A 72,089-nucleotide genomic window follows, 5' to 3' on the forward strand; every position below is an offset into this window, starting at 1 on the left:
GCCTCAAGTTGCACTGGAGGAAGTTTAGATATGATATTGCAAAAATTTTTTTCACTGAAGGGGCTATGAAGCTTTGGAACAGGCTGCTCAGGGAAGTGGTGGAGTTACCATCCCTGGAGATATTTAAAGGATGTGTAGATGTGGCACTTACAGACCTGGTTTAGTGGTGGACTTGCCAGCACTGGTTTAACAGTTGGATTTGATGATCTTAGAGGTTTCCAACCTAAATGATTCTATGATGCTATGTTCCTAGGATGAATACTCTAAAGGTCAGGAGAAATACTGAAGAATATACACACCCATTCTCCAAAATGAGTGCCAAGTTGCTACATATCTTTGCTTTATATAGAAAAAGAAATATTAGAAGTGTTTAAAATGACATAATGCTAGAGTAAGAACCTGATTGACAGATGACAAATGTTGAACACCCACTAAAATATTATTCTTTTTCATTTCAGTACTCTTAAAAGTTCTAAAAAGGGTGCCTCAATCCAGCAGAAATGAAACACGAACTTCTGCACTTGGGAGTGAGAAATGTTGTTTTTTTTAGTATTGGAATAAACTGGATTTTTCAACTCCATTTTCAATTACAGAGATGCTTAAAACACCATATAAAGAAAGACACTATATCATCAAGGAGCTATGAGAGAACAAAAAAATGCTTATGTTTGGTTATGATGATCCCACAAGACAAGCACTGAAGACACTACTTTGATGCTTAGGGAGACTTTGTTTTATAATTTATCTATCCAAAGAAATTAAGTACTGATGCATTCATCTGTTTTCATTATACTGGTTATGATAAGATTCCTAAGCAATGCCCAGAGTAGTGAAATGTGACACAACAACCAAAGGAAAGTCTGGAAAATGTATGCTTAAAATGACAAGTACACTTAGCCTAGTAAATTCTTAACCCTTCTGTTTCCCTCCTCTGTGACCAGCAGTTTCTGCTGATGTGTCAGTGAGAAGAATACTGATTTTATCAGTGCCTCAAAGTGTGCTAATTACCTCATTTCTAAGAAATGCTATATTATGACTGGCAACAGCTCTTTAGCATCCACTCTACTCAGCAGGAACTCCTTGGCAGAGCAGAGTTCTTGATACATGTAATTAGCATTTCCTCTCATTATAAATAATTGTTCCTCATTTTCTACTAATTCTTTTCTAGGCTATTGATATACTTGCAGTAACAATAGACAAACCTGAGCAAACTGGGATTTGGAGCATCTTTCTTATGAGGAGAGACTGTGGGAGCTGGGCCTGTTTAGTCTAGAAGACTGGGAGGAGATCTCATCAATACATATAAATATCTCAAAGGTGGGTGTCAAGAGGATGGTGCCAGACTCTTTTCAGAGGTGGCCAGTGACAGGATGAGGAGTAATGGCCATAAACTAAAACATAAGAGTTCCACCTCAACATGAGGAAGAACTTTGAGGGAGGCAGAGCACTGGAGCAGGCTCCCCAGGTAGGGTGTGGAGTCTCTCTCTGCAGACATTCAAAGCCCATGTGGACTGTTCCTGTGCTACCTGCTCCACGTGACCCTTCCTTGTCAGGGGAGTTGGACCAGATGATCTCTAGAGGTTCCTTCCAACCCCAACAATTCTGTGAAATTGTTTCATGAATCTTCCATATGCTGATTTTGTTACCATGTAGCCAATGGCACAGCAATTGGCTACACAGTATATTAATGATATTAATGTTTGTGTTTGATGAAAGTTATATTTTAAACCTGTTTGGAAAAAATGTATAATGCTGAGAATATGATTGTCCACATAGTACGTGTTCTATCTTCTTTGTTTGAAGCTTTTATCTTTGGTACAATTTGATATACTAGGTAGGATTCAGTTCAAGATGAAGACACCAAAAGTACTGTCCATGAATAATCTGAGTGCTTAAACCTCCAGTGTAATTAACAAGGACACAGTCAATACAGTCAGTGATGTGGAGAGTTATTCAAGCAACCTTCCAGGGTGTGTGTCTGATGTGATTTGAGATTTCATCATTTCATCATTTCACCTTCAAAAAGGCACAAATATTCTTAAGTTCCTTGGCTTCTTAAGCCCTTCATATCTGTGAAGCAGACATTTCAAGTGTCTGGGCATCTTAAATGAAACTAGGAGTTGATGTTTAGGGAATGGAAAATCTGCTTCGGTAAGCTGAAAGGAGTAGGCTCCACTGCTCCTCAGCTGCCATTATTTTTTCAGGAGCTTGGATAGCTCTTTGGCAATTATAGTTAGTTGTTATAATATTAAACTTACAACTACCATTATAGGCCTGGGTGACTCGTGATTTCAAACTCCACCTACAACACTGCTGTAGTTGATGACATTTCTGTCACCATGCTGCCAGAAGGATGTAGATACTCCCAGCGCATTCTTGAATGAATAATTTGTTTCCTATTCTCACTTCATTCTGTGCTAAAAAGGCCTTTTTTAGTTCTTGAAATACAAAATACAGCAGAAAACTTGCATTCTTTCCCAGGATGATCCAGAGGTAGGAATAGATTTGTAGTCTGGGACCTGGCAGAGCTCAGGTTAAGGTACTGCTCTCCACATTATTCTTGTCTCTGTATGATGGCTATCAGTATGATGAGTATCAAAAAAACAAGGGAGAAATATGGATGTGTCAGGTTTTTTGAACTTTACTGTGCTTGGAGATACAGGACAGGAAAAAAATACGCATTTTAGACTTCAACTGTATGAATTATTGTCTGCCACTATAGATACAATATCAAAAGTATCTCAAATCCCAGGCAGGTATTTTCAAGTTAGTCAGAAGTAAAATAAATTGCAATAAATATTTCAAGCTTAACTGCCTAATATTAGGAATCAGCATAAAATTAGTTTGCTGTAAATACACTACTCTTAAATTACAACAATTCAGCTTTTATACATTCATAATTCATTTACTAAAATAAATGTCACTCAATATGATGAAGTTCATCCTACTTTGTTGAGCAATGGATAATCACCCATTACTCAGAAGTTCAGAATTTATAGTCTTAATGAAAGGAATACACTGCACAAGAGCCATGCCTACTTTGAATCATCACTTTTATTGTGCAGTGAACATAAAGATGCTGCATTTCATAAACTTATATCCTGTTCTTTTTGACCCATGCCTTCATACAGCCTATTGCCCAGACAAAATTTAGATCTTATGCTAATATGTTATATTGTCATTTCTCCTTTTTTTTCCCCTATGCATGAACACTGGTTCTGTGGAAATGTAGATATTTTCTACTGAAACCTTGAAATCTACTCCATTTCCTAGAACTGAATCATTCAGAAGATAAACGGAGTTATTTTTCTTTCTTAGTTTCTTCTGCAATCCTTCTCATTCTTGATTATATAACTTTTCTCACTGGTAACATTTGCCGACATTAAGTACAAGAATTATTGCCCTTTATTTTTTTCCAGGCTGCTCAGTAACCATGTTGTGGCCATCTCGGCTGGCTCATTCTGTCTTAATTAGGTTTACAGATATTTTGACTCATTCAAAGTCTCACTAATGCTTTGTCTCTGGCCCATAATGGTCTTTTATCACAGGTCTAATTGTTTTCTTTGTCTTTTCTGAGATGGCTGAAGAGTCAGGAAATAGTTCTTTTTGTGTATGTTGCAGATGGTTCCATCCACTTCTTATTTTTCTCCCTGCTGATGTCTTTGATGTGTTTTTTCTTCATTCTCTTCATTTTAGACATTCCTCTCCTTGGCACAGACCTTCATGAGAACTTTAGTGTGGCTTCACTGGTCTTGCTTGCTAAATTTCATTGCATTATCTGGTGATTGACTCTTTCAGAAGAAAACTGAATGCACACGCGCATGTGATTTTCTTTGTTAGCTTACTTGTCAAGCCTGAGAGTAACTATCACTCTTTCACTATTTGCAACTCCTTGACAACTGACCAGTACAACACACTTGGGTTGAGACACTCTCATGCTCTAAGGCCTTTCACATTCACAATATACTTTTTCCAATAAAGCTTATTAGCATTGCTCATAACCTTTTTTTTTTTGCATTTAGGTGAGTAGTTGCACTGACTGCCTGTTGACATGGAATCAAATAATTATAGATGGTAAGGGAAATAAAAGAATTTTCTCATAACTGGTCTGTTTGTAGGAAAGTACAGCTCAGTTTTACAGATGTGAAAGCTACGACTATTTCACATTTGCTTGTATATCCTTGCTGTTCTGTATAGTGCCCTGTATCACAAGAGACTCCAAGTACTGCCGTGAGTATGAGGAAATAATTATAGCAATCGAAAATGTGACTAACTAGTAAAATCTGCCCTCTGAACTTCCTGACATGTTAAGTTGGTGTGTTCCCTTTGATGACTTACTGCAGCTTAGATGAAATCAAAGGACCTGCGGCAATTCAAAGGAGCTGAGAATTCTTATTGTATTCAAACAATGGGAAGACAGTTCCTGAAATTAACACGAACAAATAAGAACTTCATTTCAGAAGAAAGAAAATTGAATGAAACGAATCATCCAACATCTAGTCTTGCAAGGACAAATTATGTGTTCAACTTTCTTGTATAATCATGCAAAGGAATACCTGCAGCTTAAGTAGCAGTTTTGGACAGGCTGGGTATACATATAGTAATATAACTAATTACGACAACTTATACTTAACACCTTTCATCACAAAGTACACTATCAAGCACTAGTCATTTGATTCTTACGACATGTCTGTAGAAGACTATTATACTGTTGTAGAGATTGCACACAGAGATTAAATGGTTTGGGTTAGGCCACACAGCAAGTGAGTAGCAGAGCCAAAAGGAGAGCGTGAGTGTTGGCTTCCAGCCCTGCGCTCCAACTACTGGACTGCACCTCCTTAATACTTAAATCCCATATTGCTCCTCTAACAGAGCTACTGAAACTTTTGAGCACTCCTAAGTTTTGGTGTAATATTAAACCTGTTGTATTTCTGTCTCCTAGCTCCTTTAAGATGTCACAAAATACTGTAATTACACTTTTAAGGGTCTCATTTTACAGGCTGCCCCAGGTCGCCCAGCCCTGCTGGGGGTCAGCGTGACATTGTGTAGCTCCCATACGCTGTCCCCAGTATACAATTGCTGGCTGCTGCTGCTTCTCTGCTCGCTTTCGTCATGGCCTCAGTGTTATGCCCTTAGCACTGCTGTGTGAGTGGCTGGACCATTCTGTGCTTAAATAATTCCAGCTATAGGCTAGCTAATGGGAAGCAGACGTCTCCCTGGCACTGGCGGGAGCTTTCGGTCCTGCCGCTCCCGTACCACTGGCAGACGTTCAGGTAACTGCTCTGGGACAGCCACGACCGCCCGGAGCTCTGCCCGTGCCTCGGAGGGCAGAGGGCGAGGGAGGAGGAGAAGGGGGCGAGCGGAGGGCGGAGCAGCCCTCGGGCAGCTGCCGTGCCGGCGATGGATGGAGCGGGGCCGCTCGCCCGCCCGCTGCCCGGCGGGGCCCGGGGACACCGCGCTGCTGGGACGGGCCGGGGCGGCCCGGGCCGGGGGCACGGCAGTGCACGGGTTCCGTTTCCTGTGGCCGCCACAACAAACTCAGGTTTGCAAACTCTGTGCTTCACGCTGCGCCGTGGGGGCTCGTGGAGCTGCGTGAAACAGCGCTTCCCGGGCCAGCATGATGCTCGGGAAATAAGGAAAAAAATACCCAGCCACGGACAGAAAAAAAAAAAAAGGTAGGAAATGCCGAAGAGAGAGTCTTGCACGCTGCCTCTTTGTGCTGCAGCAGCCGGGGGTGTAACTGAGTCCCCAAAGCACCCACCCTCCAGGGTGCCACCCAATGGCTGCCGTGGGCTCGGCGCAGCCCCTCCCGCCCGCCTCGGCTGAGAGGGACCCGCCGGGACACTGCCCGGGCTGGCTCGCACAGGCTGTGACATATAAAGGCTGCGAGCAGCTCCTGCTGGCTTCACAACCAGCACAGTTTTGTTCTTTGGGGGGTTGTAATAAGAGACACTTCTTCACAAAGGTTCATATCATCACATAGGAGAGTGCTATATATACTGGGAGAACAATAGACTGTGTTCTTTTTTTCTTGGTATTATCCAGAGGTAAGCCATTCAGCTCCATAAGTTTGCTTTGCATGCAGTTTTATCAGTGCTCATCACATTTTGCTGACCTTAAGATTTGAATGCTATTTCTAAGATGTCCTGCTTTCATGCTGTATATGTTTTCTTTTGCCTACTAGTTTTATCTTTGCCACACTGTGTCAAAACAGTCCACGCCTACGGGATAGGCATAGCCTAGGATGTATTTTTAATTTTCAGTGGAAAACATGATTGAGGTTTCTTGCAGTCTCCCCATATAAGATTTATGGTGTGGTTTATGGACTGATCTGGTGTGATAGCACTGTCACTATTTGAGGAATACTACTAGCTCTGACCATGTAATTAGTGGTATAATGATACTTCATTTTGTGTGTTGTAGTAGTAGGACCATCATCACTTAATACAGTTACTAAAAATTGCTCAGCAACACATGTTCTGTGTGGATTGCTTTTATGATTGAGCTGACAGACAGAATGATTTTTCTGGTCACAGCCTGCCAGTTCACTTTGTCTTGCTGCCCAGATGTACAGAATCACATCTTTGATATCTTCTCTTCTACAGATTTGCTTTCTGCTGCCCTGACTTAAAGCAGAGTACCTCTGTGGCCTATCTGTCTCCTTTGGCCCCAGAATGACAGTAATTGCTGCAATCAGTTGTACTCTCTTATTTTCCGTTCTCTGTGAAACAAGTGCATTAGTGTTACCCAACTCCACTGACCTATTCCTGTCAGACAATAATTTCACTGACATCGAGACAGCTCTGGCAGCTCATCTGGACTCTGCAAAAATTCCCAAAGCCAGGCGGAAGCGCTACATTTCGCAGAATGACATGATTGCCATTCTTGATTATCATAATCAAGTCAGAGGCAAAGTCTTCCCACCTGCTTCCAACATGGAATATATGGTAAGTGAACTGTGTTTATTTCAGAGCAAAACAAACGATAAATCAGTGATCTGATTTTCTTAAACAAATTGTCATGATTTAGTTAACTAAATAAATGTTTTTTATCTATTACTGCTCACTAAAATGTTCTGTCCTTACATTTTTCAAGCTGCATTAACTTCAGCAAGCAAAAGCTAAATACTGAACTCTGAACCTCTTACTTACCCTGTTCAATTTTCATTTCCATGTGTAGTCCCAATGAAGTAAATGAAGTGGTGAGTTAACTGCTTGTTGGCCTGAGGAATAGTATGTGATCACATGTGAACCAAAGTGTTTGAAGTGCTAATCATTAGCCCCTTTGTTTTTGTGGAGTACACTGTAAGTCATTGCCCTGATGTGGGCAAAAAGGTACCCAATGACCATTTCTACTTTCTTTCACACATAATATCTATGGAAGCAATATGGTAAGACTGTGTTTGCAAAGTAATTAATCTGATGCACTGTTTGTCTCCTGTTCATGTGTTTTACTTACTGGATATTTTTTGTGTACATCTAATACCATCAAATACAATGCTGCTTTTAATTGTTTCTTTAGTATGCAGGATTTCAATGTGCTCAAAAAAAGTATGTGGCAGGCATGTTTTCTTCTTATTGGAAAATACTTATAGGAAATATCTGTTCCTGCAGGTATGATAGAAGTTACACATTCACTGTGATCTCATACTGAGCACTACTGGCTAAAGCAGTGTTTGCTACTTTGTGTTCCAGCTTTACATGCATGCATAATGTGGGCCTCTAATATTAAACATAGGTTGTCCAACAATTTTTTTTTTATGTTGTAATTAATGTATTCACACTGTTTTGAAAGTACAGACAAGTTGTGTCAGCACCATATTAAATGCTTAAAATCAGAGAGTTTCTCATATGACAATGGATGGTTAATAGGTTTGAGAAACAGGACACCATCAGCTTGACAGAAAGGGGATATCAGTAATAACAGCTCCTTCTTTGTAGCAGCTAATGACTAAAAATTTGGACATGTTTCTATCACAGATGATACCTAAATCTGGATTTGATCATACAATCTGTTCAGCACATCCCGGCAGCACCTCAGAATGCTGAGTGCACTCAAAATATTGCAGGATGAAGACCATAGGCTGAGTTTGAAGTCTGGTTGAGTGGAAAGGTCAGAGACAGAAAAACCAGAGAGGTCAGAAGTCAAGCTCAGTCATCATTTTCGTTGCTGTGCTCTCCACGGATGTTTCCTTTGATTCTGCATAAATAAACTTTGTCGTAATGTCTGAGGGAATGGCAGCCTACCATGCCCTTCCTTGGCTTGTGTGTTTTAGAAATGTGCTCCTGCAGTTTGCTTAAGTGAAGCCAGCACCCTGTCATATTCCAAGGGTTTTGGAAGTGCAGTGTTCTTAGCCTGTTCAGTAAAAAACCATTGAAAATAGAAAGCAAGCTTCCTGGATTAAATCTATTTTAATGAACTCATATACGTAAAGTGCCTAGATTTTATCTATATTGGTGGGTGTGCTGCTGCAGCTTTGCTGCAACATAGATGCAAAATCAATATTGAAGTCAAGCTCTTTACAGCTGGCATGCTGTTCTTTTCCTTGCATTTCTCACTATTGCTTTTGCCAGTAACAACCAGCCATAGGATGTCCCTGTGTTCCTGGCAGCATCGGCCCCATCAGTAGTCTCAAGGGCAAGGACCAAAGGCTTTCTTTTACATTTGGTTTTCCAGTCTGAAAGTACTTTTTGACTTCATGCTGCAGAATTTGGATCAGCAACTCAAGCTATGTAGGTAATGATCCAAAATGCAACTTGAGCTTGAATCCCCAAGTAGCAGCCACTGCTCTGCCACCAATTCTCTTTCAAAATTGTGTAAGTCTGTGTGTATCCCATCTAACTACAGAGCAAAAAATGTTCAGTGAGCAGCATCACAGATGGTGTGCTCTGCCATCTGCGCTGTGGTCATGGCACCATCTATTGAACTTCTTACCTCTGTGACTACAGAAGGGTTTTGGTAGGGAGGCCTTGAAGATGACCCGGTGCTGTAAGCCATACCAAGACTGGAAAAACCATTATCAGTAACTGAGTTTGCTTTGTCCATTCTTTGGTCTCTGAATAATTTCAGTGTGTGGCACAGAATCTGTTGTATCTTACAGGGACATGAGGTTGCTGCTGCTATATAAAAAAGATGTTATGTTTCTCAATACTTATTTTCATAAATAAGACAACAAACACATTGTAATTACCAGCAGACAATGTGCATTTGTACTTGAACGGACCTTACAGAGTGTGTGTTCCTTTCCTGAATGGAAAAGTGCTGGGGTAGTGAAGAAAATGGCCTATCCCATTTTCCCTAACAACGACTAAAACGGATGTCACATGTTAGAGAGCTGGAGTTGCTTACAGATGCAGTGAATTGTGGAAATCTTTTGTAAGTGTGTTGAAGTAGAGAAAAACTAAGCAGTTTTGAAGCACAAGAAAAAGATATTTTTTCTTCTTTTCTCTGTTCACAGTTATAGTAAATTGTGTTTTGTTGTTTTTTCCTAATTCTGTTAGGAGCCGTTCTTCTCATTAATTACTGTATCCCATTCTCTTCTGTACAGTTCCATTTGCTTTTATTTCCACTTCCCTGGTAAGAACTCAGTGTTTGGCTGCATGGTTTGGTTCTTGTGATTCCAGTTCTCCACACCCAACCTTTTTTGGGGTTTTCTATTTGACACATTCTGTTCCTCTCCCTGATACAGTCTGCTTCTCACATGTTCAATGCTGTTATAGATACTTCACACTCCTTGGGCATTATTCTCTCTGACCTTACTGTGTGGAAGATTTATGTGCTGTAGGACTTCAGACGAGAGGTCTTGAAGAACAGCTTTGAATGCACATGGGTTAGGCAGGGGAAGTTCATATAAGCACAGCTGGGTAGTGTTTTAGTTCCCTTTGGTACAGGTGGGTCTGGGTGCTGCTCCAGCCTGTTGTATGCAGCTCCCCATGAAAGAAGACAGCTGGGGAGTCAAACATGGTGGGAGGCATTGTATCAGTCCCCAGTGAAAGAAACTGGTGTGTCTTATGCCAGTTACACTTTAGTAAATCTTTCTGTTGGGACATTGGCACACCCAATGTGTTAGGCCTTAAAGTAGTTCTCCTTTTGGTTCTGGTTCTGGAGTTGCTGATGCCTTCAGTTGGAAGTTTTTCTGCAGGTACATATCTAGTCAGTGTATATGTGAAGCAAAATGAAAGAGAAAGAAAACAAGAACTTCCACGCCTATAATGCAGAATTAATGAGTCCTTATTTTGATTTGGACTTTTTTTTTTTTATCCTAAGACAATCTTTGCTTGTGCTCTAAAAGCTGAGGGCATACCTGCAGAAAGAAAGATGACACCATACTTTTGGCCTCACAAAGGGTGAAAATAATCTACTTGTCTTTGCATATTTTTTGTGGAGAAAGCAGAAAGATTCCATAAAATTCATGATTCAGAAAAAGTGAGACATAGAGTTGCCAGCAGCTCTCTAGTGTGAAAAGCATGTACATCTGTAGATCCAGTGGAAGCATGTGAACAAAGAAATCCCTTTTTCTGAATGCTAATTCTGTACTATAGAGACCTGTGTTGCCTTTCTGGAACATCTCAGCTACTTGGTAGGCCAATAAATATTTGCAGTATGTTGCCAGCTGAAATTTGAGTCTCATAAAACCTCTTTTAGTGTGCATTGGTACTATCCTTAGACTTCCAAAAGACTTCCAAAACATTCATTCATGAAATATCTGTTCCTATGAGAATCAGAAGTTATTTTTACCTTCCCTACAGTCATCCCCACTTGAGGCCAGTTTCTTCAAAGTCTGTATGGCCTTTTTTGTATCCCACATCACTGTGTTTTTGCAAAAGCTGGTAGAGCAGGTGCTTACATACAGACATGCCCTTTACAGCTTTGTATGCAGAAGCAGTAACTGATAAAAGTGGGCCTTGATGAGCACTGAACACCATCCTCTGTGGCATTCCCATGCAAAATGGGAAAATCTGTTTTATTTAAGAGTGCTCTGAGGTGATCTGAATAACTTGTTGAAGAGCCATAGCAAAAGACAAGTTGTAGTAGTTTCACTGCTGGCTCTGCAAGGATGAGTCCAGAGCCCAGTATGGATCAACATAGTTATTAGTGGACTGGCAGTAGCATGTCTGAAGTATAATAGTGGGGGCAGGATTGCACACTCAAAAACGTGTTTGTGGAATGCAGTCTGAAGATTTTAAGTGCAAAAAGTGCTCCAAATAAACTTGAGCCTGCTAATGTACCAAAGATGTTCAGACACAGTTTCAGTTCTTTTTTGTTCAGTGATATGTAACTGCACTTTTATATTTGGGAAAATCTGCCCCTTGTTGAACTTTGTCACTTTGAGTCACTTTGAGTCTCTTTGTAGGACTCAAAGTAGTAAAAGATTTTCAGACTAGCCTGAAATGAGTTAGTTTAGCTACCCAGGAGTTATTTCATATTTCTCATGAGCTGATGGCACAGGAACTGGAAGAGAATGGAGAATCTCCGCGTATTAATTTCTAGTAAATCCACATAAAAGACCATGATAGACTGAACAAAGGACCTAAAACAACCTATTGTTGTAGAATAAAAGTAATTGTGTTCTAAAAGAAGCTGCTGTGGTCCTGTGAAGGAGTCCAGGTATGTCATGCTGGAAATCTGTGCACTCTGTGTGGCCCAGGAATGACTCTCTTTGCTGAGGTGATGTATTTGGATACTTCCAGTCACAGAAAATTTGCAGGTAACTTCCAAAGTCAGGTCAGAGAAGCAAGGTATAACCCAGTTAGTGCTCACAAATGCAAATAACTGCCTTACTATTTCACTTCTAAATTTGAAAGTCTTGATAAAATTCTTTTGCTGTGAAGGTGGTCTTAAAAATGTTCTGTGAATATGCAGTAAGTGACAGGTAAGACAAAGTCCCAAAAAACCCCAACAAACCTACTTCAAGTTTTCCAAAGTCTTGCTTAATACCTAAAGCCTTTTGTATGGACATGGAAAGAGTGAGTTAGGTTTTCTCTCCAATTCAATAGCATTTCTGATAAATAAACTTCTCAACCTGTTTACCTATTTTTTTTTTTTTTTCCTGTTTTCAGTGTGGTTTCTTACAGACCATTCTAAATCTTTAAGGACATTTTGTTCTTGAGTCATTTGCCCTGGCTTATTTACATGGTCCCACTGAACTCATACATGTCTGTGAGTAAGGATTGCAGGGCTAGTTCCTTCAAGATTTATGTCTAATGAGTTGGATAGAGTCTCTTAATTCATGTACTTTATCCCTGGCCTGTTGCAGGACTTCCTTCTGCATTACATACATATGGTTTTCATCTTGTCTGCTCCTGAACACATATAGTGATGCTGTCTCAGTCACATCTCTTGGCAAATATTTTACCTTAGGAATAGAAATTACTTCCAAATGTCTAACCTAAATATTTCCCACTAAACCTCAGATAATTAATCTTTATATGCATTTTTTAACTGCAAATAGAATTATAGATAGAATTTCTATCCTTTTTCATTTCAAAAATTACCCTTGTCATATTTACTGACAATTTTCTTGGCATTAAGATGCATATTATCTTTCCTAAATTTGCATGTGCATATCATTACAATACTTCTGCATATTGGATCAAATTACAGTTGCACTCCATTTACAGTTCCTTTGTTAAATTAGTGAGCAAGACCCTTAGATGTCAAAGAAGATTAGGCCCATCATTTTAACTATGCATGTCTAAAGACCCAACTGCCATAATGCAATGAAGAATTTACTGTAGAAGTTACTGGCAGCCTACTTTTTCCATTGAGCAGCCCTGTTCCCTTAAATCCTGTATACATGGTGAAGTTTGAAATAAAGTAATCAGATGATGAGTCAGGGTACAAAGTTCTTAATATGCTTTTCATCATGCCAGAGCACAAAATAAATGTAAGTATAGTCTTCTGGCAGATGAGAGCTCAAGGTGCTTGGAGGTTCCCCAGTGTGGGCCTCCTATCCTAGTCTGCCATAGCTTTTAGCTTGCTCTATGCTGGTAATTCACAAGTGAGGTAAGAACAAATGAGAAGGGTTATAATGGTGGAATGTGTTCACTGGTTCCAGTTTCTGCCTCCTGCCACTTGTTTTTCTGTTTAGCCAGTTGAGTATGTCCCTTCTGCCTAATACCATAACCCAGCACTAGGAATGTCTGAAGATCATGGGCAAATGAATTCTGGAATATTGATCCTCTCAGAAAATTGGAATAATATGGGAGGAACTGATGTGGTTCACATGGTTACAGTTAATTGTGTCAGTCTGCATCACAGTCTGGAAAGGAAGCAGTTGTTTCACAGCATACTCAACCTTTTTCTGCAGTGGAGGCACAACATGGCAACTGACAGTGAAGTGAGAAAGCAGGAGTAAATGTAGCTTACTTTCTGCTGATTTTGGCAAAATAGAGTTACCTAGCTCTCTTTTGCCTCACAGGTGAATTTAGCCACTTACATGTTTCCTAGTGCACCACTGTCAATAGTGCAGCACTGTACTCCTTGGCTATCACTGAGATGTCGGATGTTGCCCATTTTTCCAGCAGTTTCATTGATAGAATGCAAGGAGAGCCTGTTCAGTCTCAGTAAATGGTGTTCATTTAGGGTCAAATCCAGGTGGATGCTACTGATAAGAAGTACAAAGGCCATCTGTTATGTGCAGAGTGAATGATAGATCTGTTCAAGAGTTGAACGTAAAAGACCCTTCCTGGAAAGCGCTCCTTGAAAAATCTGAAAAACTTCCCCAAAAATGCTGCGGTTGATAAATTTTGTGGAAGAGAATGACTGTGTTAAACTTGCTTTGGTACTAGAGCTCTGTTCCAATGTTTTATGCATAACAATTTTAAAACATCCATCTTGATGGTGTTTTAGAAAAGAATATTTACATTATTTAAATTTAGTATTAGCAGAAAGCCTTCTAGGAGTTTAAACAAACAAAAAACAACTTAGTAAAGTCTCAGATAGAAAAGCAGCCTGCCCAGAGCACTCAGAATTAGACATTCCTTTATTATTAAATGTAGCACCTCTTGAACTTCGTGGCTAAAAACACAGACAGGGCATTTTTCATGAGAATCTTGATCCAAAGTACACAGTACTTTGCTTCATACATGAATGGAGATGGTAGTAACCTTAAACCTCACGACATTTTTATCCTCTTTCTCTACCTGAAACAATAAATACTCTATCACAGGTCTGTTAAAATGTGTATCCTAAAGGCAGAAAAAGATGGAAGCCCCAGGATAGCCCCTTGCTTGCGTTTTGTACACAGAATCCTGCCTTCAGCTCAGGCCCCTCCATGTATGAATGCATCTGAATGTGCCCTGGGATGGGGTTTGAGGTCTGTTTTATGAACTGGTTTTGCACATCTATCTATCTGTCAGTGGTATCTGTTAATCTGTATCAAGAGAAAGAATCTTAAATTGAGCTTTCTTCGTCTGAGAATAAAGAACTATTGTTCTTATTCTTTATTCTGTGGAAAGAAGAAGCTGCTATGTGTTTTCTTTTATGTCATGCTGCCATATCTTTCAGCTAGAGCTACTTAGAAAATAGTAAGTATTTTCTTTGAAAACTTTTAAAGAAATAAGAACATTTTTTTCTTTTAATGAAAAACTTCAGTGGTTAGTAACAAAGAAAAGTAAAAGGTAGATTTTTTTCTGTACATAAGAGAAATGAAGCACCAAAAAACAAATACATTTTCATTCACATTTTGTGTTTCTAAGAAAATACAATTTTTTCTGATCATATTTAAAATGAGGTCAGACATGCTCCTTTTCAGACTTCTGACCAATTGTCAGGGTGACATGGAACTAGACAGAGTTTGGTCCTTTTTGTTACCACTTCTAAGATAAGCTCTTGCCAATTAAAATAAGTCTTGCAGTAGGTTATAAAAGCACTGAATATTTTAAGATATATAGCTGTGATGTTTAGCTTTTCCAAAAGCTAAACAAATAATAGCATGTCAGAGAAGCTTATTGTTATTAAATCTGACAGTGTACCAATTTTCTTTATTTCTTGTTGTTTAAAAGCCTGATGCCAAACTTGAAAGGAAATGCAGACAACCTTTAGAAGAAAAAAATTGACTACTAACAGTGGTAAAGCTTCAAGTGATAGCACTTTGTGTTTGCACCACATAGACACCCAGGAATAGAAACTCCTATGTAAAACACAGACTTGAATTTTCATAAGAAAAGTATTTCTGGCAATGAGGTTTCTTCGGAATATGTCTGGTGATGCCCTGATTAAGCCAGACCTTCTATTACTGAGCTTTTCAGAAGTGTGACTCAGATGTTTGGAGGTTTGGATATATGAGAGTAAATTTACTATAAAACATTGCACAGTTTTACTTTGAGTTGCAGTGGATTGTTGGACAAGCAGCTTGATGTATTAACCCTCTATTTATTTGCAAAAGAATGACGTACAGAACTGCAATTCCCGTCAAGATGTTTTTCTCTAGAGGGTAGACTGGGAATTTTCTGTGTAAACTTTTTAATTATTACCTAATGGATGTGAGAAAGTACCTGCATGCGTGGTAGGCACCAATTACAATATGCATAGAAAAATTTCTAAGAAGTGGCTGTTGCGATCAAAACAAAAAAATTCATATTCTTAGAGAGAGGGAGAGTGAGTCTAGAGTCCAAATGATCTCAGAGCCCAAGTAAATATATAAAGTTTGCCACATCTCTCTGTAAGTTCCAATGAGCTCATATGTTTTCATCACACAGTATGCATTGAAAGAAGTGAGGGCAAAAAGATGAGGCTCTTTGAGTCATTCTGCTGTAAAAGCATGCAGGCAGAAGGGCCGTTAGGTTGTTTTATTAAGCTTTCTGCCAGATTTGGGGTAGTGGACATGGTGGGGGGTCCTACAGAAAGTTTCTAAACCTGAAAATGGTACAGGTCCGACTATATGAAAGAGAAGGGGAGCAAAGGACTCCTGTGTGCCCTGCACACTGCTGAGGGATTTGAGAGAGCCACCGCGCACGCAAGTGGTGTGAGCGGTGCAAGGGTGAGTGACCGGGAGGACAAGACCTGTGTGTTGGAGGGTAGCAGCCTCCATCTGCTAATCCGCTCTGGGACTTGCACGAGCAGCTGCGGAATGCAGCTGCACAGATGGACTGGACATGTTGGATTTCATCCCTTGGCTTCACAGTGTTTTTCTCAGAGGAAGAAATTGCTCGAGTCAAGGTTTTTTTCTTTCTCGCTTGCTGCTTGGAAGTAAGAGCTTTTGATCTTCAACTAGGCAAACAAGGAGAAACAGGGGGCTACTGGAGACAAAAATAATATGTTTGAGGTGGAAGGGCTAATTTTTTAACGAATCATTGCTAAAAGAAGGTTGTACAGGCCATCTTTTGAGATGCCTAAGAATCACTGTAGATTTGTTTGTGTGAAATAACAATCTGAATATCACTGAGTTCAGAGTAAACATATATAAATGACAAGATGCCAAGACTGGCAAACAAATTGCCACTTTTTCTTCAAAATGTAGCAGTGCTGCCATGCAGCTCTCCTCAAATTGCATATCCCAGTGTTTCATTTGCCATCTCTTCATGTAACTGCGCTTGTGTGAAGACGCTGTTTCAGAAGGGAGTGGTTAAAACAATGAACTTCACCTATTTGCTCTGGATTTGTGTTCACACCTTACCCGGTGTTTGTCAGCTGTACAGTTGGTGGCAGCCAGCTGAGGGTCTGGTCACACCACAGCTGTCCTGGCATGATGGGCAGCAGCCCTGACTCAGGGAATTCCTAGGAAGGTAGTGAGTGACCAGGGTGTGTATGCTTTGCTTAAAGTACTCGTTTTACCATTGAAAAATATGTATAATATTATCTTAGCTGATATGTCACATCAAAAAAAACCACAACAAACAAACCAAATGCAAGCAGTGAGGTACTGAGGGCTGCTGCTGGTATTTAATGTCCAGAGCAATGCTCTGCTGAGGTTCTCTTGTGCTCTTTTGCAAGTGAGGACAGCTTCCCTATTACTGGCAATAAAAATGAGCTGGGAAAAATTAAAGATCATGATGGCAAAAGAAGAGTGAAAGCACAGGTTTGGATTCCTTGAGTGTTTTACAATGATCATTAGCACAATCCTTAGGCTACCAGGTAAAAAACATATCTTTATGGACTCCACAATTAGCCCACATCTTCTATCTCACAATCTCTCTGCTGGTGCTGTCATGGAAGGAGCACTCCTACTTACCACATTTCCTTCATATTTTCTTTTTGTCAATGAGGGCTATAAATTTAAGTGCTTCTCAAAACATCCAGTTTACACACAGATATCCACACAGAATGAGAAAATAATTAATACAGTGTATGACTGTGTATTCTGTTCCCTTTGTATTTAGATCACAAATTCTTGCTATCTGTTGCCATTAATAATAATTTCAGAGTACTTGCAGAGTAGAGGAGAGGTCATTTGAGTGATTAGGTTTGCCTCCTAAGACCTGTGTTGAGCAGAGTGTCAAGAAAAAGCTACTCCATTTAAATGATTGATATGAGGACTACAATTCTGTCTGCAATGAAAATGAGCAGAACCATGTTTCTAAGCCCAAGTTATAGTTAAAAATTGTTATGTATGCAGTTCCTCAAATTAAAACATAGGTATCAAAGTAGAAAGGGAACAGCCAATTATTTTTCAACAAATATCATGGACAGATCTTTGCAATATTGTAGTTGTTTCTTTTCTTTTTCATCATCAGAATGTTTATTTAGCTTCACCCTTGTTTTAATACCTGAGAGCATAGTTGTGACCAGGACCTTCTGTTCCTCCCAAGCACAAAAGGACAACTTCATCTTTTCTACATGAAAATTATCTAAGAACAACTGAGAGACAGCTATAAAAAGGGAATGTATGAAAGAACTATGTCCCACAACATTAAAAGGCTTTCCTTGGTGAAGGAAGACCACTTTTTGGACTTCAAGAAATTTCATTGAACATGAAAGAGATTTTGTTTTACACTCTACTGCTTATTACACATTTTGGAGATTAAATATTTTACTATTTGTTTACAGAGGGAAACAAACAAAATCTAGGATGAAATTCTGTCTCACTGGCAAAATTCCTGCTGACTTTATTAATGCTAAGATTTTACTCCTAACTCTCAATAAGCATGTGCTGTGTGAGTGCAGAGAACACCCCAGAGCTGCTTCATAAAGTGGTCTCTGGTGTTGAAACTCCCCATGTAGAAGCACTGTCCTGTTCCTTGTGTTCAGTCCTCTTGACAATTTTCAAGTGAGATGTAGTTTGGAAGTGTTGTTTTTCAGGGAGCAGTACAGAGAGCACAGTCAGACAGCTTTCTAGGAAAATAATGTTTGGCTCAAGAAAGAAAAATAAATTGGCCAAAGAATGTTCATTTCAAGTTGTCAGTGGAAGTGTGGTGACACGCTTTAACTCTGTTGTGGCTCAGTTAGACCTAGTTGAGAAGTAGGAAGGTTTCCATGCTGGACCAAACCAGTGATCTGGAGTTTGGGGGGGGATCTTTATACTGGATAGAAGGTGACTTCTTCCTCAACTACTTGCAACCTAGCAAATGAAGATTAGCTGTCCCCAGGGAGTGGATGATCATAGTTTGGCACTGGGAATTTGCACAATCAGCATTTCAGGATGAGTCACCTTCTTAGATCTTAACCCACTGAGTATGGACATCTTTCTCCTTTTTTCCTTTTACAATTTTGCATTCATGTCAGGCAGCTTTCTCAGATGTTTAATAGGAGCACTGGATTGCCCATCATTTCAGAGTTTATCACTCTGGTTTTTTTCAATTCTTTGCTAATTAGCTTGAGCTTTTTCATTTCTCCTCATACAGAAACTGTCCCTTTTACTTTCAAGTTACTTCAGTTTCTCTTTTTAGGATATATTTGTATTTCTTGATATGGTGTTTATCTATGTACAACAATGAATCCACATGGCTTCAAAAGTCAAAATGTCTTTGCTCTGTTCTCTTATATGCCCAAAACAGGGGACTGAACTGAGATAAAAATTAGTACAAGTGTGGACTCAGGATCAGACTTTTTTTGAAAGAGTGAACTAATGGCACAGTCTCTTACAATATTTTGGGTCATTATGAGATAATATTTTTCACCTTCAGCCTATATTAGTCATTTGCCTTTTTATAGAATCATAGAATGTTTTGTGTTGAAGGTATCTTAAAGATCATCCAGTTCCAACCCTCCTGCCGTGGGCAGGGACATCTTCTGCTCATAGCTCATAGCTCCATCCAGCCTGGCCTTGAACACTTCCAGGGATGGGGCATCCACAACTTCTCTGGACAACCTATTCCAGTGCCTCACCACTCTTCAAACTAAAGAATTTCTTCCTAATATCTAATCTAAACCTACCCTCCTTCAGCTTTGAGCCTTGTCCTATCACTTGATCCCAGTGCAAAAAGTCCCTTTCCATCTATCTTGTAGGCTCACTTCATCTGCTCGTCCTATAAGGACTGAGACCACCTTTTCTTCTGAGAATATGAAGTAAATAAAATAAAGAAGGTGAGGCAATCAACTTCTCCCCTGAAATACAAATTATTTACATAGCAGTAGGGGACTCTGTATAGAGGCTTTTCACCAGCCTGCTAATGGATGAAGGGAGGAAATTTAAAGATGCTGCATATGCTCCCCCCTCCCCCTTATTCATTAGTCAGTAGTTATTTTCCTTCTCTTTGGTTTTTTTTTTTTTATGTTTGCCAAAAATTTAATCTGTCCAGAGAGGGATCAAAAGTGAATAGATAATGGAAAGCAGAGTGTACTATACATGACAAACTCACAACATTTTAACTGAGTTTGAAACAACTTGCCAAAACTTTACCAATCCAATGCTGCAGATGATTCCTGATAAGCAGAAATGAAGCTGGGAAGTGAAAGTGAACTAGAAATGCCCTCACTGTCGAAGGCAGGGGCTGTGCCTTGTTAGAGAGTGTTAACAGTGAAAACCTAATCCATTCTTCACATTTCTTTCAAACACCTAACATGCTGTTTTGAGAGGCAGTTTAGTACACAAAAATGTGCAGTGTGGAAATCAGGATCTCGGTGCTATTTGTGCGAATACAGTACACATTTAGATTACTGTGGGAGTGCAGCCAGGTCACTTGGGAGCAAGCACGCAAACCTCATGTTCAGCCTCCTGGCAGGAGCATTCGTGCCAGAAGCATGATTAATCCCAGCAAAGGAGGGTGTTTATGGGGTGTCACAGTCCTGGCAGAGCAGCCCCTTATGGATGCACACCAGGCATCTGTGTTTGGACCCACATGCTGGATCCATGAGCTCCTCTGCTGCCCTGGGCCTGGGCAGGCTCCAAACACCGGCTGTGGCCCCAGCCTCTCAGGCACACTCCCCAGGCACACTTTTGTGTTTGTACCTACTCTTTAAGCCCTCTTTTTGGGACCACTTCAGTACCACAGGGATTATAAAGGGGTTTTTATACACAGGCCACATGCAGCTAGTAAACTTAATGGCAGAGATACAAAGCGGAAGAAATGTCTGTGCACAGTTTTCTTCGCCTTGGGCCCTAGAGCGTATCCTGGATTTTGGATTTTTTATCTCTAACTCCTCCAAGAAACTCCCGTGATTTTTCAGAGCTGAGGTCTAAGTGTTCCCTGGCTTGAAGACTATTCCTTTGTAGCATGCTTCTTTTTAAGATGTCTGTCTTTTGTCCTTGTACTAGCAATTTGCTTTGACTTTGTTCTGGAAGATTTGCTGAACAGGCGTAAAATAAATCTTCTCTGCTTTGAGCACCACCCATTTTACCATCCCTAAGGTGGTTCCTCTTGAATGGAAGATGATTTGTGTTAAGGAGTCTTACTGGTCTCTGTTGTGCTTCTTCACCTTTAATCTAGGGTGTACCTTACCCACTCCATATTCTCAAAAGCTTGGTTCAGTGGCTTAGCAACTTCATAAAATTTACTAAATTTTGTCCTTCTCACTAAGAGAAATTGCACAAAGTACTAGTCAGGGCATGAATTACCGTCCTAGTCAAAGATCAGTCTTTTGACTCTGCAGGGTTGTGAAATTAAAACTGAATTCTGAACTCATCACGCATATTTTCTGTACTATGAGCTACTAATAATTTCTGAACTAGAAATTATTAGTAGCTCATAGTACAGAAAATATGTGTGATGAGGGCCACTTCATTCTTTGATAAGTTAATTTCTGACTTTGCCTCTTATTTCATGCCTCAGAGAGCATGCTCTTTATTTCATAGCCACTCAAGATTTATGAGTTTGTGTTTGTGTTTAAAAAGCACTAATGGTCTGCATAGGCAATTTTACCACATTCTGTTCCTGCCTTTCTACTTGCAGTTCATTACAACTGTTCTGCACCTGAGCACTCCACTCAGGGAATTCCAAATATACATGTAATTCCAGAGCCTACAGCCTACTTGGGTATCCCTTAAACACTAAGATATACTAGGATTTGTGTGCACTTGGAATGTAACAGTGAGATATTCTTTATCAGGAGCTCCAGTGGTGCAGTAGGTTCTGTTGCCAATATCTCTGTTATTCGTGAGACAAACCTGTTTTGCTGTGGAGGAAACAGTAGAGTTACAAATCAGGAATGTAATTGAGCAGGCAAAGTATATAAAGGAGACAGAGTTTACGTTCACTTGTCATGTTCCAAACATTGGAGAACTTAAGAAGTCAAATTGTCTGTCCTTACAGAGCTGTTATCTTTTTATATCAGGCAGTGAGCAATGCCAGTTCCTGTGCAGAATAAAGTAGTGAAATCCATACTGCACCTGGAAACTATCCAAAGTCTTTGCCTTTGTGGAATCCCTTTTCTTGACCTTGTGACCTCAAATATGAAGAGCTGCCACACACATTGTCTCTGGCTATAGATATTCCTGAGGTCCTATTTCAAATGTGTTGGGGTTTTGTGGGGTATGTAATACCTATGCTGAATTGTTCTTCCCTGTGTTCCTCTCCTTCAATTTCTATCTGAGTCCCAGCCAAAATTTCACTCCTGTCCACACATGGATCTCATCAACACAGAAGGGAAAATGGTAGGAGAATGCCTGTTTGGTGAAGGGCTTTTCCAGAAAAAAGGGAGAGTTTGGAATACATGGCTTCCTCCAATGATGTGGGCAGGAATTCTGTCCAGCAATAGGGCAAATCCCACTGGATTCTGTGCATGCTGCCCCACAGTTCTCTTCTTAGTTCTAGATCTGACATGTTACAATAGTATATTTGTGGGTTAAGATACTTGCTTCTTTTGTTCTAGCACTATGATCATTATCTGCTTTTTTCTGTTCTGCTGCTAAGGATACTTTATTTTGTCAGGTTTGGGATGAAACTCTTGCCAAATCTGCTGAAGCTTGGGCTGCTACATGCATTTGGGACCATGGACCTTCCTATCTTCTGAGATTTTTGGGCCAGAACTTGTCTGTAAGAACTGGAAGGTAAGAGGATACCCTACAAAACAATTATTTTGTCAGCCTTTGAACAACCTTTGAGATTCAGATCTTGGACTGATGCAAGTGTCGTCCAGTAGTCTATGTTCTATATCTGTCAGTGTTCATTTGGCTTAAGAATATTATAATACTGTGCCCCAGTGATGTGAGGAGAGATCTAAAATGACATATTTGTCTTACTGTATTTTTAAAAAACCCAGGTATCGGTCTATTCTGCAGCTGGTAAAGCCATGGTATGATGAAGTGAAGGATTATGCTTTCCCTTATCCTCAAGACTGCAACCCTAGGTGCCCAATGCGATGTTATGGACCCATGTGCACCCATTACACACAGGTTATATAAATTACTTTCCTCTATTCAAAATCTCATGTCCAGAGCTGGACTTTCCTATGATGTGTCTATACCCCTCTCTCTCAAATAAATGTATGTGTATATGTATAAATATATGTATATGTATATTCCTTTTCAATTTGGACTTCACCGATAATAAATATTTATTCAGATGGTTTGGGCCACTTCCAATCGCATCGGCTGTGCAATCCACACGTGCCACAATATGAACGTCTGGGGATCTGTTTGGCGGCGAGCTGTTTACTTGGTATGCAACTATGCCCCAAAGTGAGTTGCTCTCTTTTATTTTTGTTTATTTTTATACTTTGTGCATGTTTTGGTCCTCTCATAGGACTGCTTACTCCTTTTTCTGCAGCATGAGCTCTATTTGTGCTTTTTCTGTGGGCTGCTCCTTTGTTCAAGCTTTCCATCTGAACATGCAGAAATGTATGACTTCAGTACACAAGGAAGAAAAGGAATGAACTTGATGTGTGTGAAACAAAACAAAAAACTTGTTTTCTGTTATTGCTGTTATTATTATTATTAATTTTTTTCTTCCTTCTTTGTGCTCACTTCACTTTACTTGGAATTCCTTATTTCTTCACTCTTTTATACATAGGCATGGTGAACTAGACTTCCTCAGGTAAGCAATCCCACTGTAGATCAGGCTCTTGATTTACTGAGAGGTGGGCCTGTGCAAACCTTATAAAGTTCAGTAAGGCCAAACACACCTGGATTGGGTTAATCCAAGCACAGGTACTGGGTGGGTACAGAATGTATTGATAGCAGCCCTGAGGAGAAGGACTTGTGGGTGTTTGTAGATGAAAAGCTCAATATGACTTACCACGGCACGCTTGCAGCCCAGAAAGCTAACCCCATATCCTGGGCTGCATCAAAAGAAATGTGCCCAGCAGGTGATTTTCCTCCTCTACTTTGCTCTCCACCTGGAGAACTGCATCCAGTTCTGGGGTCCTTAGCACAAGAAAGACATGGACCTGTTAGAGCGGGTCCAGAGGAGAGCCACTAAGCTGATCAGGGCTGGAATACCTCTCCTGGGAAGACAGGCTGAGAGAGTTGGAGCTGTTTGTCCTGGAAAAGAGAAGGCGCCAGGGAGACCTTTTATCAACCTTCCAGTACCTAAAGGGGTCTTACAAAAAGCTGGAGAGGGACTTTTCACAAGGACATGTAGTGATAGGACAAGAGGGAATGGCCTTAGCTTAAGGCAGGTAGGTTTAGATTAGACATTAGGAAGAAATTCTTTACTGTGAGGGTGGTGAGGCACTAGAACAGTTTACCCAGAGAGGTCGTGGACTCCCCATCCCTAGGGGTATCTGAGACCAGACAGGAGGGGGTTCTGAGCATTGCCTGTGGCAAAGGGGTTGGAACTAGTTTATCTTTCAGGTTCCTTCCAATCCCAATCATTCTGTGATTCATTCTATGATACATGTTGTTGCCCACAGGATACCTTTGCTTATGACCATGGTACATAAATTGCTTTCATATAAAGTCCATCAGCCTAAGCTCCGTGTCTGCAAATCTACCTCATCTTGCCTGCCATGTTAGGGTCTGTTAAAATACAGGTCATAGACACCCATAGGTGGCCCTATATCCCATAACTTGCAGAGGTCTGTGTTGGGTTGAAATGCAGAAACTAGTTTTCTGCCAGCATTTCCTAGACATCATCCCGAGCTTACATTTGGGTGCAGAATGAGTCAGTGAAGTGTGGCTCTGGGAGAGCTTCAGTTTGCGGTCTGGTTTGGACCATTGTTGCAAAAGCCGCAGGGACAGTGTGAGTGGCTGGTTTCTCTGACTGTACATTCGGCAAAGACGTAGCTCTGTATAGGAATCTAAGTGTAATCAATTGAGCATGTTTTCCATAAACTCTTGGTGGCACAGGTCCATTTGTGGTAAAGAATATGCAAGAATATGTCATTACTCTAGCTGTTACATGAGTAAAAGAATTTTTAAAGGTTTTGCAACTTAAAAAAAGATAGGATTTCTTAAGAAAATTTACTTGGGGGAAAAAAACATCTTTGGAAATCAAGGAGATTTCTCTGTCCTTTTGTCTTTAATATTTACTGGAAAAGGATGGTAAGAAATGAATGTGAGGGAACAAAGATAAGGCAGCAAAAACTGTATCTGACTTAAAGCTCAACAACATGGAGAAGATGAAATCAAAGTTTCGAAGAGAATTTTTTTATGTATCTTTATTTGAAAACAAATATTAAAAATTACAAAATTTCCAGAATACTTCTCTCATTTTCATATGTAGGAAGAAAATAGATTTATAAATCAGGCATTTTTGGAAACTGACTTAGTGTTTGTGTATCAGTTACACAAACAATTGAAATTACAATTGTATTATTGACATTTTATATTTTCTGAGCCTAAAAGTCCCACTGCTTCTCAAACAGCAAACCAAAGCCTGAAGTTACAAGCTCTTTCTCTGTGTGAGATTTTGTGTAGACCTTTCAGTCATAGGAAGTGGAATCATGATTTTTGCATTTACTTCTTGCAGGGTCACAAAAATTATATTGAGTGGTCTTCCCTGGATTAAGTTTGTATTTCTAAGATTTAATTGAGTTATGGACATTGGGCGTAGAGTCCTTGGGCACACACACAGAAATCTCTTTGCCACTCAGTAAAGTCTGTGCCTTTCTGAGTAAACAGCACATCAGAAACTCCTCTAAAGAGGAAGGGAGTTAAAAAAACCCCCAGTCTGAGTTATTAAGATTGGAACTTGGCAAAGACTTAGGATTTAGAACTCCAGTAATTTTCACTCATGCCATGCTGTAACACTGAAAAATATTTATGCTTCTGAACTGAGGGGAAAAAACCCTGAAGTTAAGGAGGATAATTGCAAAGTTTAGAAAGGCCCCAGATTATCTAGCAGTCTTACACAAATCTGCCATGTGCTGCGTAGAAAATGAAGCAGAAATCAGTTTTCAGCAAACTCTGAATTTCCATATCAGTTATCAGACTAAATATGTTTCCTGAGCACTTAGTCTGCTGTACCCATTTGGAAGAGAAGTAGGAATGAGCAAATTATTTGAGATTTCTACTTTCTTCCAAGGCACAACTGAGACCAGGGCTTTTGATCCAGCGTTACTGGCTGGGAGGTGGGGGATGACAAAATGTTTCATAAATAATTGCATTACTCACTGCTATTCCACGTCACATGCAAACTAAAGGAAAGTTCTCTGCTCTGTGAGACATAACATTTAAATAAAAATCTAATTTTAACTTTCTGCCTACATCATGAGTGTTACATGATTCTCTAAAAGCCTGTGGTTTATATAAACTCCTAAAAATCAGGATGCATTTTTCAGATGTTCCTAGATGTTTCGGAGGTACCTCTTTTCATATGATCACTCCCCAGACTTTGTACCCCTTTCCCCCTAGGGTCTATTGCACACCTCTATTCACCAGACAGGAGCCCATCTTCTCCTCTCATTCACATCTATGAGACCTCTGGAAATGCCCCAATCCAGTTCCATTTAATATATTACTGGTGGAAATAGTTTTTTCTTCCCTTTTCTCAAATAATGAATTCAGCCTCAGAGCTTCACAATGCGAACCTAGGGTAGTGCAACCTAAGAATAAGGTTTCACTCAGTTTGTTTTTCCGTCTTCCAAGTACAAGCTTTTAAGATAACTGCCAGACAAAAGGGTGCTCAAGGAAAACCTTGCACCAATGCTTATTTGCTATTTTTCATAAATATAGACCTCCAGTAAAAAATAGTCTGTCACAGGATCAGAGCATCAAAAATCACTTGGTTGTAGCAAAAGCAAGAAGGCTGGGACATCGCCACTGAGACTGAAGGATGTGGAATGGATATTACTGGCCTGGATTGATATAGTCATTCTCCTGCTCATTTTTGGGAATTGCTAGATCAGTGTTTATCAGTAAACTACAGAAATATACTAATGTCATGTTTTTAGTAACAGCATTTATGGGATATCAGTGGAGACGTTAACTTTAATCACTAAGAACAAGTATGGTTAATGATTTTTTTTCTTCCATTCTGAAATTATTAAGCATTCTTTTTCATTTTTTATTTTCAGGGGCAATTGGATTGGAGAAGCACCATATAAAGTAGGAGTCCCATGTTCAGGTTGTCCTCCAAGCTATGGAGGTTCTTGTACTGACAATCTTTGTTTCCCAGGAGTAACATCAAACTACTTATACTGGTTTAAATAAGTTAAGGCTTACATTATTTTGAAGAAAACCCACAGATGAGTAACAAGAAGCTTGTGTATTGAATTTTGCACATATTATATATAGAGAGATATTGTAATAATACTCTGATGTTTTCTTTTTGTATGCTTTTGTATAATTAGCTTTCAAAGTACAGTATAATTTGGTTTTAACACTTTGGAATTTAAGACTCACATTATCCCTTTTAGATTAACATTTTGTTAATGAGTTAAAACTCATTTTAATCTTATCAAGTGTAGCTTCCTGAAGATTAGATTATATTAAAAGCACATCAAAAGATAAAATATTTCTTCCTTTTAAAAATAATAGCTCCAGAAAGAGAAGGGTCATTGTTTAATACTGTGCTTTAAAAATGGAGTGTGACATGCAAAGCAACAAGTTGTCCTCACACGCCCAATGGTTCCTCCCGTTTACACCTGTGCTTTCACCTGCAATGTCAATGGGACACTGAGCAGAGGAAGACATATGTGCAAGAGAAACTGCAGGATATTACCTACCTCATGCGCAGCGTCAATTCGTGTATGGTGTTCCAAGAGTTCAGCACACGGCTGCTGCTATCACATGTCTGTGTGCAGACAGGAATATTAGAGAGAATGAGGAACCACACTGGCCAAGCTGCAGTGGCTGTTAACTCACATGCCTAAAGTCTTTTCTAGATAGAAAGCTACACCACTTTAAAAATACTGGTAAAACAGCATAGCTTGACTGTACCTTCCTGTATTTCTGAACACAGTCATAGTTCTATAATGGGGCTTTGCAGGAGTATATTTATTCTTTTACAGGAAGAAATATATTGCTGCAAAGCAATATACATCAATACATGACATCCATAGTGTTTTTTGCACTATAAGTTTACCAGTATATATGTTATCCCTCTGACTGAAACTCAGTTGAGGATCAGGTGAGGTCAGACCTAAAAGTAGGTAAGAATTCCAAATAAAAGACATTAGGAAGCTTTAAAAGTTCATATAGATTTGTTGCAAAAATTCCAAATTTCTAAAGCAATATATATCCTATAATATATATTGTGCTGTTTCCTGAAAATACCTGTGTGCATTATTAAAAACCAAATCTTCCAAAAACCTTCCTGCCAAAACCTGAATGCCTTATGGGTGCTTAATAGAGATATTAAAACTAAAATATTATACAGGTACTTTTCTTGAAAAACAGATTATGAAAAGGAAGAAATCAGCTGTCTGTCTCAACTACTAGGTCATTGAAAGAGCCTTGAGTTTTGGCTTTATGTTACAGGGCAGAATGTAGTCCACTTTAAATATAAGTGTTTAGTCTGCTTGCACTGCTACATTTAGACCTCTGAAATTTATGAACTTTGAAAAGCAATACTGAGTAGAGCAAGTGGAACAACAGAGGATAATTTCACTAGAGCTACATATGTAGAGCTGCATATGTATCTTTAAGTCACTAATTCAGTCTTTTGAGGGTATTTAGAACAGTCTGTCACCAGAATATGAAGTAACATATTGGTGATATAAAAAGAAAGATGAGAGTTTGAATTCTTCACATTAGTTACTCTTTTTCTCCAGCAAGATATCTGGAACAGGATCTATAATGTGCGAAATGTAGCAGCTCCTCTCTATCTACCCATAACCTGATCCCTCAGAGAACATCAGCAGCTGATCTGTGGCTCTTCAGATACTTCTGGTTAGTGACACTTCTGTATCTGACAGGACAAGACCTAGACAGGCACATTACCTTTAGGTGTGTCCATGTTGTAAAAGGATAATACTTTGCAGTATTCTACTAACTTTTATTTTAACAGGTACAATATAAACATTTTTCCTTTTGTTTTCAAAGGAGTTTGGACTTGAACAGTACTCAATCAGTCAAATACTTTGGCAGAGTAAAATCCAGTCCTGTTTTGGGAGTGAAAGACAACCTCTTTGCATTATCTATGTACACACTGAAACAAATGAGTGAGACAATACTACTTGGTGGGTCACTAGCCCCTCAGCCAGCACAGTTTTTGACAAAGATGCAGGTGAAAAATGCATTTTCATTCTGCATAAGAAATCTTCTATAGAGGTAAAGACAGCACAGTTATAGCAGTGCATCTAGCCATTTTGAGTATTTTTATTTTTAAAATATAAGATAGGAAGCAGAGCATAAGAAAAAATTCAGGTTAAGCCATGGAGCCTACAACAGTAGGTCTAACAATAAATGACTATGCACTTTGAAACTTGCAACTTGTATGTTGTATGGTACACTTTCCAAACAGGACTAGACATTGTAAATTAATTTATAATTCTGTCATTCAGCTGAAATTGTTATCACGGGTATATATGTTATCATATCTGTTACTTTTTAAGTTGCTACAAATACCTTGATTTTGTGGAATATTTTGTTTTCTGTGAATATAGAAAACTTTGCTTTGAACAAACAGGTATGCAGGTTTTTTCACAACATCCCATAATGGTGCTAGGTATTAACTATTGTAATCACACTGTAATTGACAGCAGCAAAAAATGATCTGGATATAAGCTATTTCGTACAAGCAGCTCCTGATAAAAGCAGCCACAAGCACTCAAGCATTAGCTGAATATTTTTCATTTAACAGAGAGGATTACAGATCATCTGATATGTGATTGCCACATGAAATTTCCCCTTGCACTTTAAAGTAGAAGGCCTTTCTGTATTGCCTATTTGAATTGCCCCCATTTCTATTATCATTTTTTCTCTTGGGCCAGGCAATAACAATGCCAGTAAAGCTCTACTTTGATTGCCAGTGCCAGTGCTTCCTGATTGACTACCTGACACCAAGTGCTGCTACAAAAAAAAGCACTGAAATGTGCAGAAGATTTCAGATGTCTTTGGCAGCTCTGATACATGCTGAGGAAAGTTCTTGATGAGTTCAAGGCCATGCTGAGGCAAACTGCCTCCAGTTGTTATTCTGATGGCCTTGAAGTACTAATTTCTTCTCAGCAGAGGGGTGTGCCTTTAAAGATGGAGAAATTAGCTCAGACTTCTGCTCTAAATATAAAATTGTAAAAGTATGCACAAGCTAAATTAAGGCAAAAAATATTTTTGGTCAAAATACTGTGAGAGGCATAAAAGTAAAAAAATATATAACAAAATTGATATAATTAATTATTGAGTGCAGCTGTTTATAATATCTTCTTGTGACTTTTTGCCTCATTAAACATCTAACATGATAGGTAGCAATTGATACCTTTTGGTGCTAACCTCTATGTTCTGGTGCTGAAGTTACAGATGATTTTTTGTGGAAATATTACCATATACACTCCAGTGTTTGTGAGATCTTTTTCAGCTAAGCATATAACTTACCACTAGGTCAGATTTGCTTTCAAGGTTCCTTTTTATAGTTATTTCAGGCTCTAATAAGAGTTTTATGTGTATCAGAGAGGCAAATGTATTCCAAAACCAAAACAAACAGCACCCTCCCCTCATCACAGCAGGCAAGTGCCTGTGGAACAAGCTATGGGGGGAGTAAGACCTCTGAGATTCATGACTTCAGATTAATGCTGAGCAAGTTTTAGTGATTCCAGATCCTCTCTCTGAAAAATAAATGACTTCAGAAAATCTGGGCTTGACCTTGCAGACGTATCTTTGGGATCTACTCTTTGAGATCAGTTTGTTTCCCTCTGAATTTGAGGTGAGTTGGATCAGGTCTCAGTGAAAACCATAGGAGGTTTAATATAACTTCTGCAGGAATGAAAGAATTGGATTCCATGAGGGCTTTATGAACAGCAAAATTAGACTTCATGTGCCATCCCTTATCAGCACTGGGAAATACCAAGGGGCTCTGAAAGAGGAAACCTCCCAGAGCAAAAGTACTGTGACTGCACGGAAAGAAATATATCTGTGTCTATATCCATATCTATATCTGTAGGCAGATGGATTGGTAGGTGGATATATGTGTTCAAGTATTCTCTCCGAGGATCAGGTTGCAAGCATGGATGCCCTCTCGTGGTTGAGAATGCTGCTACTCATTACATAGGAATCCAAGAGGTTTTAGGATTTTTTGAAAACAAATGCAAATCTAAAGTTTTCGGCCTTGATTTTAAAGACACATGACTTTGTTTCCTTTGAGAAAAGAGGTGCAGTGCACAACTCTTCCGTTTCTTAGTTTTACATGATTTGTAAGTACGGAACTCAATTGAAGTTTTATTAGCTGATGGCTACCTAACATACAAAGTTTTATGAGTATGCGGTAAAACAGAGTTATTCAGATGTCAGAAGAATTTTTAGAAGTGTTAAGTCAGATATAGTTCTTAAAAACCAGGGTGTGGGAAGCCTCATTACTCAGATACTAAATTATGATGATCGCTAATAAAGTTTTAAAGACCCAAATTACTGTTGCAATCTGCCCATTATTGCTAAGTTTTCAAGACAAAACTCTTGCTTTCCTATTCTAGAATGAGACGGTCTTGGAATCCAAGCACACAAAATTTTTGTGGTGCTTTTTTAAACTGCAGAATTGAAAATTTGTATACTCTAGTTCTCAGATCATACATAATTGGTCTGACTGTCTCAATGTGCACAAACCTTCTTGTTTAAATTTACAAGAAGAATGTTGAAATTCTGTCAATAGAAGCCTGAAATAGCAATAACCTTCTCAAACTGCTTTCTTTCAATAGAAAATAATTTTAAAAATCAAGAAAAAATAGCAATTACCCATCTGATTGGTTCAACAGATAGGCAACAGCCTATCTGGTTAATTCAAGAAATGATAAATAAAATTTATTACTATTGGTAATTTCAATACTTTCTTTCTGCTTAACCTTCATTTACCAACTTGCCCTCAGGGTAGAGTTATTTTATGTTAGAAAATAATTACAAGGTGATGCATTTTTAAATTCACACAATTCAGTGGAACACGTAGAAGGTTTTGATTGTTATCCACATTCTGCAGAGTTCCCCTGAATGTGATCTGTGAGAAATCCAGACTGAAATGGTTGCAATTCATTATCTCTTTGTCTTCTGCCAAAAGACAAAATTCAGAGTGGAAGAAGATTTTGGCATGTTATCTTTGGGTAATCAGGTTGTAAATTCTTTAAAATTCCTCATACTGAAAATGCATATGAATTATACTTAGGGTTATTTTGGCCAGCAGGAAAGAGGGGGAATATCTCTCAGGTTATATGTTTAGCTTACAACAGCAATTGTCATTCAAATCACTGGCTGTTCATCATGCTGCTAACTCACTACAGCTTCAATAGATCATCATAAGTCAGGAAGTATGTTAGATGTGACGTTTAAAGTAACAAAATTCTTCCTTAAGAGTGAATGGTAATATTGGAATCAATAGCTCTTAGGAGTTAAACAGCTTTGTTTCATGTAGGGTGCTCTAATGTAATTGAAACGGTGCTTAAAGGCGGGGTTCATTTAAGAAGCAAGCCATCTACAGATGCTTTTTTCCATATGCAACAAGGAAAGATTTTTCTGAGGCTTAAAAATCCTGGGGGTTGGAAAATAAGTGTATTTCTGTGCTTCTTTATCTGAACCCATGTCAAAAAAAATGTTCAGTGTTTATAGAGTGAAATCCTCTTTCCCGCCCTCTCATTATATATTTTCATTTTTCTTGTTTAGATTTTTTGATAATTGTGTGGGTGGGGTTGTATCTGGTTTTTTGGAGAAGAAAGCTTGTTGTCTAACACGTGTTGCAGTGAACTTACCAATGTATCATTTCTTTCATGTTGTCATACGACGCTATATATATGTTATACCTGAGATATAAATTTGTATCCCTGTTTTAACTTCTAATGCTATGAAACTGTGCATCATTTTGATCTATTTTGCAACATCTATGCATTTAAATAAAAAAGTAAAATTATCAATATTTACAATTTATGTTCTTTTGAGAATTTTTTGTTGTTTCTTTTCTCTATTTGTACCCTGAAGAAGACAAGTTTTCAAGGAGATGGTAAAAAACAGATCTAAACTGAATTTTCGTTCAGTTTGAATATATTTGTATAAGTGCATATGCTTTACACCTGAGCCCCATTATGTACTTGAAATCTGTCTTCATGTATCCAGCTATGTGGATAGGAGCCTGTCTTTTGGTGTTGAGAGATGGAACTCTTCATCAGAATTAGTGTTCAGGTTATGTTTTCTTACTTGCATCTGGCCAAGAAGAAAAATCAGAATTGTGACCAAAGGAGATAGCCACAGAAAATCACAGAGGAATGATGGTCAATTGGCCACGTATTTTCCACAGAAAGAATCATGCTACAGTCAGACAAAGAGTAGGTCTTCGTTCCTGAATAATTATTCTTCCTCCCAAGGTGGTACCAAAGCTGTAAAAGCTGCATTTGAAAGCAAAAACCAGAAATTTGTAAAAGAAAAAGGAACCTATATTGTGAGGACAAGGGAGAACAGAGGGAGGAAGAAAAGGCATTTTTAAAATGTTAAGACTTAGCATCACAAAAGCTATTCAAAACTCATTGTGTAAATCCTTGGCTCTCTTTGATTCATCCATCACAAGCCGGACACAAAAGAACTACTTTTCTTAAAATTCACTGTGACACAGTTATTTTATATATCATCTAGGGTTTCAGCAAGGAGGACACACTCTTACAGAATATAGAAAAGAATAGAAGGAAGAGCAGATTCTTTCAGAATGCCTCCATGCATTTTCCCTAGTATATTATTTTTTTGTGTAATGACATTGTATGATTTTCATCACACCTGTTTCTGATGTAGAAGTTTAAGGAAATTTAGGATTAATATTATGAACAAATGAATAAACACAGCACAATCTGTTGGCAGTCTCTGGCAATTGTAATAGGATTATGTCAGATGTCAGTATCTGAACAACAATATTCAGCATTGTTGCTAGTCTCTTCCTGATCTGAGCCTAGTTTTGTTTGGACCATGACGAAAAGAATGTGATTTTGCCTAATTTCTTATTTCTCAATGGACTTGTTTCTTTTTCTCTCTATGTTGCTCCTCTCCCACTTTTCTCATGATCTATGAATTGGTCTGCAGTTTTTGGAAAGACACATCAATCCTCTACACTATTTTTCATTTTCTCTGTATTTTATCCTTTTATTTATTTATTCCTCTGTGTTTGTGTCCTTTTATCCGGATCTGAGAATGAAACAGAACTGATAACTGAAGATCTCCAGTTAGTGCCATGTCTCAGTCTTCCAGTTTCCTAATCATGCTTTCCATCAGGCCTTTGCACTTTGATTTTTCACCAACAGGAACTGGAACATGGAGAAGCTGATGTGTATGTAGCTTTCACACCGATATGGAGAGTAGATGTAGTTGGGGTGTGGGAGCTTGAAAGCAGTTGTTGAATCCACAGTTCAGATGTAACATGAGCTGCTCTAAACTGTGATTACAGCAGGAGAAATGACATCACTCTTGTCAGGAGGCATCAAGTCCACATGTTATTGTGGTGCCATGGTTTGGTGTACCTTTATGTCATTGCACAATGATTATGGCCAGGCTGAGAACCTCTCATGTAAACTAGGAGTTTGCATTCTCTTTAAGTTTTTTGAGAAAGTGTCTACCATGCCAACAGGGTTTATGTCCACAGGGTAATAACCCTGTGTATCCACAGATAGTCACTGTGGCATCCTAGCCATTTACAGCCTAGGAGAGAGGCAGACAACTTCCTTGTGCAATCATGCAGTGCCTGAGAGCCCACTTAAGTTTTGCCTTAATCTCTAATTCCCAAAATCCCCAGTGACTTTGACAACAAAGATGTTAATATTATTATAATTTGGTGATTTTTTTCCTGTTAGGTTGGTTTTTTTTTTCATATTAGTAACACAATAACCTGAACATTTTCTTCCTCCAGACGAATTTTTCTTATATCTTTGATATACTGCTTTGTGTTTCAGTGGGGGGCCATTGTAGTAGTTGCATTCCTTACACATATGACAGGCCTTTACAGAAACATCATGAAAACATGCAATGAAAAACAACATAAAGAGCTCTTAACAGATAATAGCAATTGAGAGTGTGTTTTCTGAACTTGGCAGTGCTTACAGCTTTTATCATTTTCTGTGGGATTTCATCCTGAGCTCTAACTCCATCATTTTGAATCCTCTTTTCATCCGAGGCAGGACAGGTTTATTTGATTTGGTCTGTGAAATCTAGCACTGGACTTGCTCCACTGCATTTTTTTGTCAAAAAAGTTTGAAAGTATGTCTGTAAGCCCAAAACTCTCTGAGGTTTTGGTCAATTTGCAGTCCATACATCTGCAGCTACAGCCTTGGAGTGCTGTTTTACAGTATTTTGTAGACATTGGCAACACTAAGGTGATGGTATTTTCAGCCAACAAGGACCCTGAATAATGACGGGAGATTTTTTTCACCCAGGTAACATCCAAAGTCTCCTCTTTAACTGAATGTATTTAAATTCACTTTCATTAGCAGCCATGGCAGCTGAGTCTGTACTTGATCATATGGCTGTATTAGAACGTAGAACAGAACACACAGAGGCGTGTGCTAAAATATATGTAGAAGGCGACTAAATAATTTGCGTTATTTAAGTAACATTCTGTGTTCTGTAAACTTTTGACATCTCTGCGTCTGTTCAGGCACTGTAGGACCCTTGGCTGGCTGCTTTAAGTTGGATTTTATTTTGGCCCCATTTTTTCTGCACCATTCTTCAAAGAGTCTATGTATTTCCTCCTTGTTTGCATGATCAGATGTGCTGATAAATTCTTCATATTTACTGTGATCTACCTGCAGATCTTGCCATGTAAACTTCTCCCCATGTTTGCTATTTTTATTACACAGAAGTGGCTTTTACTTTTTTAGCTTTACTCAAAAGCTCCAGCTTTTCCCACAGCTACATGATCTTGTTGTCATTCTCATCTCATTCTCCTCCCAGTAGAAATTGTACCGTTTAGTGTGCTGTATGCCACCAACATTTTCTATATTTCAATGAAAAACATATGTGCCAAACATAACTGAGATTGCAGTCTGCAAAAAACCAGTGTCTTCCTATGGGTGTGTTGTATGTGCACAGACATGTGGGGTTTTTTCCTATGGGCAATGCCAGAATCCTGCTGATATATCAGACATGGAAAAATGTTTGTCATTAGCCATCTCCTGAAGGATTGTTCCCCTCACAGGTAGTGGAAAATATTCCTCTTCTACATATCTGTTTGATTATTTTGGGTATGTCCAAAAGCAAAAATAAACACACTGGTTTTAAGTGAGTGTATCTGTTTTATCCATTCTTCTAATTCCAGTGTAGTCACCTGGAGCTGTATACCAAAATCTAATGCCTGAGAACAGTACAGAGCAGTGAGCTGAGGGCAAGGAATACTCCAAGAGTGATGCAGGAACAGAAGATGTCTTTGGCAGTCATAGAATACTTTTATTTCCTTACTAAACAAGTCTACATGGGCCCCACAGCTGGATTTCATGATGACATTGTGACATTTCCATCTCCAGAGTCTGTTCACTGCCTTCCATAAGCCATATCATGAAACCATCGCACCAAAGTAGCCTTGTTTGTATGATAAAGCTCCAGCTAAAGGTCTCAATGTAATTCCTATGGCAACTCTGGAGTCATAGGTGGGAAGCATCTGTTATAGTGCTGGGACAGCCTGATGGGAATGCACAGCAGTGAAGGATCCTCCCCTCTTTGAAAGTGTCAAATTCCTTACCTGCTTGGCTTCTTTTCTTTCTAAAGCATGAAGTTTCTTCATAAGACCAATGGGGTGACATACTTTTAATTTAAAAAAACGCCATGTTTTACTCAGTTTTTATTAAAGTTTCTGTAATTGCCATAATTTAGTCACCCAGGCATGCTTTTGTGGGAATAAACTCAACCTGAATTGTGTCCACTCATCTTCTATTGCTTGAAGCTCCTCTGAGAAAAATATGAGGAATGTTTGAGGAAAAATGGAAGCTAATTTTTAAAATTATCTTTCCTTCTATTTTTATCCATTTATTATCTTTCTGTGACAGAAAAATGTTTTAACTATGGTCTGGAGTCACTGATATATGCATGGGTTTTCAACTTTGTTGGCTCTTTTCAGCTTTTTATTCCTCCATAAAAGGTATTTTAATATCTTATCTTTATGCCACTCTCTTCTTCAGGTGTTTTCCAGAGGTTTATGGTGGGCAATACAGCTTTTGAGGCAGATAATTACCCAGTCTCACAACTGGCTTACCAATTTGCCCTCAAACATCCTCTCTTTTTCGAGTCATCTTTACAGCTTGTTGCTCATGCACTGTGGATGGTGATATTATTGAACCTTGCTGATATTATTGGATAACTTTCTCCCTGCTGCTTGAAAGAGATCATGTTATCTCATTTTTTTCTCTTTTTCTTCTTCTGAGCTAGTATCCTTGTATCTATGGATGCTAATAACTTTTTCACAGAGACCCATGTAGTGATACTTTCTAAGGAACTCTCCTCTGAGATAGTGCCATTTAGGTGCACGTACTGCTATACAGATATAGAGGTATGGACTCTAACAGCAATCTTTTGAAGTCAAGAGTTACGGAATAGGCAAGGTTGGAAGAGACCACAGTAGGTCATCTGGTTTGACCTCCCTGCTCTAGCACAATCATCCTAGAGCACATGACACAGGATTGTATCCAGATGGTCCTAGAATATCTCCAGTGAGGGAGACTCCACAACCATCCCCAGGAAAGCAGGACTCCATTGTACATAACAGGGATTTGGAAAGACAAACACCATCACTCCCGACATCTGCCCTTACTCCTTCCCCCAGCTATAAATGCTCATCACGACACCAAACAGTATAGAATATCCCTTTGGTGAGTTGTGGTCAGCTGTCCCAGCTGTGTTCCCATCCAACTCCTTGTACACACCCAACTGCTTGCTGGAGGGATGGGATGAGAAGCAGAGAAGGCCTTGATGCTGTGTAATCACTGATTAACAATAATAAAAATGACCATATATTATCAACACCATTTCCAGCACAAATCCAAAACATAGCCCCATACCAGCTACTATGAAGAAATTATTCCAGCCAAAACCAGCACATAGACGATCCTAAGAAGTGTCACTTCCCCTCAGCAGTGAAGAAACTTTAAAAATACCTGCAAGCTTTAACCTGTTCTCCAAAAGGTGCATGAGCATATAACAGAGAGGTCAGGGTTAGAAAAAGGAGAAAATCCATCAGAAGGAGTAAAACCCCAGCTGAATGAAACAAGGTAAATGGAAAAGATAATTTAAACTCAGAGTCTTTGAAAATTTCTACTTTAGCACGTGCTGGTTTTGTGCATTGAAGATGTCATACTGTGGAACTCACTTTAAATGTAAATAGTTTTATTTCTGACAGCTGCATTTTAAGAAGAAACAGAACCAATAAAAGTCCTTAAACTAAAAAGGATGATGTAAATAAAATATCTGATTTGGGTAAAAAATTAACTTCTTCTTCAAGGGCCCTTATTTTCTAAAGGTAAACAGTGCTGGTTATTTACTGTAAACCCAGTGATATCAGAAATTACTTTCTACTCTAAATTCTTACAATTGTGTTAGATTTATTCAACAAATTTTCTCCAATTACATTTTAACTTTACTTTAAAATATTTTCTTCTACTTTAACTAGTGTTATGGTATGTCCTTTTCAATGTTAAAACAGTCTTTGGAGTCTTTGCCAATCAGAAAATACTGGTCCTTAAAACTGCAGTACATGTTTTGCTCTCTATTTTCATAGAAATTATGTGCTTTCAAAACAATATGTATTAAATTAGTTTTAACCAGAAGTTCAGAATGCTGTTGATATGATATATATTTTCAAAATTTCTCACCATTATATTAAGAAAAATCTCATACTTCCTCACAAAGAGTGAGAGGTACTGAAACAAGTCTATGCACCACATGGTACAACAGCTGGGTAAAAAAGGCAAAATTCCAGAAAGTCATGTGTTTATTTAAAGAGCTACTTAGACAGACTATAAGTCTCTACATCTAAGAAAGTGATTACTAATTCTTTCTTTCTACCAACAATGTCATAATATAGAGGACATTGCATAGAAGCAGAGCATGTTCACCTGTTTTCAGTGGTAAAAGGGAAACTGGATTTTGACATCCTACGTATTGAAGGCTAGAGCCTTCTTCCTGGGAAGAAACAGAGGGCTGAGAAGAGATACAGAGCATGGAGTTTGTTCCTTTTGCTCTCTAGGAAGAAGAAAAGAGGATAAAATTTTGGAAGCAAGTGCTGCTTATATAAATGTTTAGGTTTTTTACATACTGTCTATTATTTTTTAGATAACCCATACGAGAAGTAGGAGCCTCAGAGTTACTTTCATCCTTGACCAGAGGGGATTCAAGCCCTTTCTCACACTTCCAGTAGACTCCCAAATAAAGCCTTGTTTAAGTGCAGAAGAGCATTGTCAAAAAGTAGGTAGGCAACGATCTACTGCTGCACAGCCAGGTGTACAAGAGTCATGTAAGAGTCCCAAGGGGAAACAAAAGTGGTGGTTTGGACACCTAACTAGAGGAGTTACAAATCTCAGCCCCCGCTCACAGGACTGTGGCTGCTGAAGAGAGTGATTTTGGCATGCAAAATGTCTAACACTATGCAATGCAAAAATGTCTAATATTATGCATTTATTTTCAAACACAGAATGTAAAATGCATCACTTCAAGGAACACAGACTAGAATCCACCACCTGCTATGGAATAGTATATGTCTTACCTGAGGATAGGGCTATCACTTTATCTCAAAGCCTTACACAGGCTGGGCAAGTCCCCAAAATCACTAGGTAGAAGCAAACTCTGAAGTGTGTGTTATTTCATGCAGAAAAAATTCAAAAAAGGAAGTAGACATAAATCCAAATGATTTTTAAACATATTGAGTGCACTCCCTTGGATGTTTTCTAAATTTAATGTGAAGGAAAGCCTCATCTGATAAGCATGGATCTTACCCTACAGATAGGGTGGGGGAGGGAGGGATGTTAGCTATGTAGTGCTAGGGTCCCAGAAGGTCAGATTTTGCTACTTTTATTCCAGCTGTGTAGTTGAAAGGGTTACTGACTTTATGTAGTGGGATTAATGGCAAAGTAAGATAATACAATGGTAAAGTCATTGTAGAAAAACAAAGACTATGCTATTTATCTGTGTGTGTAAAAGTATAGTCAGATCTGCATATATTCCTAAGCTTTCACATTCCTCATCCATGAAAAGTTTGGCAAACCTGACCATTACTACAAAGAGTATATATTAATCCATACAATTTACTTAATAACTTTTTTCCCCTGCACCTTAGCCAAGCTTCACCATGTGCGTGCATTAGAAACCCTTGACAAAAGCCAGCTAAGGGCTGAAATGTTGGGAATTTGCCCTCTTCACCCTTATGAATAAATCTTTCTTTAAAAGCAAGGAAAAAATCCTCTTGGCTTGGAATACCTCAGCATGCTGACTGTGCACAAACCAAGGCTGGAATAATTGTGCATTACTGTGATTTGTTTTTGTATTGCCTCCATGTCATGTTTCAAAAAAAGAACACAAGTATTATAATTTCTTATTGCTGTGCACCAGGTGATTGCCAGATAGCTAAGGAGGTCCAGCTGTTAGCTTTCAGGAGATGCCAGGAGAGGACTGATAAACTTTTTTAAACCAGTGCATTCAGAAACCTGTAACATTCCAGCAAGTAGTACAGCATTTTCTTGCCCTGAGAAGGAGTGCTAGCAAAGCACTAGCTGCCTTTTTAGAAAGGAGAAGAAAGGAAAAGAAAGGCAGCAAAATGTGCATTATGTGATGAGCTAATTCTTCGTGGACCACCAGTGAGTGTTCTGCATGCTACACTTTGAGAACCATTTCTGTAAATGACGGCAAATGAAAGCATGGTCTGATAAACCCGAAGAAAATAATTCTGTCTGTCTCTACCTACCCATAAGCTGTCCAGTGAAAGCACTGAAGCTTGTTCCATTGTTACTCTTGACACCTAGGTTTATGAAAGCTGCAGACACATGACGAGGGTTATGTTGAAGAGAATGCACCGCCAGAAAATCTAAGTGCAAGTGCTATCAGCATTGTTCTTAAAACAGCTATTGGGACAGGATGATTTTGGTTTTCCTGCAGTTAAAACACAAATTCTCATTCTTTGCCATTTGATTTATAGCACCAGCTGAGTTTTCTTCTGCTTGTGCTTTAATAACCAGAGGTGTTCTTTCTTGTTCCATCCCATCCTTTAAATTAAATGGCTTTCAATTAAGCTCGGCTCCATAGATCTGATCTGGCACTATCCCAGGCAGCAAAGTTTGCCAGTGATTCCAGTAGAAGTCAGTTCAGCTCTGCCCAACAGTTTGTGTGGTGGGAGCAGCACTGCAGACTTCTCCTTTTCCTGTCATGTCATGCCACCATGGCTGCGGCATGTGAAAGCTGATAAGAAGACAGAGCATAGTTGGAGAAGGCCAAAATTTCATTAATGAAACACTAACGATATCTGAGGAGGTCCAGAGCAAGGCCACCATCTTGCTACTGTGTAGTCACAAAGTACCTTTTTCAGTCTCTAACACTTCTTTCCTGCCCATATTCCATTGCTTTTTGCTTATAGTAAGTAAACTGTTGTCTCAACCCCTAATCACTCCTTTTTGTCCCTCCATTATCGGAAGGGGTGGGGGTACGGGAGTGGCTGATTTGGTGTTTCATTTCCTGCTGGTAATAAAACCAGCACATCTGACATTGTGAAGAAGATGAAAAATTTGCCAGTTTATCTCTGACAGCAAAAATAACTGCTGACCACCAGAATTAATCATTAGGCAGAATCAAAGTTTTTGAAAACTATTTTGTACAAAAAGCCAGGGGGTCTATATCCTGAGGAAACAATTATATTCAGGAGTAATGAAGAAAGAAAGTTACTCTCTACTAAACTGTGTGAGACAGAGAGAAAGGCAGGCTAGAAGAGACAGGATCCAAACCAAATTCTCTGTCTTGTGCTCTTACTCTTCCTTCTAGTCATAACCATGGGATGGTATATTTGCTCGACTTAAAAAATCAATTTTGTATCAGTCATTTCCCTTTGAATTAGGGTAGAAGCTGACTGTAGCTACAGTTAATGACATAATGGCAGTATTAGCAGCTGAAATAGTTTGCAAAGAAGAACATTCATTAAGAAAGCATTAAAAAAACCAACCTTGGTGAAATACTGTTGGATAAATAACTTACATAGATAAAGAGGTAATAGATGACAGTTCCTAGCATCTGGCTGGTCTCATTCTTGACATGGTCCACTGAAAATTAAACAGACAAAGCTCTACCAAAAAATCTTCAGGTCAGATTTTTTCATAACTGGTTTCCTGCTCCTTCACCAAGATAGAAATATCTTTTTGAGTTGTGCATCATTTAAGAGGAGAAACTAGCTCACTTAGTAGAAGGAATCTTATTGTTCATATTTTTGTATCAGTTCTGAGACTTCACATGTGCATGCTCAGATATGTATCAAAAACTCACCTGCCACTTCCTTCAGCAAGTAGCTTCCCTTTATATTTCAGAAGCTTAAGATCTGCATATGTCATCATATATTATACATATTCTGAAAAAGGGGAAGCAAGATTCTACTGATTTTTTTCTGTGATTTCTCTTACTTGGTCCCTGAACCAGAAGGTATTTTTAAAGGCAAAATAAAAGGTATAAACCTGACTGGATATAGGGATTAGAATCCGAGGAAGAAATAAAAAAAATATGGTTTAGGAATTGTTTGTACATAGATGAAATTGCTGATAGATTTTGCATAAAAAATGAATCTGGTAGGTCAATATGAGTAAGGAGAAGTAAGAAGTAAAGATTTGCAGGAATTGATCAACAAAGAAGGATGAGAATGAAGAAGATATATAGCCAGAAAGCCAAGAGAAGGCAGAAATCAGAGAAAGTGAGAGAAGGAGGAATGTCAGAAAAAGTAAGAGGCAGAATAAACACAAAGATGATAGAAACATGCACATTAGATTTAACTGGAGTGACAGTTAAAAGAAACCTCTAGCTTATATTATCTTCTGGCAAAGATAAACCATTTTTGGTAAAATCATTTTTAATCCCTGTAACTTGTAATTCTATGGCCCACTTTTGCATACCAAAATAAACTTTCTCCCACATTCTATATCACTCTGTCATTACAACTGTTATTTCAACTTTTCCTTTCAAAAAACATTCAGCCCTCTAATAGCCAGTCAGGGAAAGGAGATTTATTTCATCCTTTTTTAAAAAAAAAGTGATCATAGAAGCCAAACTGCACTGAAGAAAAGTGCAGCAGAGTAGTTCCAACACACAACACTTTTTCCAAATGTAGTGAAGGTACAAGACAAGTTGGTCACATGAAGCACATGACAGTACTGAACAAAAGAAAAAAAGTTATATAGTGTTTAGACTGGTCCTGCCTGGGCTGGGAGAGAGTTCTAACTTCTACTCTATATACCTCTTCTAGGAGTGAGAAAAAAAATCTAAGGGTGAAAATGAAGACAAAGTAGGACTGCAATGTATACCCACTCCCCCTAGGGAAAAGGACAAGGCGTTGCTTCTGCTTCCTTCAACATGCATGTTGGACAACAGTATTGCTGCTTAATTTTATCTTTAAGACATCTCACCTTTTTCCCAGGCAGTTGGCATGCTTCCTTCCCCTAAAACCAGCTCCTGTTAAAGGGAATGTAGGGGAACTTTGGCATTCTCATTTCACATTTTTCTCATCTTACACTACTTTTATACCACTAATTGCTCCTCTCCTCCTTTCAGCACAAAGGTCCCTGGTTTCCACACCTGTAGGAGAAGAAAATGAGAAGTTCTAGATATTTTGTCTGCATCTCTGCTTACTGATCTTCTTGCTCCAGAATTCAGTGTCAGCACATATTTCTGGGGCCTGAGGATATTCAGCATCTTGGTCAAGCCTCATACACCCATTTTTCCTGCTGCAGGAAGTAGTTGCCACTCATTCCCACAGCTGGAACATTGCCTCAAGTATACATGTATCCTGCCCCTGGTCCTGACTGATTCTCTCCTGCCTCATGGGCATGGAGAATGCCACTCTGTCGTTACTCATTATTGAAAAATTAAACACTTTAAAATAACAAAACCACTATGTTTTTTATAGTCTGGGATATCTTGCTCATCCCAGTACTTCTCATTATTATCCTCTTACATTTTTTATTTCTCACGTCTCTATCAGTACTGGAGTGGGCTTTGTCAATGTCCTTGGTAGGACAAAGAAACTCCTTATGGCCAACCTTCAGAAACTGACAGTGGTAAATAGAAACAAGTTCCAGCTTTTATTCAACATCTTATATGAGTTACAGCAATTTGCAGTCAAAGGAGTTTTATTGAGGAGATGATTGATTCATTCTCTCAAGCAGTATTTCAGGGAATCAATGGATCCTTATTTTAGAAAACAAAAGATAGGTCAAACCTGAACTTTCAGATGTTTGGGCTACCAAAGAACATTTTCAGGGAAGGAGGAAAATTCATAATCCTACAGTTTCACCATGTGATGTTCCTGTGCTTTGTTTGAAGCAGAGGGCAGAAGCTGACAGCTTTGTCATCAATATTACAGTGACATCCAGACATGGTCTGCTACATATAACCTTCCCTCCACTGTCTGCATTCATGTAGAGAAAAGTGAAAGCAAAAAGATCCATTTTGTATAGACAGAAGGAGCTATATCTGGAGCACGGAGAGTTAGTCCCTGTAAACCACTGCAATCTGAATTCAGTCAATTGATTTAAAAAGCCAGATTCAAGTTTTTGGGGGAACTATAGGAATGAGAAGAAGAGAGCCATAATGTTGGAGAAGTGGACACGGACACTTTTGAAACAAATGTCACTAAAATCTGTGTGGCATACATTGATATTTTATTTTATATGCATGTGCTGCTTTTAAACAAAACAGCTATTTATTGAAAGGTTTTTAAGTCCATTTTTGTGCATTCTGGCCAGTTTCTCATGCTGTATCTCTAGTGAACAGTGTTTATCACATTCATATGAGTTGAAAATGTGAAGACAATAATCCCAAAGTATCTAAACTAAGGTTTCACCACATAATGAGCCTTCTTGTTCTCAACTTAATGAGAGGTGAGTATCATGAAGATCATGTGGAAATCAGTATGACTAAACAAAGGTAATTTCACCACCCACTCTTCTTCCTTAAAACAAGGTGTTCTAGACAACTATGTGTAAATAGAGTACTACAGCTGTCATCACATCAAGTCAGACAATATATGAATTATCTTTTCAGAAGCTGTATTAGCCAAGATATATATTATTTATTTTTTATTGCTGCGTAATTGTGCGATATTTGTTTTGGACTAACATAAGGTTGAGATTATGCAATGTATTTTACTTTGTACTACTCCTGCAGTGTTAATGATTGAGTATCTTCTGACTATGTCACTGTAGTTTTGCAATTTTCAAATTTCACTAGTTTAAATTTCCTCTCATTATTTATTAACATATCTTATAATCAAGTATTGCAAAATCCTATAAAAAAGCAGACTGTAAAACTCCTAATACTTATTCTGTAAGAACAATATCATTCTTCATGAAATAAATCCAGAATTTCTGTTAACAGGGAGGAAGAGTAAAGAGATATGAGAGTAGCTTTAGCAGTCTGGTTTGAAATTCCCTGCCAACACCTTACAGGAACAATTTATCTGCCAGCCCTTTGTGAAAGTCCAGGTGATCCTTCTGACAGAAGCAGTCAAACAGAAGTCAAGAATCACAGAATGAATAAGTTTGAAAGGGACCACAGTGGGTCGTCTGGTCCAACCTCCCTGCTCAAGCAGGATCATCCTAGAGCATGTGGCACAGGACTGGTATCCAGATGCTTCTTGAATATCTTCACTGAGGGACCCTCTACAACCTCTCTGGGCAGCCTGTTCCAGTGCTCAGTCACCCATACAGTAAAGAAGTTCTTCCTCACATTCAGGGGGAACTTCCTGTGCATCGGTCTGCCCACTGCCTCTTGTCCTGTTGCCTGGAACCACTGAGCAGAGTCTGGTTCCATCCTCTTGACACCTTCCCGTCAGATACTCACAGGCATTGATGGAGTCCTCTCTCAGTCAATCCTTCTCAAGACTGAACAGGCCCAACTCTCTCAGCCTTTCATTATAACAGTCCCTTGGTCATATTTGTCACTCTTTGCTGAACCCACTCCAGAAGCTCCATGTCTCTCTTGTCCTGAGGAGCCCAGAACTGGACACAGCACTCCAGATGTGGCCTCACAAGGGCTAAGTAGAGGGCAGGATCACCTGCCTTGAGCACTAGGGAGTGCTCTTCCTAATGTACCCCAGGATATCATTGTCCTTCTTGGCCACAAGGACACACTGCTGGCTCATGGAGAGGTTATGGTCCACCAGGACCCCCAGGTCCCTCCTGGCAGAGCTGCTTTTCAGCAGATCAGCCCCCAGCCTGTGCTGGTGCCTGGGGTTATTCCTCCCCAGGGGCAGGACCCTACATTTGGCTTTGTTGAATTTGTGACAGTAATTCTCTGCCCATCTCTCCAATCTGTCAAAGTCCTTCTACTCTGCAGCAGAGAAGACAGCCACAGTCTGTTAGCATGTGGGAACTCTTGCTTCCCCTGTCTACCCTGCAGCTGTAACACTGCTAGCTGTCAGGCTTTCACCTGCCAAGGGCCATGTGTGAGTGAAAAGACAAAGCTGTGCTATTCTCAAAGAGGGCAGTGTGGCCTCCTTGAAGCAGCAGGACCTTGGCTCCAACTCCCTTCTGCAGTGTAGAAGCACGTTGAGGTTGGCAGTGAGGAAGTAGAAGTGTAACAGCGTAATGGTTGCTGCTGCCCACTACTAGACCTATCTGTGTGCCACCACAGATGGGTGGAGGGATGGAGTTTTCTGGTTGTTTCTCTACTCTCTTCCCACATAATATGGGAATTACTGCTGGAATATTTCACATCCTTGGACTCTTGACCCTGTGCTCCCATTTACTGAGAACCCACTAGAATAGTTGAGTTGTATTGATTTTGGGCACTGCAGCGTTTTTAACGTCCTGCCTGAAAAATTTTTGGCCTTGGTTTCAGTCATTTGAGGAGGTGCATGGAGAGTGTGAAATGGCTTGTACTGGGTGAGGAACCAAAATATTCACTGAGAAGAGAATCATAGAATCTCTAAGGTTGGAAAAGACCTCTAAGATCATCAAATCTAACTATTGTTCCAAAACTACCATGTTACTGCTAAACCACGTCCTCCAGAAATGTTAACATAAGAGGCAAAAAACCCATCCTAGAACATTAAGGAACAGAAGAACTTAGTCAGGGTTGAAATTCCTTAAGCAGGCAGTGTAAATGAAATTCTCACCCATCACATTCCATCCGACTAATTATAGGACCTTTGAGAAAAAATGAGCAAGGATAATTCTTTCTTTGACACCAGTGTTCTACACTAAACTTTATCCTGAAAGTTTGCTCTCATGGTTGCTTGTTACATGAGTGGCTTGTTGAAGTCACGAGGGACAGAATTAGGAAATCACTGTAAAAGCATCATAAGGACGTTTTAGCATCAGCTCAGCTCTGTCAAGAAGTCGTTGCATCTGAGCACATGTGGATTTGTAGGGAAAATTTGCCGTACCATAGCAGTTGCAGTAGGAATCCAAAACTGCATGTTTTTGGTGTAGCTCGTAAAGTGCTCCATTTTTTGAGGATCAAGCTGCAGGCAGAGAAAGCTTGGACCTGAGGCACTCTGAAGGAATAGTTTGAAAACCATGAGTAAGTTCAAAGCATGACTCCTACTGAGAAATGCAAAGAGATGTTTATTTTCAACAGAAAATAGCAGTTGGTTTCAAAACAGTCTTGTATTTCCAACCGAGTTATTTGTAGGAAAAAAAGTATGAAAATATTGGAATGAAGTGCCATCACAAGAATGTAGGGTGAAGTTAACAACAGCAAGGTTGTCATTATGAAAAATTCTAGGATTCAGTCTCTCTTGCCAAAACATACATAAATATATATAATGCTGTTAATGAGACACGTATGTCTATCACCAGGCAGTATAATTATGTCTGAGAATTATTATAAAAGCTAAATAGGTGTTAATTCAACACTTCCTTTTTTTTTTTTTTTATTATTTTTTTTTACTGGCCCTTCCCCTTGTATTCAAGATCATTAGCTCCTTGGCAATTGCCTTATACCCTCACCACAAGACTGAAGAGAACTCCAGGAAGTCAAGATATGGAAAAGGCCCAGCAGTTCTATCATGTAACTTCATTTATAGTGGTGAATAGGAGACAGCTTCTTTTAATATTACTCCAGCACCTCTGTTGGAGAGCATGATATTAATTTGTAGCTGTTTCATTCCCTGGAGCTAGCAGAAGGACATCATAAACATGATGTTCATTAAAGGGGAAAAAACTTCCATCAACTGAAAAAACTCTAAACCTTTTTGTAGGGGCAGGAAACCATCAGTGGTATCAAACCTTCCATGGCATTGAACTACTGTGTCTCATTACAGCGGTGTTAGTGAAGAGTTTTATGGTCATGTTTTTGTGGCTTAACAGGTGGAAAAGCAGAATTTAGCACAATTATTAGCCTTTTAAGACTAGGCAGTGACCATTCCTGAGGGAGAAAGACTTTTGATCTCGGAGTTATGTTACTAATTTCTTTCAGAAGATACTGAATGTATTTGATAGCAAATTCCTGGAACTTCTCAGGTATCATTCAAAACTTCCAAAGGAATGTTTTTGTTGTTATTTCCTCTGCTAACCCAGAAGCAAAGTATGGCCCAAACTATTTCAGTGGGAAAACTTATGTTTCTATGTAAAAATAATTCTGCCTTTGCTCCTCCTGTGTCTAATGCTTTAGAGAACTATTTTGTTACAATATACACACATTAAGTATATTACTCTATGTATATAAAATATTAGTGCATATTTTTCAGTGATTGATTTAGAAGCTTTTATTCAAAAACAAAATCCAAAATAAATTAGTAAGTTGACTATTTTTTATAAAGGTTCAAATCAGAAAAAATAGCCTTTTTTAACTCCATAAGCCAGAAAAAAATTATTATTACTGGAATAAATTACTTGACTCTAAATATAAACTGGAGGCAAAGTTATAAATTCTCAAGACTTTTCTGGTTGATATTTAATCCATGTGGATAATGTGAACAGATCAGTCCTTTCCAAAACACCAGATCAGGATATGGTTTTAGTAATAGATATCTATGTCACTTCTCAGTATCCTTGTTTTGTGACTGGCTTCAAAGTCTAGTCCCTGCCCCTGCCTGAATGGCAATTAAAACCTCAGCTCCAGGATGCTGTGGTAATTCAAGAATTTAGTGCAAGGCTCTGCCATAGTGACACACAGATAACCCTAGAATATACCACAGCCTGGCTGTTTATAGACTGGGAAGAAACTTCTGGTGAAGGAGGGATGAAAAATGTTAAAATCACTCAGAACCTTTATGACTGGCCTCTTGAGTAAAACAGGAATTACTCTTTCAGCTAGCTTGGGAATGTGTGGGAAGGGGGGACATGGGCAAGTGTTGATAAGTATGATCATCTACCAAATCAAATGGTATTTTGGGAGAAGTGGAGGAATGCGCATTTTATGAGCCCTGAAGGAGTTGAGCTATGAGAGAAGAACTCAAGTTTACTGCTGTCAGATTGCAGGCAGATATGTACATACCAAGTAGAAAGGGGTTTGGTACCATAGCAACATTAGCAATGGAAATACAGGCTCCAAATAAGAAAGTTTTGGTAGTCCTAGGTTTGTGATTGCCAGAATTCACTTGAAATAAAGTTTTTCTAGAACTTAGATGCTTAAGTAGCCATTGAATGTCTAATGGTCAGATAACAATTTAACAGGCAGTCAAAAGACTGGGATGAGTGGAGAAAAAACAAGAGTTGTTTTTATTTTTTTAATAGCAGTTCTGCCTGATCCAGAATGACAAGATCAATGGAGTTCTGATCTTATACCATTGAAGATCTGGCTATTACTTGTTGATTTTATATGTTTTTCACTGAAATTACTTGAAAGCTTTCTGAAATAATGTGTCTAAGGAACACAGATGTCTCAATAAAACTAAGCACAGAGCTAATTGAACAAGATGAACAGACTCATTGCAAATCCTTTGGGATTAGAGCTTTTAACGTAAATATCAAGGGAGAATGTGAGTACATTTTTCATATTTTTAAATTTCCAGCCAGTCACATTTCTGCAATATCATGGCATAATTTACTTTTAGTCTTTCAAAGTTTCCAACAAAGAGGATTTGTTTTTCACCTTCGTTCTCACTTCATATTTAAGGTTGATGTTGAATATTTGTAAATATTGTCTTTGGGTAACTTGATTATAATAGTTCCAGAAGTGAGTTAAGTCTGACAAAGGCTCTTGATGAAGGCTGCCCAGATGAAGCATTTTGCTTTCTCCAGTTTTAATATGCTCTTATGGAAACCTGTCAGGGGAGGAGTTCTTTGTTGAAGCTGATAATGTTGTACAACATACTGAAAATTATAACCTTTGTCCCTCGTTAGTTTTTTTTTCTTTCCTTCTTCCCTCAGATAAGAGTCATGGGTTTAGCAGCATTGCTGCTTTGCCTTTTGAATCTTCAGTTTTCTACAGTACACCCATTGCTTTCCTGTTTATTTGGCTCTCACTGTACTCCACCTCTAGTTACAGAGACAGAAAACACTGAACCATTATGAATTAGGCAGGGCTGAGAAAAGACTCCAAAGGAGCCATTAGCCAGGAAGAATGCTCATCTATTTCAAAAGGGACCAAGCATATCCCAAGGCTGCTGTCAAATATAGATCTTCCTCTGTGCAGCCTCTGTCTCTGTGTGAGAAGCTTTTATTTTCCTTAACCTTCTGGTACCTGTTAATGATGTGATCACTGAAGTACACATGTGCTGCAGTGAAAACATGATGCATCTCCTCGTGTGTTTGCTCATCAGTCCTCTATTAGCTGATCTAGTAGAGTTGCTGTTTTAGCCCACTGGGTGGAGGTCTGTGGTTTTGGAAGCCACATTTAAATCCCAGTGTTGTGTTTGTGGCTGGCTGATGATCCTGGGGTCAGTTTGTCTATGGTCACAGATCATTACACCCCATAGACAGCAACTCTCATACCACATCACCAAAAATTATACCCTGTGAACACAGTCATGTCTTCTGAACCATCTGAGTATTTTAAATGACTAATTTTTTGAAGATTGTGTAGACAAATTGCCTTGGAAAAGATGGGGTTTATGAATTTTAAATTTTGTCACATTTTAAGAATTTTGTTTCCATGTATAGTAATTTTCTTGTTTGTTGATGAACACAAGAAAAAATATTTTACATTAGCACATCATAAATAAAGTAATTTGAGAGCATCTATTATGGAAAAAGAACACAATCCTTCCACTACCTTCAGTAGGTATTGGATAAGTTCCTGAAAGAATATGTCAGATTCAGATCAGGCACAAAAATAACAACTAGGCCAAATCTTTCTTTTTTTCCTCATCTTGTATATTGGAAAAACTAACTACATTCTTAAATGATCATCAAATTCTCTACAAAAGTGATTTATATATCTTTACGTAAAAGAGACATAGAATCAGGTCATAGAGCTTCTGCTTTTGGAGTAAAGCAAAAGAGCACACACAGCAGAGTGCTGCAGTTGGCAAATATGAACTGGATGAACTTTGCAGGCTTGAAGACGAAGCTGTAACCAGAAGTTAAAGCATCTGTGACTCACAGATCTGAATAAATATTTGTTTGTTGGAGTCCATTTCTGCTTTACCAGAAGAGGCAGAGGCTTTCTTATGTGTCTCTGGATGTCCTGCAACTTTCTGTAATTGCTGGCTGCATACGTACAAATGTTGGTTAAAAATGGCCTGGCATATGTGAGAACACTAACCAGCTTCTTTCATAGATGAGGAAATAAGACAGAATATGAAGACCTTCTTTCCTTAGAGAGTCTTCTAAAAATACTTTTCAATATGCAATTTTAACCACTGGATGCAAATATATGTGTTGGAGCTCAAAGCACTTTAACAGAGTTTGATTTTGCAAATCTGTTGGCTATCTGAACTCCTGAAAAAGTAGAAAAAATGTGATGCACACCTGTAAACTAGTTGATTTATTTCCCAATTTACCAGGATTCTCAGGAGCACCTTCCTTTAAACCTATGTTCTGGAAGAGATATCAATAACAGCACTCAAAACTAATTTTATAATTCAGTGTCACTCCCTCCAGCTATGATCTTTCAAGGTGCATATGTTACACATGGTATGGATCTACTAATAAAGTAACCACAGTAAAACAACCAAGCAGCAACACAAAAAACCCGGGTACTTCAGTGCCAACATATTTTGGACTGTGTGCTTGCAGACTATTATACACAATAAGAACATGTCTCAACTCCAAAAAGACAAATTTGAACAGTTTTAATGAGTTCACTACTAAGTGACTTCCACACATAAGATTTTTTCCAAACTTAACTGCTTTCTAGCAAACAACACAAACAGGCCTCTAACATTGTCTTAGATAGAAGAAACTCCATTTTTTCGAAATTTTGTTCATTTTAAGGTTAAGAAGTTTTATTAGGGAGTTGTGTTTGTAGCTCTTCTGTTTACAAGCTGGGCTTTTTGGCAGGAGCCATTATTTTAGCAGCACTGTCTCCCATATGGAAAAGAACCTTACTAGAATTTGCATATTTTAATATTCGAATGCAGGTAATTATCCCGGTTGTTTTGCTGCTGCTTATTGTGCTGCTCATTTCCAATATGACCCAATGTACACAATTCCCTGGCCGGGGAGTAAGGAAGGAAGTAAATCTCTCTTCAGTATTAGGAAGCCCTGTGTCTCTCCATCTGGATGTGTCTAAATCCACTTTTACTTCTGAATATTCTTAACTGTTATCCCCCATTTCTTAGTGTTTAGTTTGGTATTGTTCAGGCACCTGCCTATCCTGAGCTCTTCCAGATGCTCCACTTCATCATGCAGCCTGGAGCAGCTCAGGAAGCTGTAGTTTAAAAACGGAGACAAATAATTATACCATCACTCACAGAGTGTCCCCACATCTGGGTATGTCAGCTCTGAGTTGCTGGACTCAATTGCCCTGCTTGGAGCATGTTCAGTGTTGGAGCATGTTCAATGCCTTCTGGAGAACTGACAGAACACAGGCATCCTTATACAAATGTTACAGAGTGAGGCAGAAAAGGGAGGATTTATGGATCTTATGCTATCTAAAAGATAAGGAAGTGGACTGCAAGTTTATTTTAACATCAAATCATGAAAAAAATTAACCACTGTAAATATGATTTAAAACCTCCATGAAATACAGGGCACCCTGTTCGGTAAGACATGGGCCCCAACCACAAAGCTCTTAATCAGAGCAGCCAAACTGATTTTGCAGATACAGGCATTGCTTTGCTTAATTTGGAGACAGGCAAACTATTACTGTGGTCGTCAGGAGTTTTTTTCCAAATAAATCTGAAAATGCTTCACTATGCTTGCAGGTATTTTGTGTGACATTACACCACACACAGTTTCCACCGATTTCTATAGGTCGGCTAAATAAGGCAGAATTAATGCTTCTCTTGTGGTGCTCTGCAAGTAGGTTTCCTCTTTCCCTGTTGTCTTCTTCCTCGCTCTTTCTCAGTATGTTAAAAAATGCTGCACTTGTCAAACTTCGATCTTTATTTCCTAGCATTCAGTCCCACCAGCCTCTTCTCCAACTCATTTTCTTTTTTTATCCATCCGTTCAAGCATCTTAATCCATTGCAACCTCCCAGCCCTTTGTTCTCTCTAGCCATCTCTGACTGACAGGATTTTGAAGATCACAGAATCAATTAGGTTGGAGAGGACCCTTAAGATCATCAGGTGCAATGGTCAACCCCGCCCTGCCAAGTATACCACTAAAACATGTCCCTGACTGTCAATATGTACTTTCTAAAAATAATAATGACTGCATTGTCAGGTATTGTGTGTTGACGCTGGCCTGATGCCAGGCACCCGCCCAAGCTGCTCACTCACCCCCCTCGGCAATGGGAGAGACAATATAACAAAGGGTTCGTGGGTTGAGATAAGGACTGGGAGAGATTGCTCATCAAATACCATCATGGGCAAAACTGGTTCAACTTAGAGATATGAAATGAATTTATTACTAATAAAATCGGAGCAGGATAATGAGAATTAAATTAAGCCCTTAAAAAGCACCTTTCTGCCACCCCTCCCTCCTTTCAGCTCTACCTCCTACCCCAGCAGAACAAGGACACAGGGAATGTGGGTTATGGTCAGTTCATCACTCCTGACTTCTCCTGCTGCTCAGGAAGAGGTGTTGTTCCCCTGCTGCACCATGGGGTCCCTCCCACAGGAGACAGTTCTCCATGAGCTTCTCCAGCGTGAGTCCATCTCATGAACAACAGCTCCCTGTGACCTGCTGCAGTGTGAATCCATCCCATGGGCAACAGTCCTCCTCAGACTCCTGCAGCATGGGTCACTCTTCCATGGGGTGCAGTCCTTCAAGGACAGGCTGCTCTTGCATGGGAACAGGGCCTCTCTCTACAGGTCTCCTGTGGAGTCACAGCCTCCTCACAGGCACCCACCTGCTCCGGTGTGGGGCTCCTCCACAGGCTGCAGGTGGATCTCTGTATCCCCATGGCCCTGCATGGGCTGCAGGGACACAGCTGCCTCACCATGGTCTGCACCACAGGCTGCAGAGGAATGTCAGCTCTGGTGCCTGGAGCACCTCCTCCCCCTCCTTCTGCACTGACCTTGGTGTCTGCAGAGTTGTTCATCTCACATATTCCCACCCCACTCTTCTCTGGCCACAATTAAAACTGCACACCAGCTTTTTGATTTGATTTCATTGCCTTGGCCAGTGGCATGTCTGTCTTTGGAGTCACCAGGGATTGGCTCTGCTGGACATGGAAGAAGCTTCTAGCAGCTTCTCAGAGAAGCTATCCCTGCAGCCTCCCCACTACAAAAAAATAGGCCATGCAAAACCCATTCATCAGGCAATGCAGAGATAAACAGAAAAGACAAAATAGCAATCAAAAACATACAGAGACTCCATTTTGGGCTATAGTATATTGGGTAAGCAGACTGAAAGCAAATACCCCTTACAGATTGAGTTTCTCTTTTATTTCTATGCAATCTCAGTGCAAATTTTTATGGAAAACAGAAGCATATTATCTGCTGTTAGTTTGCTCTTTGCCTTTTGTGAAAGGTTGTCTCAGTGGCTTTTGAATATTTATACCTGGTGATGCAGGTACCAGACACATAAAGAATTGCTACACTGCCGCATAGACACTTTTAGCCATAATATGCATAGAGCCCAAATGCATATCCATTTTTCAACCTTAAAACTGATCAAACCTTTCAACAATTAGCCTTTCATTGATGCCTTTTCCTGGTCTTAGTCTTAAAATCAAGAGTCATACACGGTTAGAAGGGGAAGAGAGATTTTACCTTGGGATTTATTTTAAGGATCCTTAGGTGCACACATCCAGGTCAAATGCACCCAAATGCACCCTGCAAAACGCCCACCCCAAAAGATCGGGTATAAAATTATAGGTTTTATTAATTAGCATATCTATCAAAAATTCCCCAATGAGAGGCTGGAATGGGCCCCCCTCCCCAAGGAGCCTTCCCCTGGATGGTTCTACCTTAGTTTACAGAATGTGTTCTGGAGAGGACTTTGGGGCCTGGGGCACACCGATCCCTAGCTAAGAAGCTTCTAAAATGTTTAGTCTTTCAGCTTGACAAACAAGTCCAAGAATGTAGGCAAAAAGCACTAGGAATACAGAAGTTGTAAAAAAGGTATAACAGGGGTATAAAAGAAAAGGCAAAAACTCCTTATGGCATCATCATTACAAAGACTATTTTTCACTGAAAATGTTTTGCCTTTGTAGAAGAATTCCTCTTTAAGAGCAGAGGACAGAAATGCCAGAACTGGAGGGGAGGGAATAAGGAAGAGTTTCACAGAAAATGAGTTGTATTACCATTGAGATCAGTATCATGGCCAGATGCCCCATATTTGTGTCACTAATCTAGTCCACTAGTCCAGAACACAGCCCTTGTCCAGAAAAATGTTTCCACTGCTGAAGTTGCTACAGATTAATGTATTTCATACTGTTTTTCCTCTTTCTTCTCCATTTGCCTTATTGCCACGTCATTGAAAGCCCATGGAATTGAAAAAGCAAATCCAGTGGCTGTAGAGAAAATACAGGATGTTCCCTTTGGTTCCACCTAAGGAAGTGAAGTGGACATTTCTAAGAGAGTTACATTCTATGCTTAAGTGAGCAGATAACTGTGCAGACATGCCTAAAATGGTAAGCAAGGACCAAGTCATAAAAAGAGAAGATGGTCAGGTGTATTCAAAAGTTGCAGATCATGAGCATCTTTGGATAAAGAGAGGGAAGGAAGTTTATACACTGCTCTCATTTCTCTGGACTGATCTGTTTACTGCCAATCTTTTGTTGAAATAGTGTAGGATTTTTCTTCCAACACATTAAACTCAGATTTGTTTATAGCAAGGAGTCTCATTATTTTAAAATTCTAATTAATGTCCTCATGGAAGATGCTTATTATTATTGGCTCTACCTTGTCTGTAATTCTGACAAATTAACAGATTGAGGGAGACTATGTTGATGTTGCCTATAGCTGTTTGTGGCTTTCCCATTTGAAAGAGTATATTAAAGTTGGATCCAGATTACAAATGTTTAATCTGGCAAAGATATTTGGTGGCCTCTAAAACAAATATTGTGTCATTAATATAGCAGTATCCGTAAATGGGACTGGTGACATATAATGCTGTGTCTGTGGATATTTTCAAACTCTGTTTAGGATCCTTAACTAACCCCGTTCTGCCTAGGTAGTTCCACCTCTTCAGTACCTAAATGCAACAAAATAAGTTAAGACTGTATTTTTAGTCTTAACTCTAAATTCTCAGGAGTTTGTGGTTTTCAAATGAGACCCTTAGTATTATCTGGACTTAGACTTCTTTTGTGGTTCAATAAAAAATACACAGTATTCAGTTTTTCACTTTTGGTACATTTTTACAATGGCATTAAAAATAGTGAAAACTTTCAACTTTATTCAAGTGGACATGATGAAACATAATTACATTGTTTAGCACAGTTTTTTGTATAAATACAAGCTTACTTTTTTTTTTTGAGTGAATTTTGATCCAATGCCAAAACAGTTCTTTGGACTATTTAGGCTGATTTTTGACATGATATTCAAAGATGTATCATCTCCATCCAAACCACTGAGCTATTACAATGTTGTTACAGGAAAGGGGTGTGAGCCAAAATGATATGAATATTGAAGTTAGGAAAAAATTACTGCATAGTAACTGATGGTGAAAAAAAACAGCAACCCAAAAAAATTGATCAGTTTTTTTAATTTTCTACTGCCAAAGCAGAAAAGTTGAATCTCTTTTGCAAACTGCACTTTTTATGGACTGTGTGGAATAGCTGCTTCACTGCAGGGAGCACAAAACGGCAGGCCTGTATTTTGGGCTTTTACTGCCAGAAAGGCAGCAATGAAACCTACCACCAGTGGCAAGCCCCCAACATCTTTGCCTACAGTTTGCTTTGAAGCAGTCCATATCCCAAGACAGATGTTAAATTTAGTCCTTATGGGGACAACAGAGGTCAACCAGTGAAATTAGCTGGGTAGAAATCTTCTCTTGCAAAGAATTTCATCATCTGACAGGTAAAATCATTGCTTAGGAACCTTCCATTGTTATTTTTGTATTTTGCTTCTTTTTCTGTCTCATACTGGTCTTGTCAAGATCTCTTTTGTGTATGTACACCATCTTATAAAGTTGGCTGACCACCTGAAAAAGTGAGGACAAAATCTTGAAATTTTAGAGAAGTAGTTGCATACTTTTGCAAGAAGCTATAAAGCAACTCTCTCAGTAAATGGAATTATAAATCCAAATTCTTTATTAAGGAAGGATTTTTTCCACGGAAGGGGAGGGGAGCGGAAGACATGTGTTTGGAAGAATAAATCGTGTTTATAAAGTGGGTGTGCAATTTTTATGACTATCAGATGTTATGTGCATCATTCTGTAAATAATTCACATCTTCTGTCCTTTCAGATAGTTCTTAAATAGCAAATATTGCTTTGCAGGTACTTTTCCTTGAAGATCTTGCTAGACTGAAAGCACAATCATAAAATAGGGCATCACCATTTTTTGTAGCTCACATTTTTCTGAAGTGCAAATAAATTACCAGTTTTAGCTTGAAGCCTAATAGTGAAAAGGCAGCAAGGCCCTTAGGAACAATCAGTCAAAGACATGTGAAATTTTTGCTCTGAGATTTTCTGAAAAATCCTACTGCTATCTAATGAAACTTGGAATATTACATACAGTGGAAAACAACTTTCCTCCTCTAAACTCCAAACACAACTTCTCTGGATTGCTGCAAAGCCTACTCTTTTTATGTAGTTGATACAAAAACTTCAAGTGATTCAGAAAAATATTCCATATTTCCCAGAAGTGTGAACACATAAAGATCTTCTGCATATATTTAGCAGGTTCAATTGGCCACTACACTGGAGACACGGAAGACATTATGCTATTTTAATGAAGAGATAAGCACTGGAATTTATCATCACCTTGTCAACAATGAGTGACATCTAATGAGAAAAGAGGCACAGACTGTTGTGAACCTTAAGAAAGTATTTTAAGAGTTAAGAAAGGAGGAACAGAAGCAGAAACAGTCACAAAAAAAAGTATCAGAAAGCAAAGTCTGGATTATGATGCATATGAAAATTTCAGATTCTTATGAAACATCAGCTCAGAATGTAGAGGGAATTGTAAATTGTGCCTGCTCTTCAGGAGGAGCATTAGGCTGTAGCTGGTTATTTTCACTGCAGAAGATATTTAAAAATAAAATCATAAACAAATCTGGTGGATTTTTCAGTGCTTCACTGCCATCTATTGGGCATAAAGTGTATTGAGTGTTCTTAGAAATCAAAGGAAGCTAATGCGCAAAGCACCTTCATATTAGTGATTCTGTGTCAACTTCATCCATGAGAGAAGATGAATTCTTCACAAAGTGGGACCACCGACCTCCCACCCCACCAAACTGTGATGATCTTGTAGGAAATGAAAGGGAAAAACTTACATCTGAAATCGTTATGTTAGTAAGTCAAGAAAAAGGTCAGCTGAAGGAGCCTCAGGAGAATGGCAAAGTGGGATATCCTTGAATAATCTCTCTTCCTGTTAAGACAGGCAACACGGGGTTTTCCGATTTACAAAGAGATCAAAGCAATAAAATACAATAAAAGCAGTGGGGTTTATTTATATGCTTATTTATTTAGGTTTTTATTGCATTGCTTAAAAGAAAAGCTTTCTAAAAACCAACACAAACTTCCTGTTTTCCACAGATTTCCCTCAGAGCAGAGAGAGAACATCCCATTTCTGTTTTCGTTCTGAAGTATAAAAGTATGAAAATATTTATAGACATAGTTATATTTATGCTTTCATTATGTTAGGTATCCTTGAATCTTGCAGAAGTCATATTCCTTCCCTCAAAATAACAGTAATAGATGTTTAAGTTACTTTTATTTTATTCTATCTTGCAACTCTAATTTTGTGAGTATTCTGCCTAAATCACTCCTTATCTAGGCACAATAGATTTAGATATTCTTCATCTATAAATATCAACTGGGAACAATACTGGTATCTGGTGCATGACTCTCAACTCATGGAAACTAAGTGCCTCCTAAATTTAGCTCAGCAAAGAGTTACATTTTATTTTAGCATTTACCCCAACTCTAGGTTTCCCTAGACTTGAGTTGTCACTAAATTACTAGATGAAGGTTGGAGATGTGAAGTACAGAAATACACATATTGTCTTTCCCTTGAGTTTTGCTGCATTTTGATGACGGTTTCAAAAATTTATTCTTGTAGTATTTTGTGGGGTTCACAGTGACTCTGCCTTGATTTGAGTATTGTGCCTAAAGTAGTGAAGAAATTTTATTTCTGACAGATTAATAACAGAGCTTAAGTTTATCCCCATTATATCTTAACTATCTACGTTTAATCCTTACTTTAACACATTCATTAAAGAGGTTATCTGCTATAAAATAATTTCCTGACTAATGACAACTCCACAAATATTATGGAAAAATACACCCAACCACACCCCCACCCTTCAAAAGTAAAATATTATAAGCATTAAAATATTCTTCTTTTTTTGTTAAAACATTTCTTTGCTGTTAAACAATAATTAAGCTTGCCTTTTAAGATAGGTCAATCCAATTGGCATCAGTAGAAGACAGCAAAATAATGTGGTGAAATGAGGTAAATGGAAAGACTTCTGGGAAAAGCAACATCCTATTCAGCATTCCCACATTTTCTAAGAAAAAGTTTAGTGAAGATTTTTGAACATTATTTTTATTAAAACCATCTAGTAGATGCCTAAACATTCCTGAGAAGATCTGAAGGAGTCATTGAGTCACCCAAATACTCCCCAGGTCAAGGAAGAAAACTGTGAGGTACTTCGAGGTACTTTCATCTGTTTTGGAAGCAAACCAAAAGGCAACAATTTTTCTTTTCAGAATTTTAAATGTAAATTTCCAGCATTTTCCTGTCCTAAAAATTTAAGTAATTTAATGTGATTCTTTCACATATCTTTTCAAATATCTTTTTCATTTTCAGACTTATAAAGGAAAAAGAAATAGGGTTGAATAGGACTGGTTGACAAGTAGATAGACAATCCATTTCCATTGTATTTGCATAAGTATGGCTGTCAAAAAGATAACATAAATTAAACTTTTCCTTGTTTTTCCCCTAAAACCCACTTCTTATACAATAACTTCTGTCCCTTTGCAAAGAGATGGAACAACTGCATGTTACAGGTGGGGTTTGGTGACTGTCATCATACAGGTAAGCATGCTCTCTTTTCTCTTCGTTTGCATTCTTAGGAGTATGAAAGTTAATATGCAAATAGGGCTTAATGAGGGTCTTGGCTCTGAGACTTTTCTGTCACCCCAAGCATCATTCAGTTGTTAAGCCTCGCTCCAGCCTAGTGCAAGATAAGCCTTAGCTCATGTTCTCAAGAAGCCTTATCAGTTCTTCACCAACTGAAGGCAACTCTGTAGCAAGTCTGATAATTTACCACAGCCTACCAGGAGGGCTTTTGGGACAGCTCACTCTGTTACAAGATGCAGAACACCCCACCACCCTGGCACCTACTAGACAGGCCTACACAGTGAGCACGGTACTTGCAAAGAATGTACATCAGTTGTTGACCAGGCTAGAGCACTCCTAGTGACAGAACTTTAAGCTCTTAAAGCCTAGACAGAAACAAGAGCCATTGAGCCCTGTGCACTGAATAATAAACTCATACATTTGGTCTGTCTTTCATGCAAAAAAAGTAAAAGACTTCTTTCTCATGGTGTATTTGTGGGAACCCAACACCTCATCTCTACACATCAATCTAGAGCCAATAGATTCACTCCCAGCAGAAATACTTACCTTCAGAACTATCACATTCATACATGCATCTACACTGTTGAACAGAAAACATAATTCCAAAATAACTATTTTTTTTGGACCATGCATTTTCAAAATACCCAAAGAAAACTTTTGAAAATGTTTTGCTCAGACAATATTCATACTTGGAAAATATATTTTAAAAAATGATTCTTTACATCCAGAAGAGAAGCTATCAGTCTTTGGTGGTAGAGATGGCCACTTCCTCCTTTCCCATTACAGCAAAACCCACAGATCCAAAGATTTCACTAACCAAGGGGTAAACAGCCCCTAATTGTTTTTATGATACTTTGGCCCTCTTTAAATAGCTCATTCAAAAGGATTAAACATAACAGCCTCATTGCCTGTGTTCTCCTGACAGTGAGGTTTTTTCTATTTACATGTGTTGGAGGCTGGAACAGGACCAGCACAGTTTCTCAAGGTAGGTTTCCTTTTGGTTCCTACAAAATTTCTTCTGGATTGAGTAAATGGCTCACAGGCATTTTATGACGTTTTATACTCTGTCTTTTAAGAAGGAAAGCACAGAACTGCCATTTATATTCTTAGTCTTCTTCTTTGTTGGACTACTCAGTTAATTAAATCTTTACATACCAATTTAGGACTGCATCTGGATGTTCTAGATCATGATGAATACCATATTGATGGAGTAGGTAAGGCTGGCAGCATATTCCCCTTATGAAATAAAATCTAGTGGCTACATGAAGAAATGAGGGCATATGTCCATAAGCCCCCCTCTATAAGGAAAGATAGCATCCACTTTACACATATGTATTTTCTGTTAGTTTTGTGATAGGCCTATTTTTTAACTGATGTAGGGAAACAAAAATTGATTCTTAAGCCATATCTACTCTACAACAGATGTAGACAATGTTAAATAGCTATCTCAGGTATGGATAACCTGGATGTTGAAGCACAGAAGTCACAAAGTTACGTTGAGAGCTCAGCAAAGATAATGGACATACATTTCTTCATACAAGGAGCTCCAGGTAGATGGCTTCATTTAATGCTCCTCCTTACTCAGATCTTATCCAGGAAGTGAGAGTCAACAGCTGATTCATATATATCCTTTTTATGACTGTTGTGATTTTTCAGAATTCTTCTACATTCCCACTTCAGTCATCTGCTTTAATGGAGCAGGGAAGAATAGACAACTGCATTAACAGGGAAGTTAAAAAGGGCCTGCAAATAATTATTTAACAGACCCATAACTTTTCTACTCTTTGCAAAGAGCAGTTTCCGTGGCTCATCAGAAGGAAAACTAAGCACTTTTTAGTTTTAGCCTAAGAGGGTAAACTGAGTTCTCAAGTGATCAGATTTTTCTTTATAGGGCAGACACCTTCCTTATCATTTGTCTACACGGCAATGTCTACACTGCTGCTGTTAAAATACTCCATGTTTTTGCTGAAAATAGTTCTCCCTTCACAATAACTTACCTTAACCCAAGAGAGAAACAAAGCAAAGAATAATTTAATGCAGAAAAGTCAACCAATAACATAAACAATTAGAAACTGCTGGTCACATAGCAACTAGGTAGGCAGGCTTGGCTATATTATGATCATCTGTTCAAGGAAAAACATACAAAATATAGCACAAGAATGAACATAGTTTACACCTACATCAAGACCCTGTTTGTAAGAAGATTAAATAGATGGAATAAGCAAGGAGAGCTACCAGCAGAGAATATAGAATTCTCTTCAAAATGGATTTTTCTTGTTTTTCAAAGTCTAGAGCCTCTGTTCCATGAGATTTTTGAACCTACAGCAAGTTTTTAATTTATATATCATATGCCCTTCATATGTGTTCAATTTTACCATTAAAGAAGTCCACTGGAGCCTTTTCATTTGTGGATAAGGAATTATTTAGAGTAAATGCTGCTGTTTATTTTCAGTGATTGCAGGTTTCTTACTCGGAAATGTAACAAAATTTAACTGAGAACTGACATTTCTCCAAGCATAAGAGTGAGGATGAATTCCAATGACACTTGGTTTGGATGTTAGACAAGGATGAGGAGAGTTGTTTGGCTGCGAGCATGTGAAGAAATGGCACAGCCAGTTTGCAATGAAGAAAAAAAGAAGAAAAAGAATGCTGGAAAACCACCAGGGAGTGGAACTGGGACAGTGCAGAGACACACTTACAGCTTTTTACCAGCTAGGCTCGTAGTTCAACGCTTTAGAAAACCTTGGGCAGCCTAGAGAGGTAGCATGGGCAATCCAGCATTTCAGTAGCTCTAAAAGCGGCAAAATGGTAGCTGCAAAGCTGATATCACCAGCAGAAACAAAGAGGGAGAAATATAGCTTTTGGTTCACCTAATTTCCGCAATTAGAGCTTTCAAAAAGAAACAGACGACAAGAGATGCTCGCAGAAAGAGTTGCAAAGCCAAAGAAGGTGGGCCCCGCCTTGGTCCTCTCTTTTATTCAGAGAAGGGGAAAGGGGAGGACTGGGGGCGGACCCGGGGTGACCGGCCAGTCAGACACTGCTAAAGAGTTTGAGTTACATTTGGTTTTGCCCACGCTTGGAACAAAGGAGTTCAGAACACATGGCAGAGGCAAGTCCTGGCTTGTCTCGGGGAGGGGGAAGGGAAGCTCGGAACAGGCAGCAACAGGACAGGGACCATAAAGATTTCCTAATACAGTGACTACTTCTTCATCTTGATGAATGGTACTTATGTGCTGAGGGCTAGGAGCAAGAGTGGTCAATACCAAGATTTGGATTGCTGACAGCAGCATGGGACAGACCTGGCTCACTCACAGTAGCAGTAAGCAGGTGCTCTGCTGTGGGTCTCACTGCAGTGACATGCCATATATACTCAGAAGTAAAAGAAGCTGTTTGAGACTAGAAGATCAGGAACTGCTCCAGACTGTGTCTGAAAAAACTTTGAACAACAATCCAGAAATCAAGAGTGGGAAATTCAACATGGCACAGGAACAAAAATAAACCACACAAAGCTTATATTGTTGTTTATTTAAACCACGGAAGCAACTAATTGTTCATTAAACAAATAAAGTTGAGAAATAATTTAGTTCTTTTTCTTGAATGACACTCACTGATTTTGAAATTTTTCATGTATAGTCCAGGTGTGATATAAAGGAACATTTGAGACAATTCTGATAAATTTTCTACTGTATCTCATGCAGATGCTGATATGGTTTTCTAAATGTCTATGCAAACAAAAAAAAAAATCAAGTCTTTAAAAAGGAAACTGTCTATTTTTATGCAGCACTAATTACAGCTGTGATAATATTTTCAGCAACGCTTTCCATTGTAGGACAGGCAAGGAAGGAAGGAAGGAAGGAATTCGGAAGGAAGGAATTCGGAAGGAGGGAAGGAATTCAGAAGGAATTTGGAAGGAAGGAATTCGGAAGGAAGGAAGGAATTCGGAAGGAATTTGGAAGGATGGAATTCGGAAGGAAGGAAGGAAGGAAGGAAGGAAGGAAGGAAGGAAGGAAGGAAGGAAGGAAGGAAGGAAGGAAGGAATTCGGAAGGAAGGAAGGAAGGAAGGAAGGAAAATAATCAAGTTTCTTTCTCAAAAACTTGTAAGAAAGACATCCTAAATGTATTCTTACATTGAAAACCTAGTGGCAGAGATTTTACTGTGTCTGCCAGATGTTAAATTTTCATTTAAATGTGTCTTGATCCTCCTACTTTCTAGTGCTCACTGTCTTAATGCTATTAAGTTATTGCCAGTCTGCCCAGAGAACCTTTAGTACCAATACCAGAGTGAAATTTCATCACTTCCTCTGAAGTGGTATGAACTTCAAAGACTACCTCTGATCACTTTAATGCCAACTATTTAAAGCAACCTGCATGAAGTACATATTTATCTTAATCTATTTCAATCTAATTATAAAAGACAACAAGTCTGGTTTTGATTTTGACTTGGAGGACCCATGAGAATGAAAGAAAAAAATGTTAAAACCACAGAATCAAAATCAATCTTATCCCAACTGTCTCGCAGAAAATAGATTAAGGCATATTAAAAAAAGACATGTTTATCAGAAGTTTCTTTGTTTTTAATATTTCATCTAGTTCTAAAAGTTCTTAACAGTGATAGACTTGTTAGACATTTTATATCAAATGCAAAATTTCCCTTGAGCAAAACCTTTCCCAGCAGAGTGGAAACTCAGGCATAAGATGCTGGGATTTTTGTTTTTTTTTTTTAATTGAGATGATGGTCAGAGTTTCCATAGAAGCCCAATGCATTTGAGCTCTCTTAGCTCCTGGCAAAAAGTGGCACTACTATGTGAACTTAGGTTTCAGTTCTGCAATGTTTGACATTGTATTGTTGCCTATGATACCCTGGAAACAAAAGTTGCATTACAAAAAATCAGTTTTTCTCACAACAAGAATGTTTAATTTTGAACATTCTGTCTCATGGTGTTTAGTTTTCATAAAGAGACCTTCAACAAGTTGTAATAGAACTTGGTATTACAGTAGTTCTACTTGTCTGATAGCTGTGTGCAATTCCTTATCTTTCTAGGCTATTTTTTCTTTTTTTTGACAGAAAATTACCGAGTGTTGGAACTTTTATTTACTTACAGAAATCATGGGTAACTAACCACAAATTTTCAGTGAGTCACTCAGAATCTCTATTTTCTGAGAAGCATTTCTTAGATATTGCTGTGAATGTTGGATATCAGGTTTTCCTTGTGTTGTTATCTCATAATAATCTGTGGCTTTGCAATATATTTCTCCCTCTAATTTGTTCTAAGTCCTTTTCTGTATCCTTTCCTGTTCAAGTTTTCTTTCCTGTTAGCCTGTTTGGTGTGATCACCTCCTGTTTTCTTTCCCTTTTGATTTCCATCATGATATCTTTCATTCTGTCTAGAGAGATATATGCATCTTGATAGATCATTCACAAAGACAAATTTACATCTTCCAACAGGTTTTTGCTCATCTTTGAACCCCTATCTCCAAACACTTTCTGATCTCCTACAATAGAACTGGCCACAGTGTCTGATCTGTAATCAAGGATGGATGATTCATTTAAGAGCTTTTGAAAAAAACTTTCTCAGTTTCTCCCAATTCTCATAAAGTATCATAAAATCTGCACCATTTAGGTGCTTTATTTTCTTGGGAGTAAAATATTAATCAAATTTCTGAATGGCAATTAAGTACTTTTTTTTCTTAATATAATTTTGTTGCATATTTTAAATGCAGGCGAATGCCTTATTCAGGTGAGATCTTTTCTAAACTCAGAGGTTTGCATGTAGATGTGACCCATTCTTATGCACCCAGGAGAACTGAACTGCCACAGAAATTGTGATGACCAAATTCGAAGTAGGAAGAGAAATGGTCTCCTCAGGATGTATTTAACTGTAAAGAAAAATATATTAAACATCCCTTTCTCACAAAAACATTCCTCCATTAACATTAGCAGACATTTCCCCCTGACCTTGGGGGTCAGCATGGTGCTCAGCCAGTTACTAACATCAGGTTCTGGCAGTAGAAGGTGCTTTTGGGCATGTGTCCATCTGCCTTTCCCCAGCAGTGCTGTTCACACCATCTCACATGGATGAGACTCCTGGCTGCAGCCTGACCCACCAGACCCAGTTTGTCACATGCTCCCTTCGAGGCATCCTCTGTCTGAAACCCCCTTCCAGAGAGAAGATGATCAACTTTTTCCTTCTTTGCTAGTGTCTATGCCTTTGAGTGGCACAGACATCCTCTATATGTTCAGCTAACACTAAAATATGGGCTTATTGTCTTTCTTAAAATATTTTTTATTTGTGTTCTGAAACTTGAAAATTAATTATTTGCCACAAGATCTCAGCTTTTAACATATAAAGAAAAGAGCATCTCTAGGCCCCATGGTTCTAAAGGGGCAAAATGAATGAATGAGTCTGACTCATGATATTTTATATTTTTTGGTTATGTTGGGAATTTTGGGATTATTTTTATTATTTTCAAAACTAGCCAAAAAATAGCTAGCCTCACTCTATCGGAAGTAAAAGATTTCAGATAATAATATCAGTTCTAAACTTTAGAAAACAAACAAAACCCTCATAAATCAAACCCTCACACATGGTATTAACTTAAAAATTGACTATAGATGGCTTTTACTCCTAGCTTTAAAGCTTTCAGGGCAAAGAAAAGTGTATTCTGAGCTTCATAATAAAATCTGGCTACATTGAAAACACTGTCTCTTTTGCTACTGGTGCATTATTGACTGGAAATTCTGGAGAACTAGAGGTTTCTGACTAGTTTTAGATTTTATGTAAGGCAAAAGGAATCCTCAGATTTGATTAGAAACAGGGCATAGCAAAGTCTGAGAACCAAATATGACCTTGGGTTGGTTGAAATTATGAAATGGAGCACATAATAGATGTCCTCGTAAAGTGATATTCCAGTATCTGTGACTCTAGATAAGCTTCCTTTCTTCTCTTCTGTAGAAGCATGTAAAAAATCTTGCATGCCTGCTTCAGAACCTTCTCCACAAAAAATGGCAGGTTTAGTTGTAGGCAGGCCTTGAGAAATACCATCAGATGTGTTTAGTAGATATGTTTAGCAATCCACTTTTCCTTATTGTAGCCAGTAAGGTGCAGTAATAGAGATCAGATACTATGATGAAATATTTTTTCAAATTTTATGAATTTTTAATAAGACGTGATCAAAAATAATAATCAATAGTAAAGCAGATGTATTAAATAGGCCTCAATTTTAGCTGGTTAAAAAACTGTTCTGCAATATTGAAGGCTGTCAGGAGAGGGAGCAATCTACCCATGGACTAGCAGCATTTCACCATCCTTGCTTGGGTTTTAAAACCCATCTTATTTAACAACTGAGGCAGGAATTGGTCTTCTCTTTCTTTCAGAAATGTGGCACTTGTTACAATTTCCTTGGTGTCTAACAGCAGGAACATAGAAGGAAGAGAAGCAGGAAATCTTTACACAGGTGAAGAAAACAGCTTGTGAAGTAATTTTCAATTCTATCCTGAAGAAAAGTTTGCAGCAATTGCAGTCTTGAAGGGTGAGAGGCCTGGCAGGCAAAGCTGAAATTAGTAGGAGCAGAGGCTTCATGGTTTTCTGGAGACAACCCTCTAAACGTTTTACAATCCGGTTTATAAGGTCATGCTAAACATAACAAAAACCCATCTTGTCTTGGCAAGTTTCTTGCACAAAATTCTTGTGTGGAGTAGAAAAATTGCCCTTGTATGAATAATGGCAACATCATTTCCAAATTTAAGGGCAAGAGGAAAGTAATGAGCATTTTTCTTTGCATTTGAATATGTTTCACAATATACCTGGGCATTAAATACAAAAGCATTTTAAATTTAATCACATACAGACTCTCTGTTCTTCAAAAGCAGCACTCTTCACATAAAAGAAATGTGTAAAAACCATAAGATGATCATAATCACAAATCTTTTAATTATCTTTCCTTATTTGATATTTTTTATGTTGTGATATTTGTATTTTTCTGTTACTGAATATTTCTCTTTTACATGAAGATCCTCTCAAACACACATGCAAGCACATTGCCTCAAGTGACCCCCCATCAGGTTAATATGCCCAATTTTTCCACTTGTACCAAGCAAAATTATTCCAACACTAGTCTGAAGGGCTTCATTAAGAACGTTTATTGGCAGGCTAAATTATTAGTACACTTTAAAATGGTCCTCTTTGCAGTATTGAGGATATGGCCATGTCATTTTATTTTAACATTTATTTATTGTGGCTTTCCTAATGATGAATGAACTGCAATTTTTACTCATGTGAGTAGCAGTCTGAAACTTTTGCTGTAAAATGGCATAATTCATACGAGTAAATGCTGCCTTTTAGAACCCTAAATTCTTTATTAAGTTCCCAGTCTTGGTGAAGTTTATCCAGGAAAATAGTCATTACTCAGCATAGGGAGTACTTTGAAAAGTGAGAGCATTCAGAACTTTATCCTCGGTGGATCTTAATTAATCTGTGCAGATGAGATAACTCATACTTTCATAAAATAAGACCTCTGAAGCGTTGAATCTATCCATCTTAATTGCTGGCAGCTGAAGGAATTTGCTGCTGTGCAGAATTAGCCTCTCATTTGAAAACATTTACGTATCAGATGCATTGATACAATTAACTAGGACCGAAAATTGATAGCTTGCTGCCCAGGAGAGCTTTCCCTGTGGGGTAAATAAAAAAATATCAACAATCAAAACCCAAACCAAGCCAAACCAAAACCAAACCAAACTAACTAACCAACCAACAAACAAACAACGAAGCACCCCTCCCCCCCCAAACAAATCATAACAAAACAACATCCTAAAATCCAATTCAGGGCAGCCATAAGTTTCTTCTCCCTCATTCTACAGCCTTGGGCTGCTAGCTCAACAGCTAATTGATTTACACCTTGCTAGCCGGGTCAAGACTGTGCTAAATGCTTCTCATGCTCTGTTGCCTTCTGCCATCAGAACAGCCCAAGGCAGAAGGAGTTGTAGCTTCTGCCAAGTAGAAATACAGCACTGGCTGCTCACCCTTCACAACCTCTCCCTGTGCTTTTTCCAGATGCAGCAACACCAGAAAGCAGAGGAGGCAAAATTAGAAACCAGAAAGTGGAGTTCTAAAGCAGATGATGATGGGTGAAAAAAAGGCCAGGAACACTGAACCAAAAAAGTCAGGTACAGAGCCAGTAAGGTCAGTTAATGAATTAATGTGGAAATGTGTTATATGTCCTGTAGGATGGTGACTAAAATTTAGAAAAAGACACCACAAAAAGGTAAGTAACCTTAATCCCCTCAGTGCATTTTGAGATGGCAAGTGTTAAAAAGAGAGGGACCCTTTGCTTACTATTCCCTCTTCTCTCAGAAAACCTGTTATGCTCAGGAAATAATCTACACACCAATCCATTTTCTTAACTTAAAAATCTAATCATTGAGATGTGACCTGGGAGACCTGATATCTACTTGCAGCTCTTCAATGCCACTTGGTTGCCAGGTTCCTGTTCATCTTATCATACTATATTATTTTTTAACTTATATTAAATAGTTGATATCATATTTCAAATTTCAAATATATTGAAATGTATTTCAGAATGGGTCCCTTCCAGCTGGATAAATTATATGATTCTGTAAACATACAGATATATTTTATTGCTTACTTATTAAAATCAGCCATCATTTTGAAAAAGTACACAGCTGGTTGCTCCAGGGACGCCTCCTCAGGAAGAATGTCTTTGCCAACAACTTGTCTTAAAAACCAAAAAGAACTTGTGATAGACTTTGAGGAATAAGGTGACCCAAAGGAATTTACAAAAGATAAGGAATGTGTAATCTGTCTTTGAACTCAGCAGGACAGGTTTGGGCAGACATAGAAAAGAGGCAAGAATTACGCTCACAAACACCTTGGCTCTGATTCAGCCTGATACTGACACACAGGTCTAACTAGAGATGCCCCACTGAAGTCTCTTCCTAAAATTAGGAAAATGCCTAAATTCTCTGACAAGCCAGCTCTTTGAATGTTAATATGTGCCATAAGAGTCTGTATAACCAAGCCAAATACAACAGCACTCAGACATGGGATCAGGAGAGAGCTTAAAATGAAGCTGTAATTGCACTCATTTAGATAAGATGCCTTTTAGTCAGCCCAGCCTGAGTGAAAGTTTATTATCCTTTCCCACCACAATTCTGGCAGCTGAGACAAAGACTGACACAGGAATCAGATCTACCAAGGGAATGGGCTGGGTGTTGTATTTTTCCAATATGAAAAGCACAAAATGTATTTTTCTATACAAATAAAAATCAAATTCTTTGAAATAGTATACAGATTTTAGATAAATTAAAGGTATGTATAGATCACAGAATCATGGAATTGTATAATATCTCAAATTGGAAGGGTCCCATAGGGATCATAAATGAGGAGGTCTATCTTCTGTTAGGGTTAAAAGAAAGAAGTAAACACATTTATATTGGATCTTTGTGTTTCTTGTGTTTTCCATGTTTTCTTCTTGGTCCTATGAGCTATATGACACATTACTACCTGGAGACCAAAGACAGAGTACATGTTTCAAGCACTGGAACTGTTCAAGTAGGTGATATATGTGCTGTCTGGGGTGTGTGTAAATGTTTGTGCATGTTGCATGTGCATGCATGTGATTGTGTAAAGTCCTCATCGTCCATATCCTCTCTGCTATTATGTATCCATAGTCAAGAACAATTTCTTTAGGATGCCACTCAGCTTTTACCACAGTCTTGGGCCACACTTAACCATGTGGTAACCAGAACAGTAGAATATCCTTTTGATAGATACACAGTCACACAGATAAAGGAATTACTTATTACAACTTTGGATTGAAGAAAAATCTATGGCTTTGAAATCTGTACAACTTGCTAATTGACCTGTTTCTGTGCCTAATAGATTTCCTTCACGGACCATAGTTCAACACTGTTGAACTTTTTCCAAAAGGATAGAGAAAGCTCCATGCTTTGAAGGAAAGATGCCCATGTATTATCCATAGCTATAGTTTGAGGCACTTGCTACATTTAATGTTTCTGTTCAGATTTTGCTGCTGTCCTCATCCCCACAACAGCTTACTGAGAAATAACTACTCAGCAGAATTTGCAAAATATTTGTACACAGAGATCTGTTCTGACAGAACTTCACTGATACCATGATTAGCTGTGATCTTTCACAGAAGGCAATGAGGGCAAACAATACCCTTTGTTTAGATAACTTGGATCTTACCTAAAAAGACTGAAAGGACTTCCAAGAGGATTGACCACAAAAGGCCTGGAATAGTGCAAGTTCATATAATTCCTTTCATAAATTTCAGAAACTCTTACTAAAAGCATTTATGCTTTGCCCTAAGAACTTTTACTAAAAGTCTACTTTAT

The 72,089-nt window shown here is 38.6% G+C and overlaps 1 protein-coding gene across 1 annotated transcript; it reads left to right on the plus strand.

Moving 5' to 3' along the window:
* The first annotated feature begins 5,876 nt into the window (after positions 1-5,876).
* On the plus strand, positions 5,877-32,751 carry PI15 (peptidase inhibitor 15). Its single transcript, XM_048286997.1, has 6 exons — positions 5,877-6,047; positions 6,606-6,947; positions 22,248-22,366; positions 22,579-22,711; positions 22,881-22,996; positions 26,773-32,751. Exons 2-6 carry the CDS (start codon positions 6,675-6,677, stop codon positions 26,906-26,908), a joined length of 777 nt encoding a protein of 258 aa, XP_048142954.1. The 5' UTR covers positions 5,877-6,047; positions 6,606-6,674; the 3' UTR covers positions 26,909-32,751.
* Positions 32,752-72,089: the final 39,338 nt, after the last annotated feature.

Source organism: Corvus hawaiiensis, chromosome 26, assembly GCF_020740725.1.
Source record: "Corvus hawaiiensis isolate bCorHaw1 chromosome 26, bCorHaw1.pri.cur, whole genome shotgun sequence".
NCBI lineage: Eukaryota > Metazoa > Chordata > Aves > Passeriformes > Corvidae > Corvus > Corvus hawaiiensis.

Bases quoted from the DNA above. Each gene is read 5' to 3' on its own strand.
- PI15 (XM_048286997.1), top strand. From the start codon at position 6,675: ATGACAGTAATTGCTGCAATCAGTTGTACTCTCTTATTTTCCGTTCTC. The intron at 22,367-22,578 runs GTAAGAGGATAC...TAAAAAACCCAG, and splicing joins TTGTCTGTAAGAACTGGAAG to GTATCGGTCTATTCTGCAGC. The intron at 22,997-26,772 runs GTGAGTTGCTCT...TTTTATTTTCAG, and splicing joins GTATGCAACTATGCCCCAAA to GGGCAATTGGATTGGAGAAG.